General features: G+C 37.8%; 5 protein-coding genes and 1 long non-coding RNA gene across 9 annotated transcripts in view; 4 read left to right on the plus strand and 2 right to left on the minus strand.

The window, feature by feature from the left end:
• The first annotated feature begins 16,324 nt into the window (after positions 1-16,324).
• Positions 16,325-18,477, plus strand: LOC126620153 (uncharacterized). The gene is made up of 2 exons (XR_007622252.1): positions 16,325-16,893; positions 17,685-18,477. It is a non-coding gene; the product is annotated as an uncharacterized LOC126620153 (long non-coding RNA).
• A 1,179-nt stretch (positions 18,478-19,656) lies between these two features.
• Positions 19,657-22,319, minus strand: LOC126620152 (pentatricopeptide repeat-containing protein At2g38420, mitochondrial). Its single transcript, XM_050288641.1, has one exon. It carries the CDS (start codon positions 22,187-22,189, stop codon positions 20,714-20,716), a length of 1,476 nt encoding a protein of 491 aa, XP_050144598.1. The 5' UTR covers positions 22,190-22,319; the 3' UTR covers positions 19,657-20,713.
• A 1,181-nt stretch (positions 22,320-23,500) lies between these two features.
• Positions 23,501-25,548, plus strand: LOC126617953 (protein LURP-one-related 10-like). Its single transcript, XM_050286031.1, has 3 exons — positions 23,501-23,968; positions 24,408-24,635; positions 24,779-25,548. Exons 1-3 carry the CDS (start codon positions 23,672-23,674, stop codon positions 24,962-24,964), a joined length of 711 nt encoding a protein of 236 aa, XP_050141988.1. The 5' UTR covers positions 23,501-23,671; the 3' UTR covers positions 24,965-25,548.
• A 2,959-nt stretch (positions 25,549-28,507) lies between these two features.
• Positions 28,508-44,881, plus strand: LOC126620082 (protein LURP-one-related 10-like). 4 transcript variants are annotated; one of them, XM_050288554.1, is made up of 4 exons: positions 28,508-28,971; positions 29,485-29,712; positions 29,827-29,951; positions 44,180-44,881. In XM_050288554.1, the coding sequence occupies exons 1-4, from the start codon at positions 28,660-28,662 to the stop codon at positions 44,439-44,441; spliced, it is 927 nt and encodes a 308-aa protein (XP_050144511.1). In that variant the 5' UTR covers positions 28,508-28,659; the 3' UTR covers positions 44,442-44,881. The 4 variants fall into 4 exon arrangements, with proteins under 4 accessions (XP_050144511.1, XP_050144512.1, XP_050144513.1 ...); XM_050288555.1 differs by lacking the exon at positions 44,180-44,881 and adding an exon at positions 31,133-31,646 and having other exon boundaries at positions 28,521-28,971; XM_050288556.1 differs by lacking the exon at positions 44,180-44,881 and adding an exon at positions 31,095-31,158 and having other exon boundaries at positions 28,527-28,971.
• A 15,820-nt stretch (positions 44,882-60,701) lies between these two features.
• On the plus strand, positions 60,702-65,672 carry LOC126617657 (TOM1-like protein 6). Its single transcript, XM_050285707.1, has 9 exons — positions 60,702-61,090; positions 61,769-61,847; positions 61,951-62,049; positions 62,844-62,957; positions 63,268-63,431; positions 63,574-63,655; positions 63,737-63,822; positions 63,927-64,223; positions 64,457-65,672. Exons 1-9 carry the CDS (start codon positions 60,957-60,959, stop codon positions 65,367-65,369), a joined length of 1,968 nt encoding a protein of 655 aa, XP_050141664.1. The 5' UTR covers positions 60,702-60,956; the 3' UTR covers positions 65,370-65,672.
• Positions 65,673-66,439: 767 nt separating this feature from the next.
• LOC126617656 (regulatory-associated protein of TOR 1-like) overlaps positions 66,440-72,089 on the minus strand; it is an 11,367-nt gene continuing 5,717 nt past the window's right edge. The window contains exons 13-23 of the mRNA XM_050285705.1: positions 71,576-71,929; positions 71,308-71,488; positions 70,501-71,061; positions 69,939-70,259; positions 69,710-69,833; positions 68,809-68,942; positions 68,561-68,706; positions 68,335-68,436; positions 68,082-68,167; positions 67,359-67,443; positions 66,440-67,271 (exon numbers count right to left, since the gene is read on the minus strand). Of these exons, the coding sequence (XP_050141662.1) occupies positions 66,933-67,271; positions 67,359-67,443; positions 68,082-68,167; positions 68,335-68,436; positions 68,561-68,706; positions 68,809-68,942; positions 69,710-69,833; positions 69,939-70,259; positions 70,501-71,061; positions 71,308-71,488; positions 71,576-71,929 (2,433 nt within the window). The 3' untranslated portion in view covers positions 66,440-66,932. The remainder of the gene's footprint in view (positions 67,272-67,358; positions 67,444-68,081; positions 68,168-68,334; positions 68,437-68,560; positions 68,707-68,808; positions 68,943-69,709; positions 69,834-69,938; positions 70,260-70,500; positions 71,062-71,307; positions 71,489-71,575; positions 71,930-72,089) is intronic.

A 72,089-nucleotide genomic window follows, 5' to 3' on the forward strand; every position in this document is an offset into this window, starting at 1 on the left:
ACCTATACGTTTGTTTCATCTATCGTTAAAAGAATGTGAGGCGCAACTAGCTTTTAATTTAATGGTATTTCACTTTTTGACTTTGAAATTTAAATTCAAATCCCTTGGTTCCGCTTGACAAAGAAAATAATTTGGAGGACATTTGCAAGTTGAACTGTGATGGAAATGTCAATTCTTCTAGCATGAAACTAAGGAAACTAATTGATAAACCCTAGTTTCTGAAACTCAAACAGACGATGCGTATTCCCAACTGTTTTTTATTTCCAAACTTCAAATCCAACTGGACAAATCATTAGGAACTTGACTAGTGAACTTGTACACCGCCGTAGCATGAGATAATTGATCGAGTGCAGAGCCATCAAATTAAGTTTGAAACGGAAACAGTTTCCATCCAGAAACCTCTGCTAATTTAATTGATTTAGTTAATGACATTATGTGCGACCATAGTTTAGTTCAACAAATTAATTAGTAGACAGGTGTCTTGGGATTAATTGTTAATCAGCTATCATTATTTGAGAAGAAAGATTCGTCCATGAGTCTTGACATGTTTATCCCATATGGGTGTGACAAATTTTTATTAATAATTAATGAGAAATCAATCTCTTATATAAACCAAGGATTACATGGTAAAATACAATTATAGGCTTCTAAACATATGGTTGTGTGACAAGCTAAAATATCCGTATGAGTGAAGACAAGAAAAGATGAGGATCTTGGACAATCGTTCCGACAATTTTCCACTTGATTAGACAAAATATAGTACTAATCATGCTTGTCACTCACAATTGAACTAATGGTGCTACTCGTCAAACATTAAGGCTGCAGACTCATTAATTACACTTCTCACTTTTTGCATAAATACATTTAAGTTCGGTTACTTATACGTAGAGAGAAATTAATTGCCTTTACTGAAATGTCTCGATGTCAATATCTCAAATATTTATACACCGTTATTTTCATGTCATTTCAAGTGCATGGAGTTCTCTTAACCGCACGTAAATGAATGTAAGCGGATGATTATTGCAGCGGCCTACTTCGTGAAGTCTGAAGATAACGTAATGCTTACATTTTACCCAATCCCATTGTACTTACCGTTTATAACTGGTAATAGTCAGCATAATCCATTTTAGGGTTCTGGATGGAAACCCTAAAACCCTAACAAAGTTGATGCCTAGACCTTACGCCACCATGACGCTGCCTCATGCTCAGGAATCAGGATATGGTTTTATATATCTTGGAAAGATCATAAAGTTATACATGGATGTAGGGCAGGCAGATATGTAACACGAATGGCCCAGTCTCTAATTCCAATGATAATCTTCTTTTTCGGTAAGCAAGGAATTGTTATTTGTTATTTTATAATGGGATATGCTATCTATACAACTCAAATTATTTCTCACACACCTTTTGTTAATTTTTATCCCATGATCTTCTTCAATTCATCCGATCTGACGGCCAAAAATTAGAAAGATGTGTGAGAAGTAAAATAGGATGTGTGGATATCATACCCCTTTATAATTTCTGTACAAACTGAAGGGTAACAGCAAAGCTACTATGTCACTTACAACAATATTGTAAACTTTAAGTCGTTTTTAAAGAATTCTAGTCGCCGGCGCCGCTTGATATATAAAAGTAACGTTTTGTGTAAATGTAGACCTTCTTAATTACTGCTGTTAACTCCTTCAATTAGTTGCAAAATGATAAGCGTAAGATTAGATTAAGGCTTACAGCTAAGGAGCTTTGTCCATCACCTGTTGGTCATGTTGACTCAATCGTCAGTTTGTGAGACAACAAAGATTAAATAATTACACGCACTTGGACATGTAAATATAGTAAAGTAGTGATGGAGAAAATAACTATTTTCTCAATACTGAAAGATTCTATTTTTAATGTATTTTTATGTTCACTGTCAGTGTCACCAAAGAAATGAGTACAAATGTCACCAAAGAGATGAGTACAAATTGTGAATTAAGACAGAACAAAATGTAAGAGCTAAAGTGAAATTTTATGTAATGTACAAAGAATATATAGATAAAATAAACCTAAAAAAAAATGGAAAAGTAAATTAGTGTTGGCGAAAATAATTATTATCTCAATACTGAAAATGGTCTCAGTTTTTTTTTTTTTTTTTTGGTTAACGTATTCCTATATTTACTGCCATGCACAAAAGATGAGTACACATGGTGAATTAAGACAAAATAATATGTAAGAGCTACAGTGAATTTTCGTGTCTTTTTATTACAGTAAATTCTAGCTATGGTCCCTTAACTTTAACTCAATTGGGGCAATGATCCCTCAACTAAAAATTCATTACCATTAGTCCCTCAACTCATCAAAACGTGCAGCTATGGTCTCTCAACTCAAAATTCATTACCATTGGTCCCTCAATTTTAATTCAACTGGAGAAATGGTTCCTTAACTTTAACCTAATTGTAACAATGGTCCTTCCAACATAACTCGTTTTGACAAAACTTTTGATGCAATTGATGAAAATGACCATAATTACACACTTTAATGAGTTGATGGACCCTAATTATATAAATGGTTATTCCAACATAACTTATTTTGACAAAATTTGGACGAAATTGATGAAAATGACTATAGCTACACATTTTGATAAGTTGAGGGACCAATGGTAATTGATTTTTAGTTGAGGGACCATTGCTCCAATTTGATTTACAATTTACTCTTTTTATTACAACACTAATCGGGTTATACCTCGTGCACCAATGCTATTTTTATCTTTTTTTCTACGAGCATTTGTTTTTTTCAGGATTCCTAACAATACGCGGTTACCCCGCCAAGTGTTTCAACCCATGTTCTAACCATAGGTGAAGTTCTCTAATCTGAAAAGTATTGTCCATTAAAGGCCAGTTTTGCTACAGAACTTTCGGTGTGAAATGCTAAGAGCATTTCCACCAGAGGTGGAATGGCCCAGCACCCAATCAAAAAACCAGGCTGGGACTCTGTCAATCCCTTCCAGCCCACAAACTTGCCTGGCACCCAGCCCAAGTTGGTCTCCAGGCCAACCCAAACTTGACTAACCAAGGAATCGACCTATTTGCCTGGCGCGTGGCTTTCACACAGCTGTGGGTGCGAGTAGCTAACAACCATTCAGAGATCGTTGGATTTCCAACAGTAAAGGAAATTTGAATTTCACTTTTGATCTAGACCGTCCAATCACAGATCAACGGTCCACGTTTTTCGCCCAAATTTTTTTTAAAAAAAGGCCCAACGGTCAGAATTATGACCATTGGCCACGTGGCAGCTTATAGGCTGTTGGATTTGAATATTTTCAAATCCAACGGTCCAGATTAATTAACTAAATTAAAAATTATTAAAAATTATGAAAAAATACATAAAAAATTATTAAAAAATACAGAAAAAATTATTAAAAAATACAGAAAAATTAAAAAAAAATTCTATGAATACCTAACTCTCATCTTCCACCTTACACCACATTTTAATTTTTCTACACTTTCTACATTTCAATATTTTCTACACTTTGAGAGAAAAAATGTCTTCGTGGAAGTTCATTGAAGATGTTACATTGTGTGAATGTTGGGTTCACACAACTCATGACCCGATTACGGGTAATGAGATGGATAAGCAAGAAATGTTGAGTAAAATTAGAAAGCGTTTTGCGATGTACGTGAAAAAGATGCCAGAAGTAGTCAAGGTCGTTGGAAAAAACTCAACGCATCCTTTACTTGTTGGAAAAACGTCATCTCTCATACTTCCGGTAATATACGTAGTGGGACAAGTTTAGCGGATCAGGTGACAATTTTTTTATTTATTCATATGTATTCCACCGGCATCAATATTTTAATTTATTTATTTGTGTTACACCCACATTTTTTTTATAATACTGTCTTATCCCAAATTTATAGATACTACAAGCACAAGCTTTCTACAATGTGAAGAACCACAACAAATCATTCAACAAATGGGAATGTTGGCAAATTATCAAAGATTGCCCCAGATACAAAATTGTGTCAACCGGTCCAGAAGTTGTCATGCACAGCATGAGTCTATACAGTTCGCCAGAACCAAACACAGCCGAACAAGAAGTCGACACATTTGAAAACAAGGAAGTGACGCCTGAAGAAGTGCCGGAGACCCAACCGACTCATCAGTCCCTTAGGCCTCAAGGTAAAAATGCATCAAAGAAAAAAGGTAGTTCTTCCAAAAATGATTACACTAAATATATGGAGGCCAAGGTGAACTGAACATGGCGCGGGAAGCGACTAAAGATGAGGAAAAAGATGTTGCTATGGTAGTAATAATAGCAACTGCTGAGGCCCGTGATGCGGCGGCTAAGAGACAAAGAGAAATAGTTAATCAAGAGAACAAGATGATTAGAGAAGCACTTAATCGAGAAAATGAGATGCTTAGAGAAGAAAGGATAGCTCAAGCAAACCCTGACATTATGAACAAGTATCTAGTATGACTGTCTCCGAATTCAAAATATTTTTGGACATCGAAAAAAAAAGATGTCGTGCGAAGGAGGTGTGAAAGAGATGTGGAAACAATTCGAGGGGGTTATAGCTACACAAATCCTAGCAACAAAGATCCTAGCACCACATATCCTAGCTCCAGAGACTTTGTATAATTTTGTATTTATTTGTAGTACTTTATTTAATTTCTTGTGTAATTTCTTATTTATTATTAGTACTTTATGTAATTTCTTATTTACTTTTAGAACTTTATGCAATTTCAATTTTTTTTTGTACTTTATTTAAACACGTCAACTAAGATTACATAACCTCACCAAATAAACTTTAAAAAAAAAAAAAAACACACCAAATAAAATTACATAAACTTAAAAAAAAAATTACACTTTATTCTTCAACCACAAGCTCATTTTAATTATCTTCACCTTCGTGCAATCCCCACTGGTGCTCAATCAAGTCATTCTGGCAGGTTATGTGCCACTATGGCTCTTGCACATCAGTGTACCGCTAAACGATCCATTCATTGTAACGTCCATCTCGTTCCAACAACTCGTGTTGCAAGAGATATTCAGTCTGGTCATGAGCACAGTAGATATGTGTTCTTGAGTTGTTCATTGGATCTGGCTCATATTCATCGACGACATCATAATCATCCTCATCTTCCACAATTATGTTGTGGAGAATAATACACGTCATCATGATGGATCGAAGAGCCTCGACATCAAACAGTCTAGCAGAAGACTTGACAATCGCCCAATGAGCTTGCAGGATACCAAAACAATGCTCCACATCATTCCTACACCCTTCTTGACATTTTGCCAAGTGTTTTTCTTTTTCAGTCTGTGGATGTGGCACTATTTTGACAAACGTAGACCACCTTGGGTAAATGTCGTCTGCAAGGTAATATGGTTCGTCGTATTTAGTGCCATTAACCCAATATGTGCATCTTGGCGATTTTCCTTGAAGCAAATTGTCGAACACTGGAGATTGAGCAAGGACATTTAGGTCATTCTGAGCTCCTGGAACACCAAAAAAAAATGCCAAATCCATGTATCAAATGAAGCCACCGCTTCCAAAATGATACTTTTGGCTCATTTTCTGTCGCCATAAGCTCATTGCCACCCACTTGGACATTTTTTCCAAGTCCAGTGCATGCAGTCGATGCTTCCAATCATGCCAGGGAAGCCTCGCATTTCACCCTTCCTCAGAAGCCTTCGCATGTCCCTTGGCGTGGATGTTTAGAGGTACTAATTGGTGCACAGCTCTTCAATTGCAGAGCAAAACCGCATCAGAGACTCCAGAACATTTTTTTTCCCATCCTCGCGATCTCATCCACTTGATCTGCAGATACTCCATATGCAAGCATTCGCAAGGCAGCCGTAATTTTTTGCTCTGGAAGAAGACCTAGAACACGAAAAGCATCATCTTTTTGCACAAAATATGGATCATGGTTGCAAATAGCACTCATGATTTTGTTGAACAAACTTCGTTGCATTCTAAAACGACGTCTAAAAACATGATAAGGGAATACGATGTTGGGAATAAAATAATCTTCCAATAACTCTTTACCTCGTCTTTCCCTTTTTCTATTGAAGTTTGCGGCATGTCTAGGTTTGGCTATTTGACCGACAGCTTCCATGACACGACAGGAATGTGAGGCCCTCTGCCTTCTATGGTCATCATCCGAGTTCTCCTCCATTGCGAAAGCCTCATCTCCACCTCCACCTTCCTCGAGATTGATCAATTCTTCCTGTTGTGCCAACAATCTTTTATGTTGCACCACAAATTGTTTATGCACTCTCCTTGAAGAAGACATTGTAAAAAAAAAAAAAACTCAAGATTTGAAAACGATGAAGAAGGATTCTAAGCTAAAAAGAAGGATTGAATTTGGTGTGAGGATGGATGTAGAGATGTAGGGTTTATATGGACAAAAAAAAAAAGAAATGATGAGGTTTTGGACAATGCCACACTACGTAATTGGTTGAAAATCTTATCGAAATCTTGGCTAAATTATTGCAAACAGGAAGTGACACGTGGCACGTTGGGATGAGTTGAAAATCTTATTGAAAATCTATTCACAAAATAATACGTTCGGATAATGACATGTAGCGCAATAAGATTGGTTGAAAATCTTATCGTAATCTTGGCTAAATTATTGTAAACAGATAGTGACACATGACGCATCGGGATTGGTTGCAAATCTTAACGGAAATCTATTCACAAAATAATACATTCAGATAATGACAAGTGACGTTACGAGATTGGTTAAAAATCTTATCCGAAATTAAAACTATTTTATTTATTTATTTTTTATAAAAAATTTTAAATGGGCTGGGTGCCAACGTATTTTGTAGGGGTGTAGATCGTTTGTGCCAACGTATTTTTTAAGGGGTGGAGATGCTTTGGCCTATTACTATTCACTGTGGCCTATTACTGTTCACTTGAGTGGATAAATGCGCTAGGTGCTGGCACAAAGTCTTTAAAGGTGAAATTACTCTAAAAGATGAGCTCTCTTACCTACCAATGGAAAGATCTCCGTGCGTGGGTTGATAAGGAATCCTCTAAAAGATCTCATGAGACCACCCATTATTACTATGAAAAAAAATATTGCCCTTTGCTGTTAAGAGAGTCAACAACTTCTATAGGAGCCGTACCGTGAGTCGAACTGATCGTTTCATGTGCAACGTCCATCAATGAAGGAGGTCTTAATTTTTCTATTTTTAATGTATTCTTATATTCACTGTCATGCACAAATAATGTGTACATATGATGAATTAAGATAAAATAAATAGTAAGAGCTAAAGTAAAATTTTAGGTAAAGTATAACATTATATTAATAAAAATAAACCTAAAAAAATTGGGTCATAAAACATGATGAATGTTTTGTATTATATGTCAATATTTAAGCACTCTTCTAGAAATATATATCATGTTGCAAGTCTTATATCTTTATGTTCATTTGGAATGAAATAAAGATATTGCAATGTATATTATTTTTTGTCCACTGTGAGGGATAGTGTGCCATGCCATGCCAGCGGCTGCGAGTGATATGTCCATTAACGAGGACTAGAGTTGCCTAATGGCAGCTTTACCTACTTTCCATGCTTGCCTCCTGCCTTTTGCTGAGAGCCAACTCATTAACCACTAACTCAAAATATAACTTAATACTGACCCTTTTCACTTATAATCATAAACTAATATTTCTTTTGGCATGTGATGTCAAGTATAGCTTACAGAATTGACATCTCTGAGATTTTATAATCCTAATTCCGAAAGGACATTCCAAGTGCAATCTTCACTCACTGCTTTCGCATTCATAAATCTCAGTTTTATTTGGTTAATTTGTCTCTACTACTCACATCTCTATCACTGCCTTATAAGTGGAGTGGAATGCCAGGTCAATGGCCGCGCGCATCCAACATATTTAATACATACTTTTTGTGTGATAAGATACAAAAATGTTTTACTTAAGAATTTCATTCAAAGATCCAAAATACTATTAAGCAAATCAGATTAATTGCTGTGGTAGGACCAAGATAAATTATAATATAAAAGAGGCTAATTTTATTTTGCTAAGCATAACGATGTGGTTAATTAATATAATAGCAACCTTCTTTTGTTTGATATCACCATTTGGTAGTAATAGTAGAAACAGTGTTTTAGAATTCGCTAATGCATGTTTGGTTCAAAGAGCTATGCCCTGAGATAGTTTTTTAGTGTATTCATATGCATCAATAATTGTCGTTTCAAAAAAAAAAAAAAAAAAAAGCATCAATAATTGACAATTATTTACATATGTGTAAATTGTTAATCTTTTATTTTCATGGTTAAGGAGAAATGTGTGCTAGCAGCCAGTCCTCATCAATTGTTTCACTTCTTTATTGAAAAGGAATTTACACACTTTTCTTTATCTTCTGCACATTTCAATTCATTTATAATCACTAAATTGAATAAATCAAAGATAAACCAATGAACATAAATAAACAAATATGTGCAAAAGAAGAAAGGAAGTGCATGCAAATGATTTCTCCTTTACTACTATCCTTTATCACAATGGTCTTGAAACATTGGTTATTCACTAAAATGAATTAATTTCTTACGCAAAACTTGATCAATAATTATTTGGGTGCTAGCTAGCTTGCTAGCAATGAAAAAGCAGATAAATGTGTGAACAAAATTTTGTATCTACCTATTTAGCTATTAGCTTTTTCCTTGGACCATGTTTTGCTCTACACATTGGGTATTAGTTTTGTTGTTTTATTACATGTTGCTAAGATTTCCACAATCCTCTGAAGTGAACATGGATGTCTACTCACGAATCTCTCTCTCTTCTCTCACCCACAGAGTCATGATCCTTAACCCCACATGGTCCTCAATATGCCAAGGGGGTTACAAACTCTTGTAATATTATTGATCATATAAATAAATAAAAATTGGTCAATAGTTTATACGTCTTTCTCTCTTGACGTGATAAGTTACGTCAAATAAAAAATAAACACAAATATATATACAACCGGTTACAACTAAGCTTAGATGAGTATGAAACGTTCAAAACTCATTGACCCAGCTAGTTTTGTAGCTTGATCCGTAAAAAAAGAAAAACTGTGCTAAGTCTATTTCCCTCTATCTGATTTCAAGGACAGGAGAAGCATGTATAGATCTAGTAATAGCTGCACATAGGGAAGTGCCCTTGGAAAGAGACTTGGGAGCCAACTTGATAGGAAGTGGGTCTAGTAAGTCGACTATTAGTACAATTAATCATCAGGTCATTAAACATTATTCATCACCTTTAACAAAAAGGAAAATTTGACAAAAATAAAAAATAAATAATAAATAATAAAAAAAAACAAAACAAAAAGGAAAAAGGAAATCAAAGGGAGATGGTTCAGATGACTCAGAAACAGTTGCATTAGGGTATTGATAAAATTAAAAAAAAAACTAATGAAAAAGGCTTGGAAACTTTGAGTTTTAATGATAAGAACAAAATAAATGGTAAAATAAATAGTACCAGGTTTGACTTTTTAGTATAAAAATTTGGTTTTTCGTTAAAATAAATAGTATCGTGGATTTTTCGTTAAAACTCTAAAAAAAAAATTAGGGTTTTCACCAAAAAAAGGTTTAGGGCTACTTTTAGGAACCTAAATAAATTATTACCATTCTTTTAGGAACCTAAATCGTGCCAGGAAAGTTTTATTCATGAACCAAAGAAAAAAATAGGGTTAAACTCTATTTACTACGCTGAAGTTTTGTGGTTTTCAACATTTAGTACATCAAGTTTTTTTCATCCCAGAGTCATACTTAAAGTGTTAGTTTTGGGACAGTCTCATACATCTGTTGGTATGACTATTAACTTTTCTGTTAACTGATGACGTGATACCCATGTGGACAATGGTTGTTAACTTTTATTCTCGATGTTGTGAAACGACGAAACTGCCCTGGAGGTTACTAAGGTATGGGTGTGACATATTATGAATAATATATATATATATATATATATATATATATATATATATATATATATATATTCTTTCCTAAGTTTTGGAAAAATTGGAATTTGATTAAAGGATATGTGTATATTTGTGTGGTTAGGAAAATAAGGGTGGAATTGTTTTGAGGGACCACACACACACACGGGACACCCTGTCCCTTTCCCCGTGCCCTCATCTCTCTTCCCTTCTCAGTTCTTCCTCTCTCCTTCTCGACTCGTATGGACGAGGCACCAAAACCCTCCAACCTTCACGGATCGACGTCAAAAAGGTAAGTTTGTGAATCCTTGCAAGCTTGTGAGTTCATTGGTGCAATTTTTAGAACTTGGAACCCTCGATATCACGTGAAACCCGAAACCCATTTTGAGATCACTGTTCATGCACACGTGAATTGTTGGATTTCAGGAAATTCTAAGCTTATAGTGAGCTTGGTGAGGTCCTAAGGAAGCTCGGAGTGCTTAGTTTGAAGGTTTTGGACGTCGGGATCATTGAGTTCAAAGTTGGCCGGTTTTCTTGGAATTTTTCCGGTGAGATTTCGTTATTTTTAGAGCCTTAAATTTGTCTAACGTGATTCTACATGTTGAGGGCTTCAAATTGATATAAAATACGAAGAAATTGGTTGAGCAATGACGGAGAACAAGGAGATTGAAAAATCCCTAGTTTTCTGGCCACCGGAAAAACCAGTCCGGCGAGCCCAAGGTAGGAGACGCGCGTGGGGGCGCGTGACAAGCCCAAATTTTTTTCTAAAAATATGTCGACGTTCGTGACGTCGAGTAGGTCACTGTGGTATATTCATATACCCAAATTGAGCACCGTATGAGAAGTTATTTCGAATTGTCGGTTATGTGCTTTAATTAACGTTTTTATAGTTGTTTCGCATATAGGTGACACCTATCCCGAGGACAAGCACATCCAGGGACGTCACAGGGGTTACGACTAGGGGTGGGTTCGGTACGGTTACCGTACCAAAACTCTCGTACCAATTACCGTACCAAATTTTCGGTTTGGTAAAATCTATTACCATTACCATACCAAACTTTCGGTATACCGAAGTTCGGTATTGCCAAATGTTCGGTTGGCATGGTATGGCAATGGTAATTGCCACTTTATTTTGAGACAAAATCTTTTTTTGCTTTGTTCAACATTTCATATTTTGTGCCTCTGTAATAAGACAAAGATATATAAACCAAATGCATAGACGGAAAAAAATTCTCATAACAAGTGCCCAAATGGATTTTGGATTTCCACCTTCAAATGGATTTACAGCGGCATGAAATATTGATGAATTACTTGAAAATTATAAGCCTAAAACAAAGAATGGAAACATAATTCAAATTATGCATCAAAATGAAAATTAAGCTTACAATCCAAATAGAAGTTACAAACCAAAACAAATAGAAGTTAACAATCCAAATAGAAGTTAAAGTTTCAAACCAAAGGAAAATTGAAACTAAACTTCAAAAGGTAAAATTCATTGATCAATTCTTCAAGTTTAAGATGTCGAAGCTTTTGGAGGAGACATTGAACTTGTAGAAGATTGAGTTTGTGTCAAGCCTATATTACAAACGAAGAAAACATATTAGTAGCAAAAAGAATTAAAGTTGAAAACCATTTAACAAACAAAGAAAATATATTATAATTTATAAATATGTGTTATATTATAATTATATATTATATAATTTATATAAATTATATATTATATTACATTTTTGGTACGGTATGGTAATACCGTGGTAATGGTATCCATTACCAATACCGTACCACGAACGTTTCGGTACGGTACAATACCGTACCATTACCTGTTGGCATAAAAAATTTTGGCACAAAATCGGTATGGCACGGTTGGCAATTCGGTTGGTATGGCAATTTGGCAAAAAAATCCACCCCTAGTTACGACCCATCGACTTACCAGTGAGTGGGCAGTTGTTTTCTATTTATACTTATATACTATTGATTTTTCATAAAAATTGAATTTAAATGAAAGTATGTTTTAAAATGCCATGCATGCATATTGTGAATTATATGAATTGATATTTGATGCATATATATATATATATGTGTGTGAATTGGTGCTGTGGACGCACATGTGGGTATCGGGTGAGGTTTCTGTTATTCATGTGAATTATTGATGATGTGAATTGTGTTGAGAGCTCATAACCTGCACCCCTGGTGATAGTGCTTATAGTATTCACCGCACCGCACGTTCACCTTGGATCCAAGTAGGTGCATGTCGTACAGACCATGAGAAGGTTCCGACATGCTAGTCGTACAGATCACTAGAGGTGGTTCCGACTGGTAGGTGACCTTAGATTATGCGCGCAGACGATTGATGAGAGAAGCACTAAAGCGTATTATTTCACCATTCTTGTCGTACAGACTACTTCAGGTAGTTCCGACTTATGAGTAGCGCCGTACAGGTCATCGTGGTGACTCCGGCTGGATTGGATATTGAGCTATAGAATTAACCTTACAGGACCAACTGCAGGGTCTCCGGTTTATTCATTATGTCACTTGTTACATTGATGCATCCATATTCTGTCATTGACATTATTGCATGGCATACTTGCTGGATTTTGGTAAAGATTAATGTTTTGAGAGATTTGAACAAATTTTATGCTATTATGTTATTTTCTGGGAAAATATACAGGTTTTACAGTGAGGGGTTAGAAATGTTTTAAATGAAATGTTTTGGAAAACTTTGGTTTTACTGACCCACTCAATTTTGTTTTGCGCCCCTCCAGGTTCTAGTTAGCAGTTGGTGGCTCACGAGGTTTTCTTCGGCATTCTGACAGACTTCCTGCATGTAGGACTCACCTGCGGGTGTTGTAATTTAATTATAGTCCTACTTGACTGCACCTAGTATTTATGCTCTGAAATTGTGTACTGCACACTTAAACTCACTCTAGCATGCTAGTTGGTTATTATTGCTAGTAGTTGGTTTTTTTATTTCTTCATATTTCTCATATCTTTTGCTTCCGCATCGCATTTTTGGTTACGTCACGCTCACGTGGCGGCCAGCACGCCTTGATTTTAGGATCGGGGCGTGTCACTTTGCGCAATGAAATTTGTCGCGTCTTAAAAAAATAAATTTTCCCATATTCCATTTTTGGCGCCCCCCAAATTTTTAGGGGTTTGCGCAACAAAATTTTGGTCACGCAGAGTTTTGCACAATGAAAGATTCGTCGCGCAAAGTCTAAATATTTTTTTTTAAATTTCCCATGTCCCATTTTTGGCGCCCATCCAAATTTAAGGATTTTGCACGACGAAATATATGTTTGTCGCACAAAATTTTTAAATTTTTTTTTATAAATAATAAAAAACAAAATAATTTTATTTTACAATTTAAAATATAAATAAATTAAAATAAATAGAGTTTAGGTGACCAAATGTTGATTTGTCACGCAAAGAAAATAATTTAGTTTAACAATATAAAATATAAAATTAAATAAAAAGCAAATAAATAGGATTTAGGCGACGAAATATTAATATTCGTCGCACAAAGTTTTTAAAAAATAATAAAAACTTATGAAAATAATTATAGTTTAAAATTTATAATATAAAATTAAATAAAAAAGAAAATAAATTGGTTTAGGCGACGAAATATTAGAATTCGTCGCGCAAAGGTTTTTAAAAAATAATTTTTTATGTTTGTAAAGACTTTGCGCGACGAATTTTAAAATTTCGTCGCGCAAAGTCTAAATTTTTTTTTTTTAAAATTTCCCATATCCCATTTTTGGCACCCATCCAAATTCAAGGATTTTGCACGACGAAATATATGTTTGTCGCACAAATTTTTTTAAATTTTTTTTATAAATAATAAAAAACAAAATAATTTTATTTTACAATTTAAAATATAAATAAATTAAAATAAATAGAGTTTAGGCGACCAAATGTTGATTTGTCACGCAAAGAAAATAATTTAGCTTAACAATATAAAATATAAAATTAAATAAAAAGCAAATAAATAGGATTTAGGCGACGAAATATTGATATTCGTCACACAAAGTTTTTAAAAAATAATAAAAACTTATGAAAATAATTATAGTTTAAATTTTATAATATAAAATTAAATAAAAAAGAAAATAAATTGGTTTAGGCGACAAAATATTAGATTTCGTTGCGCAAAGGATTTTAAAAAATAATTTTTTATGTTTGTAAAGACTTTGTGCGACGAATTTTAAAATTTCGTCGCGCAAAGTCTAAATTTTTTTTTTAAAATTTCCCATGTCCCATTTTTGGCGCCCATCCAAATTTAAGGATTTTGCACGACGAAATATATGTTTGTCGCACAATTTTTTTATAAATAATAAAAAACAAAATAATTTTATTTTACAATTTAAAATATAAATAAATTAAAATAAATAGAGTTTAGGCGACCAAATGTTGATTTGTCACGCAAAGAAAATAATTTAGCTTAACAATATAAAATATAAAATTAAATAAAAAGCAAATAAATAGGATTTAGGCGACGAAATATTGATATTCGTCACACAAAGTTTTTAAAAAATAATAAAAACTTATGAAAATAATTTTAGTTTAAAATTTATAATATAAAATTAAATAAAAAAGAAAATAAATTGGTTTAGGCGACGAAATATTAGATTTCGTCGCGCAAAGGTTTTTAAAAAATAATTTTTTATGTTTGTAAAGACTTTGTGCGACGAATTTTAAAATTTTGTCACGCAAAGTGACTTTGAGCAATGATGTTTGTTTCGTCGCTTAAAATTTCATTGCGCAAAGTGACTATGCGCGATGATGTGTGTTTTGTTGCGCAAGGAGTTTTTTTTACTAGTGAAACCACTCTAAATATACATCAAGAGTCAAAGAATATCTTGCTAACTTAACTATTTTCAACACCACCATTACCATCAAGTCATACAAAAAAGTTTATGTTTATGGGATTACGCTTCAAACGCAGTTTCTGTAAATTATTAGGTAAACGACATCAGCAATCAGCATCATCTTCTCCATCCTGGTTAATTGTTCTATCAGAAACGAAATTGTTTCAGAAGTTGAGACAGATAAAAATGTACTGATATTGAAGACGGATATGATACTATATGTTTCGTCGCAAGCACAAGCCTGCTCCCAGGAGGACTATGGTCTTGAAATTACAAGACCTCGAGAAGGCCTTGGTACGTAGGGCAGGTCATCGTCTTAGGATTGTAAGATTTTCTGTGCATAATATTCTTGATGAATATAATTTCCTTCTAGCTACTAGTTAATTGTCAACACTAAAACTAATTAATCAAGAGATAGAAATCTAATCAGAAAGCTTGTGTTGGATGGGTTAATTAAGACAGCATAGGGACAGCGGTAGTGGACCAGTGTTAGTTGGATGAAGGGCAAGATGCATGTGATATATATGCACTAGAGCCTCTGTAATTATGTTTTAAGTTTGAAATGGAAGGGGATTATGTCCAACACAAAAGCTGCAAGTGTTATTAATTCACACATGTTACAACATATGTATTTATTTATTACTATTAATTAGATTTTCAGCTATAATATCAATCATGTCGTCTAATTACTTCACAACTCGTGAATTAGTACAATTACGTAACATTATGGCCATCAAACGCAAATATTTTTCTTAGTGGTGCTGGTATGGAGTAACAAGTGTGGCAGATTCACTATATACTAATGCAGCTAGCCAATATCTAGATAGCATGATCTTCAAAATAATATTAACACCTACTTTGTTATGAATTAAAAACAATGATGTCAGTGACTGAGATACAGAAACGCACTTTCTTACTCGGCCTTTTTCTCTGATAATGATTTTAGCTGGTTGGAAAGCCACTGACCTTTGTGTATATGCACTCCAAAATTTTTAGGGTTTCTGTGGACAGCAGTCACCATCCCATTAAGAAAATGGTCACACCGGCAAAAGGCAAAACTTACAGTACTGGGTACTGCCAAATGCACTGCTGATCATATATTCCTACAGTTCAGGTGGGTATATATGATCATAAAACTTTTAAACAAAATATTAATGCGCCTACACTAATAATATTGTAGTATCTGATATTGGCTAATAGTGATATCGTGATATTGTGGTGATGTGGTCCTGTTGTTGCAAGGTATCACAATTTGTGTGGACCCCTACGCATCATGGGGTCCTACACCCAACTAAGCCTTGCAGTACTATTTCTTTTTAAAACATTTATTTAAATTTTTAAATTGCTTCTCGAGTCTCTTTTACGTGTCAAATTACAGTTTAATACATATTGAAATAATTTATTAATTAGGGTTTTTTCTATTTTATTGAGTATGCTTTGCATCTAAAAAAAAAAACACAAAGATCCTGTTTTATACACATTTTAAAATGTGATCGATAGGTAAATGGAAATGACTAGTTACATCAAGGAAGGAGCCAATTATTTCCTTGTTTCTCCATATACCTTTAACACCCCTCATTTGCCTGTTTTGTTATAAATGAGTGGGCTAGCAGGGCAGAGAAGTGCAGAAGAGTGTCTCAGCTGATTCACCGTTTTGATTAAGATCACTTTTCCCTCTCTCTCTCTCTAACCTAATGAGCTTGTTTGTGAGAAGGGTAGCTCTAGGTAGCTCTAGGTAGCTCTAGGTAGCTTGCTAGCTAGCTCGTAGTGCCGTCCTCTCAGTCGAGTGTTGAGGAAATTCTGAAATATATATGAGAAAGGTGAGTTGAGCAAGATGGAGAAGCAGGGCACGTGCATTTCTAACTCATTCGGTCGCGTATACTGAGATATATATGTATATGTATGTATGCTTTTTATTTAGCAGCTGGGAATTTATTACAAGTTTATATGTGTGTCTCATATCCAGTGATGAGTTAGTTGTTCATGTGCCCCTCTTCCCCATCATGACCACTCCACCTTGTTGCTTCCATGAAGATTGTCACCGTGGATCATAACCATGCAGACATTTCAATTCAGGTGTTCAATAATGCTGAATAATTAGCTCCACTTCAGGTGATCGTTTTCGCTGCATTTTCTTAATTATGTATGTAAATACACTTAGCTTGATATTTTTGAATTTCCAAATTGGATAAAGAACTTGGAAAGCTAATTAATAGTATTACCTGTAAGGATAAGGAGATCAAGAAATCTTAATGTGTTTCTGCAGTGTTCATAGGTTTGAAATGGTGCTCCAATAAATTTTCAACAAAATTCGTGGCAAATTATATTGAACTTTAACTTCAGTATTTTTGGTATTTTGTTTTGGTTTCCAATTGCTCTCTCTCTCTCTCTCTCTCTCCCTCTCTCTCTCTCTCTGATCTTATATTGAACTTTAACTTCAGTATTTTTGGTATGTTTTTGGTTTCCAATTGCTCTCTCTCCCCCTCTCTCTCTCTCTCTCTCTCTCTCTCTCTCTCTCTCTCTCCCCCCCCCCCTCTCTCTCTCTCTGATCTAGATTTATTTCGGTATGTGGTAAATATGCAGATGATAAATTGATAATCACTGTATGAAGAAGAATGCTATCTGGGTTACCTTTTTGTTACGATCATAAGATTAGTGCAGCAACCATTTTCATATAATTAAGGGCATAAGCAACCATGAAGCTCAATAATTTCCCTATTTTCTTTTTCTTTTTTGAAGGATTAGTAACTTGTTAGATATGTAATACTAAAAAAAATCTAAAATTTAAATAATACAGGAACTAAATTAATATTATGTACCCTTAATTCTGATAAACACTAACTTTTTTTTTTACATAAAAATTCATCCAAAGTGGTATTGACAAAAGAGCAATTGCTTTTTAGGTTTTCATTTGTCCCCCTAGCTAGTATGAGGAGGAAAGTTTTCCAATCGTGGAAGTAAATAATGCTTTTGAAAAGCAAGCAACCCCGTCAAGGTCTTACCATAATTCCTATGAACATCATTTTTATAACAATGATATATTTGGACAGTATGAAGTGTGATTACCATTAATCCTTTTCACTTTCTCACTAATTAACCTTTTCTTTTCGTTTCTTAATTTCTGGCATCCTTCGTATTGCTCCTGTTGTCATTCTTGTGCGGATACTGATCGAGGTAAGTCAACATATTATGAGGGACTTTCCTGCAACGGTGATATGCTCTTTTTTATGTCTAAATGACAAAGAGGGACTTGCCTGCAATAGAATTTCAAAATTATGAGTAGGGACTTGCTTACAATGGAGATATACTTTTTGTGGTATTCCTTTTACGTTGTCTTTCTCACTTTCATGTGATTACAAGATAACGATGAGTGAGAAATACACGTAAGGGCTATTATATCACCGTCGCAGGTAGGTCCCTCTTCGTCTTAACGACAAGACAATGAGATGCTTCTACCAAACTAGTCCAACTCTACTTCATGGTTTTGCAAGAGGGGGCTATAGGATGTGTGGTTTGTGTTGGTGAATGAATGAGGTTTGAGTGTAATTTGTGTTTGTAGAAAGTGGTTGAAGCGTGGTTCATATGTATATATTGTGCGATTTTTCATACTTTATCGCAATTTAAATGTTTTTAAGTAAAAATGTTCACATAATAAAGTGCAATTAATGCAAACAAATATTTTGGGTATTTCAAAAATCTCATTTGGCACTCCAAATTTTTTGTAATTGGAAAGAAAAATACACTTGTAAGGAGTGTAGAATGAGATTTAAGTGCTAATAGCAGTTCCCATAATTTTTTAAATTAACGGAAAGAAAGAATTAAGGTAAAACGATATTAACAATTTTTAACCTAAAATTTAGGTCATACCATTAGAGAAAAAAATACAGTTTCTAGCTAAATCCAAAAGCCAAATTCCAAAATTTGTGTTGGCCTTAAACTAACCGTTGGAGTTGGTCCTATCGGTGAATCCTACCCCCTTTAAATTAAATTGGAAACATGGTACCACCACCAAGGAAACACCACAACATCTGTCTCTATTCCTTCTCATCCACGTCCGACTGACAGCGATTTGCAACACAAATGCATCCATAGCTTCTTGATATGTTTCTAATCCAACTTTTTAACAGTGTAATTAATCTCTGCTTCGTGGTTTAATAGCTGATTAACTTCAAGTTAATTCAGTTCGTGAGAGTGTGACTGCAGATTTTTTTGCTCTTCCCTGCAAATAAGTAGCCCTGTTCACACCGACAAAACTTTTCATGTTTTGGAAAGGCGACAAACAGCGATCTTTGGGTGCTTCAATGATTTGATTTCACTGGAAAAAAAAAGAAAGTGCAAAGCCAGAAAAATCTGATTATTTTATCTCTTTTATTTGTTGGTTTTTTATGTTTAAAGTAAATGGCTACTATTTTTCCCACACAAAGCAAGATAAGATGGCACTTTTATCTTTTTTCTCTCAAAAGTTTTCAATACCTTGACTTCAAAACTCACATTATGAATTGAAGGGAAGTAGGTGATGAGGTTTTGCTTCCGCATGAGTGACATCGTGGCTTAATTTTGGCTCAAAAGAACTACACAGTCGAACCGCTTGGATTGAATGATCGAGGACAGTTGACAACAGTCAAGCATTTGTTGGTATCAAGTGTCTGTAGGTACTCAAGGAAAATTAAAATGGTTGCATTTCGACTTTAAGAACAAGCAAAGGACCAACCAGTATCATATATACCGAAATCGAGACTGGAAGTACCAATATATCTACCGAAATCGAAACTTAAATACTTAGTTCTAGAGAGTTGCAAAGCATAGCATATTGTCTAACAATCCAAGCACTGAGAAAGAATAAAAATAAACCTCAAACTTATAAAGCATGGGTAATTTTGAAGAGTTTAAAAGAATAATTTCATTGCTCTTTTGCAGAAATTGTCACCATCTAATATGTAAAAGCAAGGTATCAACTCAAAGGTAATGCTTCTGGTAAAGAAAAAACCAAGAACAAGAGTACACCAGCATAGCAAGTACGACAGAAGATTCTAGGTTGGTACAAATGCATATACAGTTTTATGGCAAACATTCTCGGACGAAGAAATGGACAAAAGACCGGCACAAGTACAGCACGACGTGCCAGGCTCAGTTGCCTCTCTTAAGCAAAAGATTAGAAGTAAAGGAATCTGATGCACATGGATACAGCTAACTTATGCTTCAGCCTTGCATTGTGCTGGTGAAGTCAATCAACTGTCGCTGTGGATTCTATATGGTACAAACAACTAATGGTAAATGTATAACAAAGAGATGCACAACTTACTGGTCCTCTGTTAGTGCTATAAAGTGCTATAATTGGCCCCACCAAACCAGTCCAAGTAGTCTCTTTCAAATCGGGTTTGGATCCTGAGCTAAGAAGCAGTGCTTCCCGAGCCTTTTCTCTGGGAGCAACGTTCTTGTCAACCATTTTCTTCAGCAATTCCATTGCTTTACAAACCAAACCCCTTGGCCACAACCCATAAATTACCTCACTGAATGAGGAACAAAAACGAATGAGAACCTTATCTAACATTGCTTCCACAATGACACAAGCTTCATCAACATCTCCTTTGCACAATAGACCATCCAACATAACCCTAACTCTCTTGCTCTACTAAGCTCCCCGTTTTTGCATAATGCCTTTACCAAGATGTTATAAGTAAACGAATTAGGCTTGCACCCCAGCTCTCCAGACACGAAATCATGTTTAATCATGCCTCCATATTGTTCTGATTGCACAAACCATGATAGACAATGCCCTTTGACGATGGGATTTGTCTACTTTGTTTTTTCCCTTGCATCTTTTTCACTCTTACTTTTTTGCTACTCCGAGGGACTTGCAATTTAAATATACCTGGTAAGTATAAACATCAGATGCACTGTTTACTGGTGATCCAAGTCAGTGCGCCATCACCTATGGAAGTGCTACTATTGGCTCCACCAAACCCGTCCAAGTAGTCTCCTCTAAGCTGGGTTCAGATCCTGAGCTAAGGAGCAGTGCTTCCCAAGCCTTTGATCTGGGAGCAACGTTCTTGGCAACCATTTTCTTCAGCAATTCCATTGCTTTACAAACCAAACCCCTTTGGCACAACCCATAAATCACCTCATCGAATGAGGAACAAAAATGAACAATAACCTTATCGAACATTTCTTCCATAAAGACACAAGCTTCCTCAATGTCTCCCTTGCCAAACAGACCATCCAGCATAATCCTATAAGTCTGCAAGTTTACCCCAACACCGTTTAACGTCATCTCACGCATAAGATTTCTAGCCCTCCTAAGCTCCCCACTGTTACAAATTGCCTTCAGCAAGATGTTATAAGTAATCAAATTAGGCTTGCACCCCAACTCTTCCATAGAAGTAATCATCATCAATCCCGATTCAACTTTATTCTGCTTACACAAACCATTTATATACACATTGTAGGTATAAACATCCGGAACCAAACCCAACACAAGCAGCTCATCAAAAACCTGATCCGCCTTCTTGAAATCCCCTTCCGCGATAAAGCCATGTAAGACCATGGTATAACAAACAATGTCAGGCTTAATTCCTTCCTCCTTCATCTTAACCAACACATTCAAAGCATCCAAACCCCTCCCCTGTTTCACCATAACCCTAATCACATTGGAATAGTCCATCATCCCAGGACAAAACCCAAGTATCTGCATTTCTCCCATAAACCCCATAACATCAACACACTCTGAATCCTTTTGTTCACACAATGATAACGATATCAAACCGCAAATCTTCACATTCAAACCATAACCATTATTCATCATACAATTCATAATCTCAATAGCATATCCAACCTTCCCAATTCCACACAATGCATTGACCAAAATCCAAAAACTCGATTCTTCGAGCCGGATGCCCATTACATGGCTCCTGAGCAAAATCTCGGGAACCAATTTAAGACATTCACAGGACCCACAAAGCACATACAACAATGCATTGAGAGAGTGAGCAGAAGGGACACACCTGAACTTGGGAATTCTGTAAAACAGATCAATTGCGTCCTGGGTTTTGCTCCAACGGCCATAAAAACCAATTAGATGGGAAAAAATGTGCTCCGGCGTGTCGAACTTTTCGACTTTTCCGAGCTGGCAGAGAACCGGAACGATGTGGTCGAACTGGGAGGTTTTGGTGAGGGTTTTGAGGACAAAGTGGTAGGCTTCCGGGGTTGGGTCGACGTTGTAGGTTTTAAAGGAGTAAATGAGCGTCGGAAGAAGGTGGCAGGGTGGCGGCAATGATTTTTTGAGGCTTTGGAAGGCTTGGTTTTGGTTGAAGATTTGTTGCCATCTGGTGTTGTACGGCGAGACCGGCCATTTCCTGTGCTTTCTCAGGAAGAATTTGCTACTGGGTTTTAGTGCAGATGCTCTCACCATTTTTCATTCGATTTGAAACTGGGATTGTTTGGGTTCATCTGCTTGTTTCGGGTGGGAAATACTCGTTGGGATTTATTCGGTTTCTGCAGCTTCTTGCAGGGAACACGACGACCAAAAACGACATGTAGTATGTTGGGCATATTAACGGGCTGGAATAATGGTCCATTGGGTTTTTACTTTTAAATTTTTTTTTTTTATGTCGAACAATTTTGGTAAAAAGAAAAGAGAACTAAAAAGACCCGATTTATTCGGTTTGGTTCGGTTCTATTTATGATTTTGAATTTTCATTTTTCCATGCATAATTTATATGCAACTGATCTTTAATGATCAATCAACCCTGGCTGTCGATCAATTTATGGTTTTGCAGAATGTTAGTGTCGGTCAATCAATTATATTGTGTCGATAACTTGATTGTAATGTGTCATTGCAATTAATTATTCAAATTTCGCAACTATCACGTGTTGAAGAAAACCTCTTTTGTTCTAGTGATTTTTCGATTTAAATTTCGCAACTAATTATTGGCTATTAAATGTTAAAACAACATTTGGGATCAAAGTTGAAAAACTGGAAGCTGGAAGATACCTCAAAATTTACATGAGACCAAATCATGGTAAGCAGTACAAGAAAAGAGAAAAGTCATGGTATGTAGTATTCATCAAAACTTAAAATATTAATAGACAACAAGCGTGTACAAGTTAAGATATGATACTAGGGTTTAGGTAAGAAACGGGTCAAAAAGTTACTAGATAAAATGTCGTTTCAAACAATCATTCTAAGTTCATGGAGCTTGTTTATATCGTCTTGCACAAAAATTGGTTGAGGCGAATAGGAATAGACAATATCCTTTGGTATACTTGCTTGTGACTTTAGCATTGATTTACACATTACGACTATTTTGGTGAATTTTTTTTTTTTCAGTAATTTGAGAAAGATATACAATTTTACTAATATTAATATTGTAGTACGATATTTCTAATATATGAGAGCATGTTATTGCCAATAACTATAAATGAAAGTATGGTATATCTTTGGAAGCTTTTTATTTTGATCCCGTTTTTGTAAGTTCATGGCTCCGCCACATCTCATCATAGTTTAAGAACCTTAACACATGTTCAATGTGTTAATCAACCATGTTTTTAGGACGTCTTCGTACAGCTGTAGAGGAAACTTCACTACAATTTAGGTTTTGTTCAACACGCTAGTATGCATATTATCATGAGACCAAGTCGTGGTATGCAACATGGATTACGACTCTATATATGACGGTAGAACCAAAACCTTGGATTTCCTACCCTATATCTATATAATGCTGCTTTAAACTTTATCACCAACAAAACAAAGTCTTTTTGTTGAGTTTGCCATATTCTGATTGACTAGTCAATATACGTAATACGTTTTGGTATAAGCATATAACCGTCCGCAGTGCCAAGATTGTCTTTCCATAAATAAAAAACCAGGTGTTCATCGACATCGAACATTTCTATGATCATGAAACAAGCAGAACCTAGCGCACCATCGTTAGCATCTGCTAACCCGGATCCCGGATCAGCAGCGCATGCTAATCCCACCGCCCCGATCGTCAGCCCTCACTTTTGCAGTCCTAACCCTGTGGTTATTGAAATTGTCAGAAAAGTTCGAACCATAACAGGTGACAAATTTGTAGTCACTGATGTCAACGGTAACATGATTTTTAAAGTTAAAGAAGCTCATTTCAGCTTTCATGATCACCGAGTCTTGCTTGATGCTGCCGGACATCCAATTATCACTCTAAGAAGGAAGGTAAGAACATAAAACTCATTGATATATTATGTAGCTCTTGAACTTTAACTATGTTTGTGAATTAAAGTCTCAGTTCATAACGTAATGTTGCTAGTTAGTGAATGTAAACCATATATTCTGACACGAATCAGCTTCATTAATAATTCTGACAATATGATAGTTTAACGAGATAATACTTTTGTTAGTTTATATACTAATTCTATTGCACTTAACCAACTATTTTTTTATATTCTCAAATAAATAATGCATGTAGTCCAATATTTTAGTGGATAGAGTGTTGGGTTTCTATGAATGCGTTTCGGTTCAAAACTCTCCTTCCTCTAATTATTGAAATAATTTCGAACTCTCCCCCTAATAATTAATAGTAAAATTAAAAATTAAAAAAAAAGTATTCTCAAATAAATAAATAAACTAACTTATTTGTATGTTTTTTGTATAGTTCAACACTGCACATGAAAGATGGCAAGTTTTCAGGGGGGATAGCAAAGACTCAAGGGATCTGATTTTTAGTGCTAAGAGATCTTCAATGTTCCAATTGAAGGCCAAGTTGGATGTTTTCTTAGCACAAAACATAACAGAGAATGTACCTGACTTCAAGGTCAAAGGAAATTGGTCTGAACGATCTTGTGTCATACATGCTGGGGACTCCTCAACCATGCTTGCCCAAGTAAGCTTTCATCAATTTTATATTCAGCCATAATATCTTATAATTAACATAATTAAGCAATCAGAAGCTTAGTTTGTTTCTTCAGAAACTTAATTTCTCCACAAGTACTGACTGGGATAAATATGTTATGGGGAAAATTGCAGATGCATAAGAAGCACACAGTTACACCCGTGTCATTTGGCAAGAACAATTTCACGGTGACAGTGTATTCGGGGATTGACTACGCATTCATTGTCGCGCTTATTGCAATTTTTTGTGAGATTAACACTCCCTCGAGCTCGGGCTCAAGCGTCGGGGTGACTGATTTGCATGGATTTACCACCTCTTAATTAGGAAATGATGCATCTTTATCCTTTGGCTTTGTGCTTTGTTTGGGCCTTGCCCTTGTTTCTATTTCATTAATCATTTCTAACAATACATAGGTGTCGATTTATTATAAAACTCCAGTGACCAAGAAAATGATCTGGAGATGAATTTGCTCAAACAAGACAACAATAGTGAACCTCTAAATAGCTACCACATATACAAAAGCTTCACACATCACCCATACAAACTGTCATAAGACAATAGGTATAACAAACTTGTATCGGCAACTGCAAAAGGTCATCGCTGAATAACGAGGTCACATAAAATCATTCCGGAAACGAGACCACATAAGATCATTGTAGCTAGACGAGACCACATAATACATCGCTCATGCGAAAACCATATCTAGTCATCATTGCAAAACGGCCACAACAGAACTAACCAAGCAAAACTAAATTAAACTACGCTTAAACAAACTAAACCAAACTACTCCAAACGACTACTCCGAGAACAGAACCCCATGTCGACTAATTTCGATTGAGGGTTACGAAACTCTGACGAAAGCCACCTGCAATGGTACAAAATGGGTATGCACAATCAACAATTCAAAACAAAGCGGCAGAGCCGCAACCATTGAAACTCAGGCCGGAGATTCCAAATCTGAAATCCTCAAGCGGGGGGGTGCTACAAGTGGTGCAACATCCAGATTAGCATGCCTAAGGCTATGCAACACTAACTTATGCTCGGCGCTGCGACATATTTGGGCGCAGAGGCGCTGCAACAGGTTTGGGCACAGAAGGCGGCGTGACAAATTTGGGCGCAGAAGGTGCTGCAACCACAGAAAACGTCGATGAAAGTATCACAACACCGAATCAGATAAACGGAAGTGTAAAAAAACAAAGGGTGAAAAATGAATTTGGGTTATAAATCCACACTAGCAATAATAATTTCGTACGTATACAACTTATCATATATCAAAGTTGAATCTAAAATATTGAAAGGATATGTAGCTGAAGTTCACTACTACATAACAAATCTTAAGATTTATGAGTGGTATCAACTGGTCTTATTGTGCCAATTTGATCGCAATTGCATGCTCAAGTTTCGCAACTATCCGACATTGATATATGAGAGAAAATGACGACTAGGGGATATTACCTAATTTTAGTTGTTCGAATTTTATTAATTTCAAATTAAAAAGGGTTAAGGGAAAACTTAAAGTGGAGTACAAATTCAACGGAAATTTAGGGGCATAACTAGTTTATTGGTATTTTACTTCATTTATAAGGGAACCAGATCCTCTCCGAGGCAAACCCTCGGGATTCTGCTGAGCGACAAACACGGGCCGTTGGATTTTGATTCAACGGCTACAATTATTATAACTTTAAGAAGGACCCCTTGTTTGTAGTCGTTGGATCCAAATCCAATGGTTTGTGTTTGGCACTCAACATGATCCTGAGGGTTTGCCTCAGAGAGGATCTAGTTCCATTTATAAGTGAGAGAGTGAGTTCGATACACATGTTTGGTGAGTATGTAGAATATTATTGAGTTATATGTCTAATTATGGTTACATTGTTTGACTTAGCCCATTGTCCCCTCCTCTAAAGAGCAAATGATTGGCCATAAATAAAAAGAAGACCTGGTATTAGGGGTGCAACTCGGATAGGTTGGAAGATTAACCCAATTCTAACCCAACTTTTACAATTCGGGCTCGGATTCGGGTTGAGTTTCATTCGAGTTCATTTGGGCTCGGGTTTACTTGAGTCAGGTTCGGGTTGCCCAACTTTTTCAAGTTTAATCTTGTAACAACTTAGTTTCCAAGAATTCCTAAAAAAAATTAAGCCAAGTAGCATCAAAGCTAGCTAACTTTAATTTCATAAATCAATCTTCTATAAAGCTTTAGGATTTAGAGACTACGAATATGCTAACTAATCAAAGCCTCTTATTCCGTAAAAGCTTAAGTAATTATAAAGGGTAATTTATTAAAAAAAAAATTAGAAAGGGCATTGGTTTTAGGACTTGTCTCACTTGGGTGTAGTATGAACATTAATTGATATGGGTTATAATCTGGTTAGATTGGGTTTGATTAGTTGGGTTGGGAATTGACGGGCAAATGATTAGCCCAACTCAACCTAATTAATGAACAGGTTGAAATTGGGTTGGGTTCGGGCGATTTATAATTAAAAAAAACCCCACTTGTTTGGGTTTAAAGTGGGGTTGGACATGGGTGGGTTCGAATTGGCCCAACCCAAATTGCACCCTCACCTGGTATGAGCCTTCCCATTTTATTTACACAAAAGTCGCACTACTTTGACCTACCAACTTTGAAGCCCAAACCAAGGCTAAGACGACCATCTCACTTCTCTCCTACTTGTTCGAGGCTTCGGACATAAGTCTCTCTGAAGTGTGATTGCCACACATACGACCAGGGCCTGGTATATCGTGCCCCCTTAAATGTATACACATGTGTCATCTAACATGCTGAGGTCACTATTGAGGTCGTGCTAACCGCCTCAAGACACAGTTAAATGCCACCTACCAGGAATTACAGTCATTGTCAACACCTAATGAATGATCTACCATGCTTCAGCTCAGCGACATGATCGAGGTTGCTCCTTCTCCCTAGCCTATAAATTAAATAGAGGCCTTCAAGCTCAAGATCTTCGTCAAATTCAATCTCTACGATTAAACAAAACCTTGAGTGATTCTTCGATCAACCCAACTGTTTTTTCAGCACAAACCCAATTGATCTTTAGCAAAACTTTCTTAGCTCTTCAGCTACAATCTCAAAGTCTTCCTTCAAAGAAAACACCACCTATGATCCCTGATATTTAAAACTTTTACAACTCTGCCACCCTATGGTATGATTCAATTGATCTGTAATTCATACCACCCTGACTTCCTATCTGAGTCGCATGTTTTGTACTAAGTCATATCATACACCAGCGATCTTGGTGAATTTCTCTAGCATTATCTTACTCTTATGGGCATGATCTTGCTAGAGTTTTACTGCTTTCTTTGTACTTTCAGTTAATTTATATTTTAAGTTATGTAGTTCGACCCATCTGCTTAAATTTTACTTTTGTGAACGTTTGTTATGAATTTCTCGTTCTAGTTTCTATTTCGCTTTCATTTACTTTTTAGGCAAGCATACACAAAGTTACACTAAATTTTAAGTCCTTGTTCGCTTGAGGCACATAAAGAATTTAACTAAACCAACATCCCATTCAGTGCTTAATCATTTAGTTAAGAAGTTAGATTAACGCACAACTTACACACACACACACACTCAAACAAAATATTGTTTGTTGGCAGCTCCAATAATGGCATGTATATTCTCTCATTCTCCCTAGCTATCCCGCAGCATTGAGACAAAAAGCAACACAGCAAAAACGTGTTGCTGCTTCATCCGAGTTTTGGCACCCCCAGAAAATCCTCTCCTTTTAGATTACCATGACCATCATTTTTCCAATTGCTGCCTCTAATTTTCCCACCTTCTAGAATGCCATTAAATTAGACCCCAAAACAAAAAGGTGATGTGATCAAAAGTCTTAGTTTCCGTTTCTTTTATTGACTTTGCTCTATTCCAATCGAATGCATCCAATATACGTAACACGCTTTGGCGTATATACCTACAGATAACCAACCTCAACGCCAAGTCGTCTCTCCATAAACAAAAGATCACAGGGGTTCATCGATATCCAATATTTCTCCGATCATGAAAGAAGCAGAAGCTGGCGAACGATTATTAGCATACGCTGATCCATCTCCATCAGCGTTTACTAATCGCGAGCTAACAGCGTTCGATAATCCAGCTGCTGCGATCATCAGCCCTCACTTCTGTAGTTCCCATTCTATGGATCTTGCAATTGTCAGAAAAGTTTTAACGATACGTGAGGGCAACTTTGTAGTCACCGATATCACTGGTAACATGATTTTTAAAGTACGAGGATCTCTTTTATTCAGCCTTCATGACCGCCGAGTCTTGCTTGACACTGCCGGGTATCCTATTATTACTCTAAGAAAAAAGGTATGGCCTTCTATTAAGAGGTAATTTGTTATATCATACATGTCCTAGATTCGCAAATCAAACCCATAAATATTTTCTTCTCGATTTATATGATGTATAGATTACTTGTTCAGAGTAAATTTTACATTGGAAAAATTAGAGGTCTTGCATGTGCTTATAAATACTTGAGTTACTTCCTATATTACCAATTGATTTCATGATAAAACCAACTTTTGTCATGGTATTAGAGCGAATTGTCCCTCGTATGAAGCACAACAGCCACATGTACTCCACATCTTGCTATTTGTGTTGTGCTTGTAATTCGCCACATAAGGAGACGTGTTTAGAGTGAATCTCACATCTCAACCTTATTTGCTTATATGCAATTGGACTACTCTTTATATTACTAATTAGTTTTATAGTGAAACCATAACTTTTCTTGTTAGCGAAGAATCTGAACGAGAAGATGTCGAAAGTTTGTTCTTTTTACTGAAGTCGACTTACTGATTCATAAGTTTTATGGTGTATATATAGTTGACGAGTGCACACGACAGATGGCAAGTTTATAGAGGGGATAGCAAAGAAACCAGGGATCTCATCTTCAGTGCTAAGAAATCTTCAGTCGTCCAATTTAAGACCACATTGGATGTTTTCTTAGCACATAACATTACAGAGGATGCACCAGACTTCAAGGTCAAAGGAAGTTGGCATGAACAATCCTGCTTCATATACGGGGGAAACTCCTCCACCATCGTCGCCCAAGTAATTAAGATTAATTTCATTAATTTTTATTATAATACGTTAGTATTTTAATTAATGCAATGTTAATTTGGCAATCATATACTTAATTAATTATTTTATGCAATCACTTTGTAGATGCATAAGAAGCACACAGTTAAAAGCGTGCTGTTTGGGAAGGACAATTTCGTGGTGACAGTGTATCCTGGGATTGACCAAGCATTCATCGTCGCGCTTATTGTGATTCTTGATGAGATTAACTGGTAATCAAAATTGAGGTGATAATTAATTTGGATCTACTTCTTATGTTAATTATGAACAATGCATCTTTGTCTTTTGCCTTTTTTTTTTTTTCGGTGAGAGAAAGTTTATGGAGAGGGAACGCTACTCCATCTCAGAACTAAGATGTACTATAAGCCTTTTTAAGGATTTACAAAGTGGTTTTAGGTCATTTTATTATTTTTACAAAATGTCCACCAACAGAAATTGCTGGCAGTTTAAATCTTGATCTAGAGAAGAGAATGATCTTTCTTTACCAACTCAACCAACTCTCATAGCCATTGCACCCTCGTTGGCAACAATACTTTGGTTTATGTATACATAGTCTATCACAATTTTTGTTTTTTTACTAACCAGTTGCGGTTTTTCAATTTTCAATTAGGGCGCCTTACTTTCATCCAGCGTTTTCAAATTTATTTGGCTTCTCAAATTGCCATTATTTATGAAATCTAGCTCTTTTAAATTTCTTTCTTCTAATGGTGTGAGAGGTTAGTGGCTATAACATATTAAGTGACTAGTTTTCATTAGCTACCAGCTCCTTCCTAAGTTAACACTTTCTGTAAGCAAGAGTCGAGGCAAAACTAGCCCCTTAAAGAGCCCTGACATATTTTAGCCTAAGTTAAATATGTCATATTAGAAATTGAATTTTGTCATTTGGAGCTAAATAACGCTCTTTTCTAAGTTACTTTGGATGGGTAGAGGATTTTTTTAGCAGGTTAGGAATTTTTGCCGTTTTCAAATTGAATTTTGGTAACATATAATTGCAAACTGTATTTGCTTGCTGGGTTTTCCTTTAAAACTTAAAACACCAACTCATATTATCAAAAATAAAAAAAAATAAAAAACTAACGTGATGGTCTGAAGAAGAAGATAACAATGTGACACTGACATCTAGACCTGTAAACGGGTCGGGTTTATTGGATTTGGGTCAGGGTTCACCCAACCCATTAAGTTAACGGGTCATCCGAACCCAACTTATTAAACTCATTGATCACCTGTTAACACCCATTAACAATTTTTTTTTGTTTAATTTTGCATTCCAATTCAAATTCAAAAATCCATCCATTTCAAAAATCCAACACGCAATGCCAATATGCAAAACCAATGGAATCAATCCATTTTGACAGTTACCTCTATTATCCATCCTTTTCGCTGTTTGACAAAGGCGTGCCATGACCTTCTTCTTCAAGTCCGAGACAGAGAAGCACTTGAAGGAAGGATCCCGATCCAGCAAGCCAGAGGACGAGTTGCCGCTGTTGGAGGAGAGAAGCTTGACTACCTCTCGAGAAAGCGGCTGAGACGAAGTGTCAGAGCCACCGGAGGAGTAGGAAGAGTCTTTTGTTGCCATTTTGAGCTGGGAATGTAGTCCTGGAGCATATCAGCGACCTCCTTGAAGTGGTAGATATAGGCTTTGAGTTTGAGGGCTTCCTATTATAAGTATTGAAATTACACAAAAACCCTCAATAACGGGTGTTAACGGGTTTTGGAGATTGACCCAAAATGACCTGTTATTTAATGGGTGATTAATAGGTTGACCCGTTAAATACTCACCCGAATACTAATTTTAACGGGTCGGGTGTAAAATGCCAAGTCTACTAACACCCCATTTTTACAATAAACCAGTGACGTTGTATGTAATATTTAAGAAATTTAATTAAAATCTGCTAATTACATCCTAATACTAGATTCAATGCTATTTTATTATTTTATTATAAAAACTTGGATAGTTAATTCGACGTTAGATTCACAACATATATATATAACGTTAAGAACTTACCAGTGAGAAATAAGTCTCTAAAATGTGTGACTTTAATTTATGAAAAATTAGATAAAATAGTTTATGGTGACAAGTCACGGTTATCCACTATTTCTAGGCTCGGGAAACTACTGGAGAATTTCACCTTAACCAGGGAAATTTCACCTTACTAGTGGCCACAGTCAAGCAGATTCAATCAAATTCACCAGAGTGTGCAAGTCATGGAGGTCTCTGATCCGAAGCCCTAAATTCATTCACACCTACCTATCTCGTTCAATCGTCCAACCAAACAGCCAGAACGACGGCGGTCAAATCCTCTTCCTACAGAGTTCTGACGAGGGATGGCACGGTAGGCACCCCTTCGAATTCGACCAGTAAGTATTTCAACCTTATGAACCCTGCCCAAAATAATACACTAGGCCCAAAATAAATATACCCGGCCCATAATGGGTGTCATCCTCCTTTCCGCTTTACATGTAAAAGGTGTCATTCCTCAGTTCTTCTTGTTGGAAGGTGTACATATATATACAAACACACGTATATATACATATATTCCTACACGCGAGCAGCGGGTAATCATCTTTCAACCAAGCCAAAAGTGCCCAAAATAGGTAACAATTCAAAATCTATCTCATCAAATCCCTTCTATAAGGTAACTCCCAAAACCTATTTCATTACATATATTCTTTACCTCATTTTCCCTTTTTTAGCTAATCAATTAACTATTTATTTTATTCATCCCATAACCTCCAAAACATTCCTTCAAAAAATATGTTAATTGGCTAATTAATGGATTTATTACCTAATTAATTCATTAATTGCCAATTAAATCACCCATTAACCACAAAATACATTCAAAAACATCCCAAAGGGCCGGCCACCTTTTCTCCAAGGGGGATCGGACATACCATATATATACTACCCCATTTTCTCTAAAAACCTAAGTCCATACTCTTGCAAAAACTCCAAAAACTCTCTAAACACTTTTTTCTCTAAATTCTAACTTTGGCATCGGAGGTTCTTTGGCCAAAGCCCTCCATTCATCGTGGGCGCGTGAGGCTCTTGGCCTTGACCCTAAGGTGTTAATTGTTTTGTAGATGCAATTTTGTCAAAGAGAGACGGAAATTTGCATCCACAAATTGGTGCTTTCATTGAGAGAAGAGTCACACACTTGTAGAAGACTCCTGCATCAAAAGGTTTTTCTATTTTCTTATCCATTTGTAGATTTTTCGTACGTTCTTATTATTCGAATTTTTTATTTGCAAAGATTTTTTGATAAAACGTAAAAGAGAAATACAATGGCTAGAAATTTAGAAAATTCCACAAGTGAAAATTCCAATATTCAAGAAATGGGTCCATGGTGATCCACGAGGCTAAATGTGATCATAAGAGCAGCACCATCGTTATGGGGTTCCACCATGGCAACCACCGTGGTGGTCACCACAGTCACCATTACGCGCGGCGAGGTCCATGGCATCGCTACCACAGCCTGATCCGTGCCATCCAAGCTTGGACGCGCCCAAGCCCAAGCCGTGACATCCAAAGCCCATGGCACCAAAGCCACGACCCAAGCCTCGCACTCGCATGTATCACGCATCGAGCAGCCTGCTCACGTGGCCAACCCTACTCTCATGACCCAGCTTGCTCTCGTGGCCTCCCAAACAACTCAAGTCGACCTAAGATTATCGCAACCATCAAAACCTACCATCGAGTCGGGGACATTTTCACCATATTTCTCCGCGGATTTGACATTTCCCAACTCAAATCTCGTGCCTGAAGTCTACCATATTTCCATTGCTCAAGGAGGCATATTCCTTCCAAACACTTCCAATTCAAATGGCGAACAACATTTGTCCCGTCAAGTCATAGAGTTGACTAACACCTTTGCACAACAAACGACCTTGGTGAATCAGCTTCTACAACGCACTGAAATCCAACGTGCCCCAGACAAGGTGTCCCATACTAGGACAAGGGCAAACGACGAGCCTCTCCAGAAGCGCTTTGGCAAGCAGCCATTCGACCAACCACGAAACGAGCATTTGGGCAGCGTACATTCCCGATTAGGCCCCTGAGATAGCGTATACTTCCGTCTTAGCATGCGGAGGAGCGTGCATTCTCGACTAGGCCCACGTTCTGATAATCGACATGGGCAGCCTTCTAGGCAAAATGTTTATTCGCGGCTAGGCCCGCAATGAGCATTTTCCACATCACATCGGAGCAGGCAGCATGACGGACAGAGAGAAACAGTCACTCAATTTGGATCAAGTTCAACCGTCAGCCTGCAAAGAATTCCCTTGCCTGTTAGGGATGGACCACATGCACCACCACTGCGGCATGAACAAGCCAAGAGCATAGAAGAGCAGCCTAGACCAGCAGGTCAAAACTGGGGGCAGCCAAGAGCTCCACTACCCCAGCAAAGGCAAATCCAAGAAGAGGTAGAGAGACTCTTCAACAAACAATTGCGTGATTTTCAACACAACGAAGTGGCCGATGAGGCACTACAGCGATATATGACCAATATAAGTAGATCACCCTTCACAGATGAGATCGAGCAGGCAAAGCCTCCACGTAAGTTTAACATGCCACATTTTACATCTTTCAAATGAGATGGATATCCGGAGAGGCACTTGAAGCATTATCGAAGCACGATGATCCTTTATCAAAGCAACGATGCCCTTATGTGCAAAATCTTTGCCACTACTTTACAAGGCGAGGTGCAAGATTGGTTTTATACCTTGCCACCACGATCTATTCGAAGTTTTGATGATCTTTCCTTGGTTTTCACTAAAGAATACTCATCATACCGCTCGATCAAGAAAAAGTCTGATCACTTGTTCAACGTGAAGAAAAACCCAAATGAGTCGTTCTGTGACTACGTGAAAAGGTTCAAAGCGGAGAAAGCGAAGATCGTCGAATGCGACGACTTGATAGCAAGTGCAACTTTCCAAAAAAAACTCCCAGCAAACCACCCATTGTTCGAAAAAATGATCATGAAAGAAGATCTAACTTTAGCAGACTTATTTGCTCTAGTAGAGAACCATGCACTTTGAGGCGAGGCTCGGCTAGCAAAGAAAGCACCTGAGCAACCTCGAAAAGAGTCGATAGTGGCTCAAAGGAAGAAGGACGGGAAACATTCCAACAAAAACAAGTAGGAGGCCAAGCATAAGGACCGACCCACGAACAATGAAAACCTAATGACCAAGAACTATTTTAAGTTCTAAATTTCAATCCACCAAATTCTTCGCGACATCAAGAACGAGCCGTGGTTCAAACTGCCGAAACAATCAAAAGGGGATACTTCTAAGTTGGATCACACCAAGTATTGCGCATTTCACTGAGGTACTGGTCACACACTTGGAAGAACTACCTAGAAAAATTCGTGAAAAAAGGCAAGGTTGACAGATACTTAAACAAGACAGTTGCGCAGCCTATAAGGAACGCAGACAACGATGAGGAGCCACCAACCAAGATGATTCAAATTAATGGCATCTTCGCCGAATCAGAGCACTTGGGGGCTACCAGCAATTAAAAAAAAAAGAAGATTCAATAGGCTCTACTAGTCTCACAGGTCCAAGCAGCCGACATCCAACCTGGACCCATCATTAGCTTCACCGAGTAGGATGCAGAAGGCGTTGACTTTCCACACGACGACACACTAGTAGTATCTGTCCAACTAGCCTATGCTATAGTTAACAGAATGATGGTCGACAATGGAAGTGCAGTCAACCTACTTCAACTTTCAGTTATACAGAATATGGGCCTAGAAAGCACAATCATATGCCGAGCAGAGATACTCACCGAATTCAACGGGCATACCTCAACTGTCATCGGCCATATCACACTTGACGTGACAACATCTCCAGTTGTCTCAAAGCAGACGTTCTCGATCGTAAGTGATCCATCTCCCTATATTTCCCTATAATGGGATTCTTGGGAAACCTTAGTTGATCAAGCTCGACGCCGTCACTTCCGTCAAGTACCAAAAAATCTGATTTCGCATCCCGGGATGAGGAGTTGGAGAAATCAAGTCTGACCAGGTCGCTTCCCGACGATGCACTGTGCAAGTATTGAAGGAATCAAAGAAGAAGACCTTTACTCCCGTAGAGGCTACTAAGATCCAAAGGGATGAAGAAGCTACTAAATAGCAATTACAACAAACGGATAGAGAAGATGGCGCCCAAACAAACAAGATAGGATGGAAACCCGAAGAGGATGCCAATGACATCATTTTTTATCTCTAACAGCCTGAAAAGACGGCTAAAATCGGATCACGTCTAAACCTAGCCGAAAAGGAAGAACTCACGGCTTTCCTTAGGGAAAACCGAGATGTTTTTGCATGGTCACCATCTGACATGCCCGGTATCAATCCTAAGGTAGCCTACCACAAGCTGCACGTCGATCTCACTACCAAACCGGTGATCTAAAAGAGAAGACATTTCGCACCCAAAAGAGTGGCGATCAGTGAGGCAGAAATCGACAAGCTATTGAAGGCCGGATTCATATAAAAGGTAGCACATTCAGCATGGCTTGCTAACGTCGTGCTAGTCATGAAAAAAGAGAAGGGCAAATGGAAGGTTTGCGTAGATTACACTGACCTCAACAAGGCATGCCCAAAAGATCTTTATCCTGTCCCTCGGATCGATTTATTGGTAAATTCAACTTCTGGGAACCAGTTGCTCAGTTTCTTGGATGCATACTCAGGTTATAACTAAATAGCCATGTATGAACCCGATAAGGAGAAAACCGCGTTCGTAATCGAGCGAGGTACTTACTGCTACAAAGTTATACCCTTTGGCCTCAAGAACGCGGGAGCCACTTACCAAAGGTTAGTAAACATGATGTTCAAGAAGCAAATTGGGGTAAATATGGAGGTCTATGTCGACAACATAATGGTAAAGGGCAAACAGCGGTCAGATCATATCTGCAACTTGGAAGAAACTTTCAGCATCCTCAAAAAGTACAAGATGAAGCTCAACCCCACCAAATGCACATTTGGGGTATCTTCAGGCCGATTCCTAGGGTACTTAGTAACTCAACGAGGAATAGAAGCACATCCCAAGCAAATCCGAGCGATCCTAGAGATGACCTTGAAGGGGATCCAAAGCTTGACCGGATGAGCGGCAGCCCTCAACCGTTTCCTCTCGCGGTCCACCGATCACTGCAAGCCCTTTTTCAAAGCCATCAAGAGGGCACAACAAGACAAGTGGGATGAAGAGTACGAAAGAGCCTTCCAAGATCTGAAGAAGTATCTCACATCACCTCCCTTACTATCCAAGCCGGAAGCAGCAGAGGATTTATACATCTACCTAGCAATCTCCGAAGTAGCAGTGAGCTCTGCCCTCATACGAGAAGAGCTGGGGGCCCAACTGCTAGTATTCTACACTTCTAAAGCTCTTCTCGATGTGGAAACAAGATATTCGAAGATCGAAAAATTAATTTTGGCGCTAGTTGTTGCGGCTCGGAAGCTCAGACCATACTTTCAAACTCATACAGTCGTTCTCATGACTCAGTATCCTCTACAATCAATCTTACATGGTCCGGACGCTTCTCAACGAGTGATGAAGTGGGCGTTGGAGCTTGGCCAATATGGTTTAGTTTTCCGACCCCGCACGGTAATAAAGGCCCAAGCCTTAGCAGACTTCATAGCGGAATTCACTCCTAGCCTAGGTGATGCAACAGAACGGCCCAAGAATGCCCCAAAAGCAACCGAGCACACCTTATTAGCGCATACTCCATCTAATGGAGACTTATGGCATTTGCATGTCGATGGAGCATCTAACTATAAATGCTTAGGAGCAGGCGTGGTCCTTGTCACCCCAGACGGTTCAATGCTAGAATAGGCGATCATTCTAAGCTTCAAAGCATCCAATAACGAAGCAGAATACGAGGCTTTACTGGCAGGCCTCTGAATGGTAAAAGACTTGGCAGTGAAGAAGCTTGCATTTCATTTTGATTCCCAGTTAATCACCAGCCAGACTACTAAGGAATACACGGTAAAACATCTGAAGATGACGCAATACCTAGAGAAGGTACATAAGCAGCTTAAGGTATTTCAAACTTACACTCTCACTCAAGTCCTTCGGGCAAACAATGTTTACGCAGAGGCGTTAGCCGGCCTAGGCTCCACCCTTGACCATCAATTCAAACGCTCAATTCCGGTGGAATATCTAGACAAGCCAAGCACAAAGGCGGAGCTAACGACCCAAGTGTCACAAGTTAGTATAACTCCCAACTGGCAAAGTTCTATTATAAACTACCTGGTCAACAACACGCTCCCCTCTTAAAGATTGGAGTCTAGGAAGCTCAAAATCAAGGTAACACACTACTATATGTGGAACGACATTCTCATTTGAAGATCCTACACCAGACCACATCTCCACTGCCTAGCACCTCCCGATGACTTAAAGGTTCTAAGTTCAATCCATGAAGGCGTTTATGGAAATCACTTCGGAGGTCGATCCTTAGCACAAAAAGCTCTTAACGCATGCTACTATTGGCCTAGCATGCTCCAAGATGCTAAGGAATTAGTACAAAAGTGTGATCGTTGCCAACGTTATAAGCCGGTACCAGCACTGTCTGCCAGTGAGCCACATCCGCAAACGAGCCCTTGGTCGTTCATGCAATGGGCAATCGACCTGGTAGGACCTATGCCGCTTGCTACTAGGGGCAGAGGCATGATGATCATGGCAACCGACTACTTCACCAAATGGGTAGAAGTAGAGCCCATGACCATCACGACTCAAACGGACGTAGAGCGCTTCATATGGAAGAACATCATTTGTTGATTTGGCATTCCTTAGTCCATCATCACCGACAACGGCTCGCAATTCATGGGCAAAGATTTGGCAAAGTTCTTCCGAAAGTATGGCATTAAGCAGCACATGTCCACGCCGAGATACCCTCAAGGCAATGGGTAGGACAAAGCATCCAACAAGAAGATCCTCAACTGCCTCAAGAAATCCCTCACCAACAAGAAGGGAAAATGGCCAGATGAACTCCCCGGGTGTCTATGGGCATATCGCACCACTAAAAGACAAGCAACTGGTGAAACTCATTTCTCTTTAGCATTTGGTTCAGAAACAATTATTTCTCCCAACATCATCGTGCTAAGCAACAACACTTTACTGCCAAGCATTGAACAGAATAGTAAAGAGATGGCCACAAACTTAAATCTGGCAAAGGAGAGGCGCGAGCAGACCATCACCCGTATCGCAGTCTACCAGCAGCAGCTCCTATTTAGCTACAATAAAAGAGCCAAGATCCGATAGTTCCAACCCGAATACCTAGTCTTAAGAAAGGCCTTCATCACTGCTGACACGTCCCGACCCTGATATACCCCGAATACCAGGATAGACACGTGCTGGCCGACACCCAAGGGTGACGAAAGTCATTAATTGATACAAAAGCTAATAATAAGAAGTAAATAAGGGTTATGAATTTAAAATACAAAGAATTAAAAAATTTTTAGGAACGTGTTCAGAGCATACAACTAAACCTAATCACCAAAAAGAATTAAGATAAAATTGAATGAATAAAGAAGTGGGTCCTACATCGAGAGCATTCAAAGATGCTGCTGCGGAAGTGTCTTGACGTCGGGATTACGGGCCTTGACCCTAAGTCCTGAATGGGGGCACAAAACATAGGTGAGTGGACCAAGTTTATATATATATATATATATATATATATATATATATAATAAAACAGTTATCAATGTACTAACCCCCACAGTTTATATAATGAAAACTACTAGCATAATAAGTGAAGGATTTAATAAAAATCCTAGCATGCCAAAAATATCTCAAAAGTCATATCGCGGAACAACATCGCGGAAATCAAAACAGTAAATGTATCATAGATCATCTCGTAAGCGCGGTGTGCTGCTAGAAAGATCACTGAATAAATATAACTCCCGGTCCAATGCCTGTTTCGTGGTCTCTGCGCCCGTAGCCAGAGATTACCAACTCCCGGCCCAATACCTGCTCCATGTCCCTCAGCCCGTGGCTAGGGATTATTTCTCCCGGCCTAAATGCCAACACCGATCTTTGCCCCATGTAGCATAGTGTCATCTAGGTACACACAAATAGTTACACCTCCCATAAATAACCATTTCATAGTATAAAGTCATCCATCCTCTATACTATAAAAAAGGGTTTTGAAAACATGTTCTAGCATCCTATCGTCATCCGTCGGATAGTCTACCAGTTCATAGTTTTTATAGAAATACGATATATCAAAATATAGCTCAATATAGGTTAACAATTTATTCCTCACAAAAACACGAGACGAAACCAATATATTTAGTAAATAGGCTTGATATAAATCAAATCATAAATTCGTAGGCATGATAATCATTTATGAAATTAAACTATAAAATCATGTAATTTTAGAAGGGGTCAACTCACAGTACTTAGTTGTCAAAAGCTGCACCACTAGCGAAGACGGAAACGTCACAATAATTGCCCCTAAGCACATTAAATGGTACAATTAATAAAACTATATTAAGACAATTGAATTTGGGAAAATGGACGTCGGAGACGGATTCAGGATGTCGTTTTACCCTAAGAAGGGTCCCGGACGAAAACCTGAAAAGTCAACTCTAAAGTTAACGTTGACTGGGGGTCAACGGTCAAACTAGGTCAAACGGGTTTTAGGCTTGAATCCGGATTAGGGTTTAGGTTAAATAGGATTATGATCTATTGGGTTTTGCGTTTAGGGTCTAATAGGTTTTAGAATCCTAAGGTTTTTGGGTTAAAAGGGTTTAGGATGAAGAAATGTGGTTTGGGCCTAAGCCCAAACACACACACACACACATCACACAACACAAGCACACACATGCACGACATGCACATGCATGCATGACATGCATATACACACACGCACGCACAGACTAAATACACACACACACACACACACACGGGCTACACATCACACGCACCACTCACACTTACACACACAACACACACACGGCCCAAGGGCCTCACAACCAAAAGGGTTGGGCTCGGCAAAGAAGGCCCAAAGGCCTTGGGTTTGGTGGGTCGCTGGACCCAAAGATGAAGAAGGACGGAAATTTGACCGGAAATCCACACCCACCTTAAACGGCCATAACTTTGTCAAAACTCCACAAAATAGAGTCATTCAAAAACAAAAGTTGTAGCCCTCGAAGAGACGAAGAGAATGGTACCTCACACGACGTCTAACGCATCGTGGTTTGGCCGGAAAATGCCTCAAAAGCCGTCGGACTCGCCAAAAACTGGGTAAGATTCAAATGGATATAACTTCTTCAATACTCAACAAAATTGGGCGAAACAAAAAGGAAAGTTGTAGTACTCAGCGAGATGAAGAGACTTATACCTTGCACGCCGGCCAAATCACCGTGGTTTGGCCGGAAATGACCTCGAAAAGGGCAGTGCTTGCCGGAGGCTGCTGGGATTTCGTCGTCCTTTATAAAACGGGAGAGAGAAAACTGCAGAGGTTTTGATGGTGATGTCCTCAGCAGATGGCGTGGCTGCGTGTTGCTCGGGGAAAATGAGTTAAGCAAGGGAGAGAGATGAGGTCCGAGAGAGAGAGAGACGGGAGAGAGAGTTGAGGAGAGGTGAGAGAGAAGAGAGAACTGAGAGAGGAGAGAGGGAGACCGGAAAACACAAAAAAATTAAAACAAGGTGGGCCCCACGGGCTCACCAATTAAGGCTTTAAAACAAGTTTTAAATAAAAATGGGGTTGGGGTGTTTCAATTTACCACCCTTATAAAAATTTCGTCCCCGAAATTTAAAAATAACTTACTATATTGGAAAACTCGAAAATAAGAAAAAGGATACACATATATACTCGTAACGAAGAAATCAAGTCAGAGTGGTTGCACAAAAGGAAAAATGCCATCCCGACATGATCGGGTTGCAATGATTCCATCTTCCGTGCCTCCAGGCTCATACTTTCTTTCCCCATCAGTGTAAAAATAGAAAACATACTTTAATAAAATATAAGGTCGAAAACACAAAATAATTTAAGGCCAAATAACGTCAAAATAGATATGTACTAACATATAGTTCAAAAACTCGAATCAACTAAAAAAATGAAAACAGAAATACCTTTCCAAAAACATTTGTAACGTCAAAACAATTAACTAGAGTAAATGAAGTTAAAATACTTATAATGAAAACCAAAACTAAAAAATAAGATTGGGTCTCGCCCAAGCACACGAAACATCACACACTTCGAGAACAGATGTGTCTTTGGGTCGAGTCCCAAGAATAACAATTCTGAATCTGCATCAGCTGCTATAGGCAAATCTTCTTGCCCACTTGCTTAACGAACCTAACAAATAAGCTATCGATATATCGGTCAGCCGCCAGTGATATCGATCACACATTTGTTGTCTCGATAAGCAAGTAGTAATTTCCTGAGGATGAATAATTTCACACGTCGTAAATTCGATCCTCCGAATACAAGCGCGCACAACTCATCTAACAACCAATGTTGCATATAGCAACTTTCATACCATGTCGCAAAAGTGTCATATCCCATATTGAACAAAACAGAGATTGTTGTCGTAAAACTTTATCCAGCACCAAGCATCATATCCTCCTCAGTTCTTCCAAATGTGACCAGCAACTCCAAAATTTTGTCAACGAGGAACTCACTTGATAACCGTACCTTGAGATACCGATGTGATGCCTATGAATTCTAGTAAGATGGTGATACAATATGCTGATCTTCAGTACTAAAACCTTCAACAAACTCTTACTAAAAGACCACTCGAACCTCACGCCCACGTGCTCTCGAAATAAAGGATCCTGGTGAGAGGTAGTGGAAAGCTGCGTTGAGGCGAACACATCACATCATCCAAAAAGCCTACCAGAGTAAGATATGATGGTTATGAATTGTAGCAAGATAATTAGTGGTGACCATTCAATTCAACATGAAGATAGTGATGCAATCTGCTGATCACCTGCATTACAATCTTCACCAATCCCTTACCAAAAGACGGCTCAAACTTCACACCCACGTGGAACTCTTTCTAGTAAGTTTGGTAAGCTTGTGAAAAGATTATGCTCCCAACATTCTTGTCCAAATCGATAAGAATTAGGCGCACCCTTCTGCCGAATCCATCGATTGTGAATTCCTCACTAATTGAGCGAGAAACCATGTCGGAAAGGCTGAAAGAATACTAAAGAATTTAAGGATCAAAACAAGTCCATTAAATATAGAGTACGAGATATCAGAATTTGAACTAGAAACCATGCCGAGAACAAACGTTTTTTTTTTCACCCTCCGTATAATGTTCCGGCATGATCCAGTTCACATTGAGAAACAAACAAGCGAAGGAAGGTAAAGATGCAGAAATAGAAGTCACTGTTTCTGATTATTTTGCAAATCATCACAATATGGTCAACTAGTTTCTTAGCCAAAAAGGAATTAGGTCTAAGCTCAAGAATAGTTAAGAACTGATAATAAGATTTGACGACGCTAAAGAAATTTCGAGATTCACAATACTTTGTGAGAGCTGTTTCAAAGTTCAAAAAAAATTAAACATAGAACCTTTGAATCAACAGAATGACGAAGAAAAAAGATACAAAGCAGCCTGCGTATGCATGTAGTGACACGATTGGCTACCTTAAATCGATGCTCTTGAGCAAACCAAAGCATAAGGAGTCCAAAGAAGTTCAGAGTAAAGCTTGATCTTCGTACAATGATGAACATGGTATGGTCTCAAGCCATTACACTGAAAATTACAAGGATGAACAGCTAGGCTGCAAGCAAAAGGCTAAGTTCACCTTCGCTGAAAAGTACGCGGATGAGTAACTAGAGTTTTTCGCCGAGCACCAGACCCAGGTGAAGTTCAAGGAATCTGTTTATCCAAACAAGACTGGATATTCATCATCCAAATCCAACTACAACAACAACAAGAATTGCAACTCCTTTTGGAAATTGATGAGAATAACGTCTTCTACTTAGGAGTTTCCCAAGAAAAGCAATTAATGTAAACAAAGTCAACACTTGAAGAATTTGGTGTAAAGCTGACAGTCAAAGGTTAAGAAACTTGACTTCATCGCTAGAGAAATCAAGAAGGTTATCAATAGAATAATCGCCGAGGACTTGTTCTAAAGATTTACACGAACTTCTCCAGTGGTAATGAATCTGAGAAAATTGCTTCGATCCCACCAATCACCACTTATTAGACTTCGCAAAAATTAGCGTTTGCTGCTTTCTCTAACACGCACTCCGAATATTTCGAGCAATTTCCAAGAGATATGACTCTGCCCGTCATTCTCAGGGAATGTGATAAGCTCATATTTATATATATTTTACATCAAATTCACTTGTCTTTTCTTAGTTAGTTCCTTATATTTTTGAGCTATTTACTTTGTTTTTGTGTTTAGTAGGATTTGTCAAGCAAAGAAAAGAAAAATAGCACAAGTTGGATATTAAGTGACAAATTCGTCAAAACTGCCTGTGCAGGTCAGCTGACTTTGGAAGCAAGTTGCGAACAGATCAGAATGAATTAGAGAATGAGCCTTATATTCTTAGAAAGCTACGGATGTCTTTTTTCTGGAGCATTTTACGGATTGTTAATAGCATTTATGTAGAAAAAGTTATGGCCTTTTTAACACTGAAAGGTTTCCAAGACGCTGTGCAGTTTGTAACTGCATTGAAGGCAATAAATCCAATAAAACTTGCATCCAAGAACAAGCCAGCTGACATCTCCTCAAATATCAGATGAAATGGAATTAAAGATGAGGATTAAGTGGGAGTAATTGGCATAAAGGTTGCCCAAAGAGTTACAATTGTTTTACAATTTCCTCTCACTTATTGTCATCACTAAATGGTTGTTAGTGGGGTGAGTTATGGAGCAGAAATAGGGCAGCAAGCATGGGCATAAAGGCTGCAGGTTGCAGCAGCAAAGGAGAGTTTTTTAGAGAAAAAAGATAGAAAAAAAAAAGAAGGAAAGGAAGGAAAAAAAGCAAGGCTGCTGCGTTGAGAAAGGAAGGAAATGAAGGAGGAAATCTTGGCATTCTCTTCTCTCGGTTTTATCTTCTCAAACTATGTGTAACTAATTTTTTAGAAGTTAGGGGCTGTTTTGAAGCCCCGAATATGATTGCAATTTTGTTATGACATTTCGTTGAATTACTTTTATGAATGGATGAAACTTGGTTCACTACTTGTCTCATTGATGAATTCTTTATTTATTTTCTATGGATGCATAAGCATATCTAGGATTCTAATGCTATGAATATGTGTGTGCCTGCCCTTGTCGAATGAGGACCCACATATGTTCTAAAGTAGCACTTGTTAATTGCGATTAACATGTGAACCAATTTCTAGGATAAGTAAGACAACGCCAGTACTTACGATGCCTTGTGATGACTCTAACTCTTTTCGTTCTTAATGATTTCTACTTGTTAAATCTATGAACACGCCATTCTAGATTGCATGCTAGGGACTAAGTTAAGTTGAAAACGCCATTCTCTTAACATACTATGTAAGAAAGAGTAATAGGTTGAGTTCTAACATTGAGCCAACTTGAGCATCTTCATCCGGAAATAAAAGAAATTTGAATGAAACATAACATGTTTGCATGATTATTTGGTGGTGGATAACAATACCCCTAACTCGTTTTTCTTAATTTGTGAACTACTTAAAATTTGTTTCTATCCTGTTTTTGTTTGATTTAATTTAAATAGCAAATAAACTCCAAAAATCCCAAAAATTTGTGTGAGTGTAGCTTTGTGTGTCTAGTATCTGCATATAAAATTTCGTAGACTTTAGATATGTATAAGTCAGTCTAATAATTATTTTTCGGTGGCTGGTCAGTAGAGACAGCAACCCAGTTTTTGTGACATTTTAGGTAGTTAGATAAAACAATCTTCTGCGGGAAAGACCCTTATTTTCATATGCTACAATTGACAAATCTTATTGTTAATAAGGAAAATCAATAGGACATTTGTGTGCTACTTTGTGGTGTGCTTTTAATCCTATCAGAATGCATGTCGTAGATTATCGTCTTATGTTGAAAGTCGTCCAACAATCCTCTTCATCACTATTGAGGCTCAATCCCGACATGAATTCTTGACTTTCAACAAGAAGGTGACAATTCAAACAGAGAAAGGTTTGCACAATTGCGCCGAATGGCACCAAACCTAGAAGTCCTAACATCCAAATGATGTCAAAACCGACACTTTACGAGAATAGAAGAGAATCCTAAGTATGCTCTGAACAAACCACGCTCTGATACCAATCTGACACGTCCCGACCTTGATATTCCTCGAATACCAGGATAGACACGTGCTGGCCGACACCCAAGGGTGACGAAAGCCATTAATTGATACAAAAGCTAAGAATAATAAGTAAATAAGGGTTATGAATTAGCATACAACTAAACCTAATCACTAAAAAAAATTAAATAAAATTGAATGAATAAAGAAGTGGGTCCTACATCGAGAGGATTCAAAGATGCTGCTGCGGAAATGTCTTGACACCGAAATAAGGGGCCTTGATCATAAGTCCTGAATGAGGGCGCAAAACAAAGGTGAGTGGACCAAGTTCATATATATATATATATATATATATATATATATATATATATATAATAAAATAGTTATCAATGTACTAACCCCCACAGTTTATATAATGAAAACTACTAGCATAATAAGTGAAGGATTTAATAAAAATCCTAGCACGCCAAAAATATCTCAAAAGTCATATCGCAGAACAACATCGCGGAAATCAAAACAGTAAACGTATCATAGATCATCTCGTAAGCGTGGTGTGCTGCTAGAAAGATCACTGAATAAATATAACTTCCGGCCTAATACCTGCTCCACAAAATCGAGTGATTCAAAAATGAAAGTTGTAGCCCTCGAAGAGATGAGCTCACACGACGTCTAATTCGTCGTGGTTTGGCCAAAAAATGTCTCGAAAGCCGTCGGATTCGCCGAAAACTGGGTAAGATTCAAATGGATATAACTTCTTCAATACTCAATGAAATTGGGTAAAACAAAAAGGAAAGTTGTAGTACTCAGTGAGATGAAGAGATTGATACCTTGCACGCCGGCCAACTCGCCGTGGTTTGGCCGGAAATGGCCACGAAATGGGCAGTGCTTGCCGGAGGCTTCTGGGATTTCGTCGTCCTTTCTACAACGGGAGAGAGAAAGCTACAAAGGTTTTGATGGTGATGTCCTCAACAGATGGCGTGGCTGCGTGTTGCTCGGGGAAAAGGAGTTGCAGCAAGGGAGAGAGTTGAGGTCCGAAAGAGAGACACGGGAGAGAGTTGCGGGGAGGTGAGGGAGAAGAGAAAACTGAGAGAGGAGAGAGGGAGACCGGAAAACGCAAAAAAATAAAACAAGGTGGGCCCCATGGGCTCACCAATTAAGGCTTTAAAACAATTTTTAAATAAAAATGAGGTTAGGATGTTTCAACTGCCCGTAAAGAAGGCTCGAAAAAGATGGATCCCATTTGGGAAGGTCCGTACAAGATTAACAGAGTAGGCGGCAGGGGTAACTACACCCTTCCACCATGAACGACAAAGAGATCGAGAAGCAATGGAACACCTACAATTTGAGAAAGTACCATGTATGACCTCCCACTATATCAAGACCCGAAGACCCAAGCAGCTTAACGGGTACCACCTAGCAAACCGAGGACTATCCAGTCGTTATGCAGTCTTTTACAGCTAAGTTATTCGTTCGTTTCATTCATTTTTCAATAAAGAATTCAAAAGTAATTTACAACTTGGCTTGACTACATGTCTACAACAACTCATCTCTCCTGCACTTCAAAAAAAGATCGCACCATTCTTAAGGGCTCACTGCAGGAATTGCACCCCTCGTGGGGCTAACCATGCTCTCCAGAGCGGGAGGATAAACTCTATACTCCGAATATCCAAATGTGGATGAGCATGGCTGCCCTAGTATAACTAGATGCACGAAGGCTTGCACCGAGATTCCTAGAAGTAGCCACAATGGTCTTGTTCAAAGCTTAGCTAACTGAAGGATTTTGGGTCACTTGGCTAATCTGCGAGGAACCGAGCCCTAGAGACAGAGGGGGCACATTGCGCAGCGCATCCGATGGACGGCTGCCCTAGAAATCTAAAGCTGCTACCGAGTGTATTAAGGTAGCTTAGGATTTTCAGAATACTGCCTATGGCTTGCCCTTCAAGTAGTAAAACCACGCTAAACTTATACAACTGCACATTCTTGTGAAAGGTTAAACAAGCTAGTGTGTATATATAAAGCCTTATCCACTACTGACATGCTACGTAGTCAATAAGCTTTACCACTGCCAAGTGCGAAACAACCTACACCAAGTCCTAAAGTGTTGTGGTACTTGCTACATAACCTACAGAATTGGAAAAAGCCAAGGTTAACAGCCTAGTGGTTACGTGATGCGAAAATTATCTTAACACACAAATTTAACCCTCTTTTGACAATTGTAGTACAAGTATAAGCAGGGATCGTTCTGGACCGGGGATTATGAGGGCTTGCTAATAACCTCTAAACTGACTCAAAAATATAAAACTAAACTTAAAAACACTTAACAAGACTCACAAGACTCAAAGCAAACTTAAAATACTCAAAACAGCTTAAAACAACTAAATAAACTTAAACTAGACACTAGGAATGACTTTGGACGAAAATTGACTTTTACTTGAATCAAAACACTTAAAAACACAAACTAAAACAGATTTGAAACACTTTGAAACAAAAAAAACTAAAATGGGGGGTTTTGATTTGGATGAAGTTGTAACAAACAAACAAGTATGAAAAACTAGACAGATTGTAAAATAAATTTGATAAATAAGATGATGGATGGGATAGCTAGAGGCTTTTTCTCCACACATGACAAGTATGCAAATAACTCGATTTCCAGTTACTACTTCATTGAATTATGAACGATAATGCTCCAAATTAACCGTGACATCACTAGTTAACTCTCAGATTTTCCTTGTTTTATTGGATTGGATGACATCATTCGACAACCCAAAACATTCTTCTAAAGTTCCCTACATGACATCATAATAGAGATACAATCAAAGATCATTACGTTTAATGAAAATCATAAGCATTGACAAAGCACTTGTAACTATGACATCATGTCACTCATGCTAGGAATTGAACTTAACGCGATCATTTATAAGCGACCTTCACTACATGTGAATATAAGTTTGTAACGATCATGTGCAACTTCTTATATTCTAGCAACGGATTTATGCATGCCAATTAAGTGTCGACCCTTAATTAACAAATACAAATAAGTTATCAATCAAATAGTTAAGCTAATTGCATTCATGATTCAAGAGTTCATAACTGGAATTTATCAAATTATATTGCACACATAATCATGGCTTTGAAATCACCCCTAGCCAAAAGGGGTTTAGCCACTCATATTTACAACAAAACGAAAGGAAATGAATTTAAACATTAGAAACAAAAGAAAGAAAACACCTAAACGCTCCAACGATCCAAGTTGGACAGCAAGCACGTCCAAGCACTTTCCTTCCCTTCCTTTGCTACGGCACAAGGTGTTGATGAGTGTTTGAAGGTTTGTTTGTATGGAGGAATGGATGTGAAGATGAATGGATGTGTTTGGATGAAGGTTGTGTTGAAATGAGAGTGAATGATCTAACCAAGTATGAACTAAATTTATGTTACACACACTTCCTTTTAGAGGAGGTGCTTGGCAATGGAGGGGAACATAGAGTGGTGTAGCAATTTAGTGCAATGATGCATGAAATCTGAAATGATGGAGGGAACAAGGAATGGTGTAGCAATTGAGTGCAATGATTCAATAATGATGCATGAATCTGAAATGATGGAGGGAACAAGGAATGGTGTAGCAATTGAGTGCAATGATTCAATGTAATGATGCATGAAATCTGAAATGATGAAGGGAACAAGGAATGGTGTAGCAATTGAGTGCAATGATTCAATGTAATGATGCATGAATTTGAAATGATGGAGGGAACAAGGATGATGATGCACAACATAGGAATCCAAATGGAGTGCAATGGTGGTGCACGGCTATGATGGAAAGGTGAATGGTGGAGTGACACCCCTTTGTGGCTGAGCTCTTTGTCCTTTTTACATTAATTCTTCTTTCTTTTTAACACATTCCTAGCCTCTTTAGTCTTCAATTTCGTCCATCCACCTTGCTCCATGCATGTGCTATTCATTCCAAGCCCAAAATTGTTCCAAAATGCACCAAAATGTATCTTATTGCTTCATAAGGCCTATGGACCTACAAACACACGAAAATAGCTTAAAATACATAATTAACTAAGAAATAACAACATAAATGCATGAGAACAAGCTAACTCAGTCGCATAAATATGCTCTTATCAAATTCCCCCACACTTAGCTTTTGCTAGTCCTCGAGCAAAACAAAACAAACGAAACAAACAAAACACAACCTAGACCTTCCAACATTTGCCTCAGGGATTTTTAAACATGACATGTTAAAAATCGTCATTCCCACAGATTTTGGTCATCTTTACACTTGATCACATACTTAATCACAGTCACCACTTACTAGTTCACAATTAACCAATTAAAACGATGTTTTGAATGTAATAACATGCCTTAGAGAATTTTCTTAATTCTTTACAGGATACTCTCTATTTTCACACACATTTTCTAACTACACACCCTACACTAGTATATGTGAGAAGATTGATGTAAACACGAAAGACTAGGACTCACATATGTTATAACAAAGAAAGCAATTTTCTGGAGTTATTAAGCATGTTTAGATATGATCTCATGAATGGAATGCTACTACTTAGATGTGAGAACCAGTAACACCATATGCTCATACCAATTTCGAACTCCACAAATTGAAACACACAACACTCAAGATTGAAGTTAAGGGTTGTAATAGGGCTTGGGGGTAATGGCTAATAAAGAAAGGATAGGAATAACAAACGTTCTTAAAGCGATAGCAAGCAAAGCAATGAAATAGACACTTGGAATTCACTTTAGAATGCAGAATCAACTTTTAAATACAAAGGGAAGATTCATGCAACACTTATGGCCGAATTCAATGTTTTGGACCATTTTTTAACAAACTTTTTTCTTTTCACTTTTTTTTTTCTTTTCTACCCATGCCTTATTAAGGACTTTGGCACACACACACACACACACACAAGAATCACTTCCCCCACACTTGCTTTCTGCAATACATTGATAAAAAAAAAGGAGTTCATTTCAAGTCATGCTTTACTATGCTTCAAGAACAAGGGTATGGATGGTCCTAAAACTAGGTTAGGTAAGGATAGTGTGGATTAACAAAGAACATAGGCTTAACAAGGCTTAACGGGGTTAAACTTAAACACATAATGAAATAGGGGCACGGCAATTTGGCTTTGGTGGTCACTACACAACTTCATCTTGAATATGTGTTATGCAAATCAATAGCATGCTTTGAATGAAATAGGCATAAGTTCTAGCATTTGGAACTAAATGATGAAACGCCTTCTAAGTAGCAACCAAGCAAAGAATAATGAGATCATGCAACGACTTTAGAAAACAATGATGCACAGATTATTAACTCTCCAAATAAACGTTTAGGCTCAAGTCTCACAAGGTTGTAGCGTTCATTTGAGTTCCTTCCTTCAAGCATGTTACAAAAATTGATTTTTCCTTTATGATTGCATGTGAATTCATAAATTTTAACCACAACCAAGTATACACCAAAGAGTAAATCAAATTTTCATCCATGTTCATAACTCTCTTTAACAGTCATGTAATTAAAAACCAAATCCACATCATTGTGTTGGAAGGTACCCTAAGACACAAATAAACACACAAAAACGAATCGTTTTGGGTTTTTCAAAACAATTTTTTAAATTTTTATGAGATTTTCGGATTTTTATGTCAAAACACTCCAAAACAGCTTAAAAACACTTAAAACAGCAAGGAACAACACTAGAAGTAATGGGTGATAAACTCCTACGAATTTCATGCAAAACAATGGTTACCCCCCCCCACACTTAAATCAAACATTGTCCTCAATGTTTCAAGCATAAACTCACACAAAAACAAGCAAACAAACAAACAACAAATAAACACGACAAGTATAGCAAAGTAAAAACCAGACAAAGTAGAGTTTAAGAACGCAAATCTGGTTTTGAAGATAGATGATCTTGTTGACTTTCCACAGCTTTGATCTCGAACTGGTTTGGAATTCTGAGCGAGGAATGTTAGAGTTCCTTGGTTATGCAGTCTACATTCTTCTCTGTTTGTTTCTTCTGCACGGTAGGCAGGCACGAGGTAGAGGTGATGGTCTGTTTCTTTGTTCAATCTTTCCAAGTGCCTACCTCTTGTTTTCTTTCTCCTTGTCCCTAGCTGAGGATGAATTGGAAAATTGTCTCCACATGCTTCGAGGTATCATTTTCACTTCCCTTATCTGTTCCCCAGGCAGATGTGGTAGACGAAGAGGAAGCATAAAATGATGAAGATGAGTACTCGAGAGCAAGGCTAGATAAGCAATCAGGAAGGGGTTCCAGGCAGTCGGTTCTAGATCGGAAGATTGATACCAAGTGCTGGCTGATTGCTCTCTTTCTCCTTGTCCAAAAACAACGACAAGGAGAAGGACAAGGAGAAAGCATGATATGAGATACTCTTGCTTTCAACCTTCATGATATGAAATACTTTTACTTTGGATGAGTTGTTTGCAGAGGTATCCCAGGGAATAAGGAACATTGAGTGACTCGAGAGGCTTTGTTGGGAAGGCATTCTCGGAGAAGAAGGGTTATGTATGTCTGCATTGCAAGGGAGGGTGAAGGTCGACATTTATATGAATTAATAACCGGTACTATTCTTTCACTCTTGTCGGCAACCATTGGATGATTGAATAGTAATCTTCACGTGCTTTCTACGTCACTAGAAATCTTCGACAGATTGCCCGTAATTTCCGCAAGCTGAGTGTGCATGTGGCAGATGCTAACACGTCTAAAAAAGCAGATGCCTCTTCGATATCTGGAATCGGCGCTTCCACAAACTGCCCATGATTTCCGCAAAGCTGAGTGTGAATGTGACAGATGCTGACACGTCTGGAAAAGTAGATGCCTCTCCGATTTCTAAGCTTACCTCTTCGAGTTCTAAGCTCCATCGAGTGCAGAGGTTGCATATGACAAGTGCGGACAAATCTGGAAAAGATGATGACCCGTGGTTTCTGAGCAAGCCTAGCTTTTGAGAAAGCTAGCGCCTCTTCAATTTTTGAATTGGCCTCTTCGATTTCTGAGCTCGCCTCTTCGATCTCTGAAATCCCGTCGAATGCTGCTTTTTATAGAGGCGCGCAGTATGTTTCAAAACACACTTGAATTTCTGCCTGTAGGAACTCCCTTCTTGCACTTCTACGATCTTGACTTGTCCGACCTCTTCTTTCTTCAACACCTTTGAAAATGTTTGGCCCCTCCGACCGTCGTTTTGACTTGAACCTTGGTGAAGAGGCAATCATGCCTTCTCCAGACAACATATGGCGCCCATCCTTCATATCCCCTATTGGTCCTCTTACCGTTGGGGATTCGGTGATGAAGAATGATATGACCGCTGCGGTGGTGGCCCGAAACCTTGTCACTCCCAAAGATAACAGACTGATTTCCAAACGGTCTGATGAGTTGGCTGATAAGGATTTTCTGGCTCTCAGTGTGCAGGTTCTGTGTCTAATATGGCCCAACGCCTATTTGCTCGAACCCGTCAAGTTGAATCGTTGGCGGCTGAAGTGATGAGTCTCAAACAAGAGATTAGAGGGCTTAAGCATGAAAATAAACAGTTGCACAAGCTCGCACATAACTATGCTACAAACATGAAGATGAAGATTGACCAAATGCATGAATCTGATGGTCAGATTTTACTTGATCATTAGAGGTTTGTGGGTTTGTTCCAACAACATTTGCCTTCGTCTTCTGGGGCTGTACCGCGTAATGAAGCTCCAAATGATCAACCTCCGATGCCTCATCTTTCTGGAGCTCCGCCGACTGCTGAGGCTCCGCCGACTGCTGAGGCTCCGTCGACTACTGAGACTTCTCCTAAGCAGCCTTTGTGAAGGCTTCCTCTTGTATTTTCTGCTTAATATTCCCTTTTTTTTTCATGAAAATGAATGTAAAAATACCTTGCATAACTGCCAATGTCTTAAAAATAAACCCACACCCAAAAATAATTAAATAAGCAACAAATAAAAATGACAATAATGGCAAAATAAAATACAGAAAAGGGAAGGTTTTTTTAGAAACGCAAAACTGATTGTGGAGCGATTCAAAAATCTTCCTCATTTGAATACATGGGTTGCCTCCCAAGAAGCGCTTGCTTTAACGTCTTCCAGCCGGACGAAACTTCCTTCTAAACTTGGATAGGGCCCATAGCATGGAATTGATCCTTGAATGGAAAGTGATACTTGACGTGATCCGGCAATGGTTTAAATTCTAGTATAGGTGCCTGAATCATCAAAATCAGCAAGTTAGTATATAATAAAATCGAAGTTGGAGAAGATGGCTTACTTGCTTGCTCCAACATAAACTCAATTACGAACACCACATCTTTGAAGGTTGCAAGGATATGGGACCTGGCCAGATTTGGTGTTTTGAGAGTTATGACTTTTCCCGTGTCATAAAATCCAACTTCTTTGGGAATTTTCATCTCAAGTGTATCTTCTTTGATGAATTCTAGACATTCCCCATCCACTTCTTGCTCTTGATTCTTTGGAAAGGTTTCGAAGATGCCTTTCTCACCCTTTTCTTCCTTGGATTGCATGATCCTGCAAGGAATAAGGACATTTGGTGAAACGGGGTCAGGACAAATTGAATTTAGGCTTACCTTGGTTGTAGTGGACGGCATAGAGGGCATATGGGGCTGTGGCAAGGGTGGTTTTTCCCTTATCTTGGCCTTGTTATTCTCCTCTTCTTCGAGCATCAGCTGTTCATCTATGTTTTGGCTTGGTTTGGATGTCTTGGGTTCACCTCCAACCTCCATACCACTTCCCAAAGTGATAGCATTCTTCCTTCAAATTTTCAATAGTTAAGTTGGAGAGTTCACTTTGCTCTTGAATTTGTGTCGTGAACTCCATAATCTCTCCAAGTTGATTTTTCAATTCGCTCATCTCCTTAGCTTGATTGAGCATTGTTTCATTTTGATTTTGCTACCCCTGCACCAAAGAGGTTAGTAATTGAAAATTTTGATCACTATCCATGGACATACTTGAATTTGATTGGAATTGTTGTAGGGGAAGCTGTGGTGGCTGCATAGATGTTAAATAAAACTCATCAGCTTGCTGCCAATATCCATCTTGTTGAGCCTCCTTGGTTTGATTTTGTGAGCCCTACACCAAGGAATTTATTTCATCAAAAATTCGATCATAATCTATTGACGAACCTGAGTTTGATTGAGCATATTGTATATGAGGTTGTGATGGCTGCATAGGTCTTGAATGGAACTCCTCTTCTTGCTGCCAATATCCATCTTGTTGGAATTGTTGAGGTTCTATGTAATCTGAATAATCTCTCCAATCCGAATTGTAAGCGTTGGAAAACATGTTGTCCCATGATTGGCTATGGCCTTGATAACTTCCCCTTCCTTGCAATCCAAATCCAAAACCCCCAAACCCAGATCCCACCCACACCAACATCTCCCCCCTCAAACCCACATCCTCCTTCTTTGTCGCTGCCACGTCATTTTGAAGGTCCTGAATCCTCAAACCCTCATTGATTGCTTCCTCCAATTCACGCTCAGCTTTGTCGCTCTTCTTCAAACTCTCGAATTCGACATCGTCGTTTCGCTTCTTGAAGAACTCTTCCTGCGACTCCCTCAGATTTTCATAACAACGCAGATGCACATCTTTAAATTTCCCTTCTCTTTGCACTTGTAGGCGACATTCAGGTTCTCCTTCTTTGATTTCTTCTATGTGATGATGAACTTTCTCTCCCTGATCTTGTTCCGAGGAAAACGAACAACCGGGTTTATGTTCTTAGACGCCGATTTATGGGACTTCGATGCCGATTTCGATGCAGGTGAAGCGGTGGGTTTTGGTCCAAGTGTATCTCAAGTTATCGTGCTTCTTGGATCAAGACCCATGTTGATTTTTCATAAGAGTTACTGCTCCAGCGTTTTTGCCGATCAAATCCATCGGAATGTGATCGAAAATGAGAGATTAGGAGGTCGAGGGTGGCCGACGGCGAGTGCTTGCAGAAGAGGGTGCAATTAGGGTTTGGGGGTTGGATAGGAGGAGGAGGAGGAGGATGATGATGATATGGCAGTGGCAGAGAATGATGAGGTGGGTCTGGGGGGGGAGATGTTGGCATGGGTGGGATCTAGGTTTGGGGTGGTTTTGGATTTGGGTTGTAGGGAAGGGGAAAAGGTTGGGGAAGATGGGTTCTTTTTTTTAAGGGTAAATTTTTTTTTTTAATATTTTATTATTTTTTTAATAGAAAGTAGGTCACACGTCAGCATTTAACAGAGGAATTGACAAACAACATATGAAATGTATGACATTGCAACAAATTCGAAGATAAGGTATGACATTAAAAAAATTTAAAGAAGAGGTATGAAACTGTGACTGACCCAATAGTTGAGGTAGTTTTATGTAATTTACCCAAATTTTCATACTTTCATTTACTGCCATAAAGAAATACATACCAAGCATAGATCATGCTAAAATAACTCCAAGGGCATCCATCAAACCAACAATAATAAATACTTACACACTGGAGCCAGCAAAGAAATACTTCACCAACAAGTAATAGACTTCTCTTAAAAGATGGCCTCATCATCAAGGTAAAACCAATTCTTTTAAGGAAACTATAACGAAAAGCTCCCGGTACTGTTCACTTTAACGAAAAACCACATTTTTACACCAAAATGTCAATCCTGGTACTATTCACTTTACTCTTTATTTTGTTCTTTTCGTTAAAACTCAAAGTTTTCAAGCCATTTTCATTAGTTTTCCTTTCTTTTAAATGTGTTGAAACCACGACGCACAAATGTTTTGTTTCATCATTTTTCAATTGTTTTCTGTGTTTGGATTCACTTTCGAACAGAACATTATATTGAAGTAAGTAATCAATTTGAACATCAATGAATTACATTAATTGTATGCGATTAAAGGCAATAAAAACAGTTTCAAATGAAAATTACAGAGAAATAGCAAAAATCGTAATTTCAATATGATAAACATAATATTTATAGCCCTTATGCAGAAACAAATAATTTCTATATGATAAACATAGATCTAGAGTCCTATAAATCACAATGTCAATACTGTAAAGAAAACTACACAAGCAATTTACCGGACCAGCGTGCTCTGTATCCAAAAGAAATGATAAATTCATTCGAAATCCTTGTTTAAAACACAAGTCAATGTCAAAAAGGAATTAGAAAATACCTTAAAAAGCTATATGTGACCTACTACTGTTCTTCAATCGGATCAAACTCTTCACCTGCTTCCTAGATTATAAATACCATAATCGTCAGCTCCAGTAAAAAATTACATTGCAAATCACAATAAAACTAAAGATACATGCTCGATCACAAGAAATTGCAGAATTACAATGGAGGAGCATGCAATTCGAAAATTGTGATCTCCAGAGCAATCGTATATGCAAACTCGATATTCGATTACGATTGTGATTGCAAAAAGACACTGATACAATAGGATTACACAAACTTAGCGAATCGTAAAAATGAATCAACTATGCTATAATCGCTAATAATATTGACAAAGAAACGCCAAAATGTCGGGGTTTATCCACTTGGAGACAGAATTAGATATGTTTTTGGCTTCTAACGCAAAGGAAGACACCCATGATTTCAAGGTCAAAGGAAGTTTTAGGGAAAGATCATGCACTATATTCTATATATACCAGAGACTAGACGACAAGTAAGATTAATCGTTTGATTTATTTTCATAATTAATTAAACAAATGAAATGATATTGACACTTCAAAAATTTTCATTTTAAATTTAGTACTTTGTGTTTGTGGCGAATCAAAGAAAACGCGACTCAAAGTTCTCAGAACCTTTGTAGTCCTTGGTACGCGAATCACCACAGCAAAAGGCATAATTTACTAGCTGAATAATTCGACGGACTGAAACATAGAGTACATGAATACATGCTATGGCACCAACTCCTGTAAAGTAATCCGTCAAGTGAAAAGAGGCACGAACACTCATCGACTCGAAAGCTTTTCAATTATCTGATAAAGACATCGTAATTTCTCGTGTCAATTATATAATATTAAGTGTAAATTTCTCTTTATAATATATTGTGATTGCCATGAAACGTTACAATTGTAGTATACCTTATTATTCAAGACTTCAATTCTTTTTTTTTCCGGTGAAGAGGTAGGGCGTGGACATCCCTATCCTTATTTAATTGTAGTCTTCATGGGCTATCAAAAGGAATTGGATTCCATCTAGATCTAAATTGTGGGAATACTAAGAATCATACATCCTAACTATTCATCGTGTATTGTACGGTCAGAAATTATTTAATTTTTTAATTTAAAATTAAACATAAATAATACATGACAAAAATTAACCGCATAATATACAATAAACGGTTAAAATATGAGAATCCTTCAGATTTCACAAAGTGCGAGGATCCTCTTCCCTATCAAAATTAAGTAAATAAATACATAAAGAAGACCAGCATGTCGCGTTGAAATTTCTATTTAGCTGGTAATTATTGACTGACAAATGTCCAAAAGCAAGTTTCACGTGTTCATGATTTGAAACCAATCAAAATATTAATACGAAAATTCCCCTTTCGATTAGCTTTTTGCAGTCTTATATATAGGTCTTTTAACAAGAGGCATACTTACTGTTTTAAAAAAATAAAAATATCTTCTTGACGGGTAGATTTAGTTTTAATAAAATTGTGTGATTAAGATTGTGTAACTTGTAATTTAATCTCAACCACACAATTTCATTAATGTCAATCCAACGGTCAAGAGAATGTCTTTATTTTTTTAGAAAAATGAGATCCTCTTGTTAAAGGATTCATATATATATATATAAACAACAATGACACTGTTGAGGTCAAAAGTCTAAGAACCCAAGGACTAGTGTAGGTTCGAATTTTGTCCATTATCTCTACTTACTCCAATAAAATAATCCTGATAAATATTATAATTATCATAATCAGGATTATATAATTATTATTATTATTAGAATTATTAATTGGTAGCAAAGATTTGCTAAGCAAAATCCACACACAAAATTTTTAAAAGGGCTGATGATCTCAAGGTTTTTTGTTAAATATATGTAAATTAAGCAGAAGCATCTCATGATCTGAATCCATGCAAAATAAAAGAAGAAAACCTAAGAGGCTCTTGTGTTTTTAAGTCACGACAGATTTACTCACAATTCGTTAATCATAATCCATAAAAAAATATAAATAAAAAATCACTTTAGAAAAATTGTATATGATTTTATTAACTTAATTTACACTAAAAATTCGAATCTTAAAACTTAAATTTAGAATGTAGCTATTCACGCTTTATCCTTATACACTCCTATACTTCTGCAGTGAGAAGTGTGTGAGTGTAACAAGCACTTGTAAAGTACATATGTTACATGCACCGCATAAAAGTGAATCGAGAAAGAACGACACTTTAGTACACATGTTATATGCACCGCGTGAATGTGAATTGAGAAAGCACAAATTATGCTTGTCCTAATTTTATTCGATATAGACTATTAAGAATGTTGAGTTGAGAAAGCACAAATTACACTCATACTAATTTTATTCGATACAGACAGTTGAGAATGAACATCATATTAATAGGTAGATGAATCTTATATAAACTTAATTAAGTTGGCTATACCCCATATTACCAGTTGAATTTGTAATGGAACTTCGACTTTGAATTTGTAATGGAACTTCGACTTTCTTCCCGACTTTTCAATGAAATAAAATGAATATTGGAATAGTTTTTTTTTTTTTTTTTGAAATAAAAGGATACATTCGACTTTCTTCCCGACTTTTCAATGAAATAAAATGAATATTGGAATAGTTTTTTTTTTTTGAAATAAAAGGATACATTGTTGAAGAGAAAATAAGAAAAGATACAAGGCCGGCCACCATAGAGACCTTGTCGTTTGTTTGCCTCTTCGTAGGCTCTCTTGTTTCTTCGTTGGCCTCTGTGCCCTGGAATGCATTTTCCTTGCTCTTCCAAAAAAAACACAAAAAAGGTCCCATTATCATCTCATGACTTTTTTAACCTAATTATCATCACCACTCACCAATTGCCCACTAAACCCTCATCAAATAAATAAATAAATCATATAACCAATATTAAAATAATAAATTAACTTATTTTTATAATAAAATGGTTTCTATATAGTTCCTTTTCTCCTTTATATCTTTTTCGAATCATCTCCACATTAAGGTTCTTTAATTCTTATTTGAGTTTTTATTTTTTGATAATGATAAGATAAATATGCTAAATTTATATTATCAAGAAGATTTTGAATTTGGTCGAGAAACATAGCTAAATTCAAGTCTGCATTATTTTTTTATTTATCCAATTTGAATTACGGTAGAATGATATTTCTCTTTACTTGTAAGTAAGAGATTTGAACCTGGTCAAGAAATTTAGCTAAATTCAGGTTTGCATTATTCTTTTATTTATCCAATTTGAATTACGATTGAACTACATTATTGTTAATCTATTTTAAGGCTTAGATCATTGTTTGTTAAAAAAAATAAAAAATAAAAGGCGTTGCTAAGATTAGTTTCTTTTAAATAAAAGTGGACATAAAAAAGGTTAAAACAAAAAATATGAAAGGGAGAAAAAGGAGAGAAAAAAGAGGAAAAAGGACTTTTCCAAGGTCCGACGTGTACAAAAATACAGTATAGCGACCGTATGTGGCGAGCTATGCGGTTATGCCGAAGCAGCCGTTCGCGCGTTTATTACACGTGGCGCGTGAGCCGGTGGAATTGAACTAGTTCGGAGGAAAAGCATGCTAAACTTGGCAACAGCTTAGGAATATATACAAATACAGCAAACAAGGAATCCAAAATTCGATTTCTTTCAGAGAGTAAAATATCCGAAAGCTTTCTTTTTTTCTTGTTAGGGTTTCCAGATTTTCCACCCATCCAAACAAGAAATAATCATGGCGGGTGAATTTTCCGGGAAAGTGAGTTGTGGGTTTTCATTTTAGTTGCGGATTCCGTTACAAACAGAGGGAAAGTTTCTTTCTTTTGGTTCTGCTCCACCGAAAAGTCAGAGAGAGAGAGAGAGAGAAAGATGATAGCAGCGACGTCCTCGTTAACGTCGTCTTCGGCGGGTGTGGCTGTGGACAAGGCGACGAGCGATCTTCTGATAAGTCCTGATTGGACTATGAACATAGACATCTGCGATTCCGTCAATTCTCATCATTGGTATGTGTATATACATGTATATATTCAAAGCTTTTGCCTTTTCAATCTTTTGGGTTTTGTTTGTTTCTTCTTGTTTTGGTTTTTTGAGTTGACTTTGTATTTCTTTCAGCCTAGGGTTTCTCTGATTGATTGGAAATTTATCAGTTTGATGTTATCTGTGTAATACCAAAAATAAAACAAAAATAAAGGGTACATAATTTTTTTTTTTTTTTTTTTTTTTTTGCCGTTACAATTTGTAATTTTTTGTGTGTATTTATGTATGAGAGAAATAGAGGAAGAGATTGATGTTGAAGTTTTTGAATCATATTATTGTTTAATTGTTTGAAACTGCTGGAGTATGTCAATTATTTGGAAATTCGAAGAGGCGGAAAGTACTCTTTCAATAAGGACATCTAAATTTCAACATATATGCAGATTTCTGGTGCAAACAATGTTTAAAACTTTGCTATATTAATTACTTCCCCTGTTTCTGGATTTTTTGCCTTTTTGGGGACAGAAACAAATTAAAGGGGCTTCTGCGCTATTTACGGAATTATATTCATGGTTTTATTCTTACCAAATACAATTGATTCATGTTCTTGCAAGTTGTGGTTTGTTCTAGTTTTTCCTTTTCTTTTTTGTATAACAAAATTCTTATTTTGTGGTTGTTCATTGATCGCTGTGTGTTAAATTTTTCAGGCAGGCAAAAGATGTCGTAAAAGCTGTTAAGAAAAGGTTGCAGCATAAGAGCCCCAAAGTTCAATTTCTAGCCTTGACGGTATTTTCTAAAGGAAGCCTTTTATCTTCTTCCAATTTTTTTTCGTCAGACATGGAAAGATTTCCTTACTTATGGCTAATGATGTGCTATTCTACTTTTGTAGCTTTTGGAGACAATGGTGAAGAACTGTGGGGATTATGTACATGTTCAAATTGCAGAGAGAAATATACTAGGAGAGATGGTTAAAATTGTGAGAAAGAGGGTAAGTCTTGAATGTGTTGTTGGCAGTGTATTTTTTCGTTAAGCTGTCATTGGAGCCTTTCGTTTTCATCAATGATAAATAATCTTGAGTCTAGGGAGGGCATTCATGTCTTCAAATATATTGCACCAGAAATCTGGAACTTCTTTAGAATATCTATTAGCAAGACATATGGCCTTTAAAATGGTTTTTCTGAGGACTTTGTTACCCTGGGTTTTCATTCGCACTTCCTTTCAGGTTTGCGGTCTTTGTTGAAAGCTATTGACCTGTTTATTCTTTTATACCTTAGACACACCAATCTGTATTTTTGAGGGTGTCATTTTGTATAATCCTGCAAGTGGGTTTCTTTTTAATGTGTCTTTGGTATTAGAATGATTAGTGCTCAAATGGAAAGTTCTTTCTGGTTTTCAAGGCCCCTCTACGTCTTAGATAAGCTTGTCTTAGATAAGCCTTGTTCTTGTGGATTTGAATACAAATTTTGAGTTTGATGACATGTTGGCAATGTCTCAATTTAGAGTATTCACACTTTTATGACATTTCTTCTCATGACTTCTTCACTGCTTCTTTTGTAGTGTGTGTTTATGCGGTACATCAAAGCTTTTTCGCTTTGTTTAAGCATTGTTGGTTGTTGAACCTTTTTACCCAAATGATGGACGTTTTCTTTTTGTTATTCTGTTTCGCCTATTATCCATTGTTAAATTTTACTCTAACAAGTCCTGTTTCGCCTATTATCCATTGAAATTTTTCTTTGGTTAAGAATTTCAATCTCACTTTGAAACATATGTATGGAATTTTAGGCAGATATGCAGGTTCGAGAAAAAATCTTGATATTGCTGGACTCTTGGCAAGAGGCATTTGGTGGTCCTGCTGGAAAACATCCTCAGTACTACTGGGCATGCGAGGAACTAAGGGTATACATTTAGCGATCTGGCTCAGATTTTTTAATTTATGATTGTCGTCTTTCAAGTTTGGTATTGACAATCAAGGTGCAATACCAAATCAAGAGTGCATATAATCAGATACACATCACATTGTACACAATATATTAGAACCTCTCAGGTTCTATTTCCAAGTCGTCTTTAATGGATGTACCCTCCCTCTTTTTGCAGTTATTTCTGTTAGGTTGGAAATAGTGGCTGTTATGTAAAGAATGATTCTTTTGTATATGACAACCTGAAGAGATATTAATTAATTAATAAAAGTGTACTGCATGAATGACAGCGCTCCGGTGTAGAATTTCCCAAGCATGCATCAGAAGCAGCTCCAATATTTACACCACCTGTTACACATACAACATTGCGGCACGCTCAAGCTGGATACGGAATGCCTAGCAATTCCTCAAGAAGGCTTGATGAAACAATGGCTACAGAAATGGAGAATCTAAGGTGAGTTTGACTCTACTTTTGATTACCTATTAGCCCTTACCGTTTCCTCAGTTCTGCATTTGTTAGTGCTCTTGTTAAGGATTTCTGTAAGATCTATCTTCTGCTCATTCCTCTGCTTGATTTTTCTTTTTAATAATTTTAGTTTGTCAAGCCTGGATTCTATGAGGAATGTTATGGAGCTCTTAGATGACATGCTGCAAGCTGTGAACCCTAGTGACCGTTTGGTATGAGGAACTATGGCATTTTCAACTTATTCCTCACAACTTATGGGTAAAGAGATTTACCTTTTGTTTCTTTGTTTGTAGGCCATAAAAGATGAAGTGATAGACGAGCTTGTCAATGGATGTCGTACCAACCAGAAAAAATTAATCCATATGCTAACTACAACTGGGTGAGTTAACAGTTTCAACGTCACTTCTATTTTCTAAGTAACCAGCGCATTAAACATACTCAAGCAGTGAATATTTAATGTTACACATTTTTGGTAATATCCAGAGATGAAGAACTTCTTGCTCGGGGTCTTGATTTGAACGATAGAATGCAAAATCTGCTTGCAAAACATGATGCTATAGTTTCTGGTTTGCCTGTGCCAACTCAAGCTACAAGCTTTAGTCCCCAACCGACTGAAAAGTCTCCGTCAAGTTCCAAGCAGACTGAAGTAAAAGAGTCCAGCACAAGTGACTCTAGTCCAAGACCTAATGCTAATCTATCTGCACCAGTTGGTAACATGGCCAGGTTCCAGATTGATGAAGACGAAGAAGAGGAAGATGAATTTGCACAGCTAGCTCGAAGGTTTGTGCATGACTGGGCATCTTTCTCTGCTTTCTGTTTCTTTTTCATAGGTCATAGAAATGCTTTTTCTTATGTCAACGGTTTCAACCATTGCTGGGCCCCCATTTATTTCTTCCGTTTTGTGATTTAATGATAAATTGCATAAAGAACTTTTGGTATACCAAGTATCTATCTTAATCTCATAGTTTGGTGAAAGTTCATTAACAAGTGTTGCACTTATTCTATGGATGCAGGCATTTTAAACCACGGTCCGTGCCTCCTCCGAACACATCTGGTGGAAATAATGATAATTTGGCGTTGGTGAGCACCAGTAGCACAATAGATCCATCTTCCTCAGCAGCTACAACATCCACTCCAAGCAATGCATTAGTTCTGGCTGATCCGCCTGCACCAGTTAAGACTACAAAAGAGCAGGACATGATCGACCTTCTGAGTATCACTTTATCAACAACAGCTGCCTCCCCTGACACCACCCCTCACGCTGCACCATCTAACCCTCACACCACGCAAGACCCTCACACGGTTCCAGCATCTAATGGCAACACACATCAGGCGCCTGTTGCCCCCACGGTACAAGGAAATCCCTATCCTTCTCAGCCTTATCCTGGAAATCCAGGGATGGGGTCCTATAACAGCTATGTTGTTCCGTGGGCGCAAGCACAACCTCAATCTCAACTCCAACAGCCACAGTTCCAACCTCAATTACAATTTCAACCTCAGCCTCAATTCCAGTCACAATTTCATCCTCAATATCCTCAATACTCGTCTGCCTACCCTCCCCCACCATGGGCAGCTTCACCGGGATATTCTAACCAAAATCATTTTTCCACCAATAATACATCGACTCCTCGTGCCAACGCCACCACATCTTATACGCCAGCACAATCAGCTAGACCTTTGCAGCACTTCAATTCGTTCCCTACAAGGGGAATGAATGGGATAGATACCAACGGAGGTTCAGTGAGCCCCGGTCCTAGGAGCCCTGCCCCAGCAGCAGGACAAAAGCCCTACATTCCCTCGTACCGATTATTTGAAGATCTGAATGTGTTTGGCAATGCAGATGGAAAGTTTAAGATGACAAACAGCAATACATCATCTAGCTTGTCAGGAGCTGCGGGCCAAGGTATGGTAGGTGGGAGGAAGTGAAATACTGTCGTACAGATTACGAACCGGGATGCAGCTTTGTGAATATACCTTGTATATCAGTCAGTATCTGCGTCTTCTCCCAGTTTGTGATACATTCGAATTTCGTTAGATTGGTGCGCTTTATAGAGTTGCTGTTGCCATTAGTCAGCAGAATCATTCGACTCAAAAGACTTTGTAGCATTTTTCTTCATAAACCAAGGCTTTTCATTATATTGAAATGAAGTCGAAATGTTTATAGCTGGACAGTTCCTATCTATATGGTGACGATGATGATGCAGCTACGCATATTTTGCGCATTCAGAATTTCAGATTCTCCGCTTCAATTTTCACTTTTCGTTACTTTCGAGCAGAGGTGTTAAGGGAGAACTCATCTCACGGCGACGCCTTAGCACTCTAATGTTAAGGCGTTAAGGAAGAACTTACCTTGACGCCTTAGCACTCTAATGTAGGCACTCTAATGTTAAGGCGTTAAGGAAGAACTTACCTTGTGACGCCTTAGCACTCTGATGTTAAGGCGTAAAGCGCGCAATTTTGCATGAAACCTACTTCTCGTTTTGGAAAATAGTTTTGACAATGCATGCTACCGGAATCTACTGTCTCAGAACAGTTTGTTTCAGTTCGGTTTTCGCTCCCGCGATGGTTAAAACGGGCAGCCTAAGCCCTTTCAGTGCTATGAGGGCTATAAGTGAAGGGCTATTAGGCCATCTCCAACCGAATGAGCTATGTTTAGTCCCCGTCCAGATTATAACCCTACAAGAAATTATTTTTTAATAAACAGTATCAAACCATATTTATATACCATCTCTACTCATTCCGAATTTTACTAACTATTTGTACACTTTTGATGATGAAATGACCAATTTACTAAATTTTATAAATATGACATCAACATTAGAATCAAAAGTGTCCCAAGAAAAAGTAAAACTCAGTAACAATTTTTGGCTAGGAACAAAAATAGTTACATTCATTATGGCAAAAGCACCTGGCGACTAGACAGAATAAAACACAAAGGAAAGGACTGACGAATTATTTACAACTTCAACATAAGACCATGACGAGCCATCGCGAGATTATCGAATTCAATACATTTCACGAGATGATTACCCGCGTCACCATCTAAAGATTACGATCAATTAATACGCGTTGTTTTTACAAATCGAACAAAGGGAAAGGAAAAAGAAAAAGAAGAAATGAACACACCAAAATGAGGAGAGAAAAAAATGGAAAGGATATTTACAAGCATTTACCCTATATAACACATTATTTTCCAGAGCCCCCAATAAATACGCAGGAATTTGTTCCCCACAACTGTGACCCTCTACACCGGAGGCTAACGAATATTATATATAGCATACACAATCGGTAGACAGCAACCTACCGGTGCTTCAAGATCCACCCGTTGACATTGAAGAAGAATCGGGGCAGAGGAATGTTATATCACACAATGGTCCAGATGCCCCGAGTGATCTGCAACAGCACGATTGCATTTGAAGTCGATCCATACGCATTGCCTTCCAAGATGAAAGAAAGCCTTATCAAACCATGAAGATAGAATTACAATGCTCATCTAGCTTGAGAGTTGTCGTCGGCATAAATGGATGCGCAAGCATCTGCGGCACCAGCTGCAAGCAGCACTTCGTAGGGATGGAAGGCTAGGCAACTAACAGGACCAATCTTTTGGGCCATAAAGGAAGGGTAGTATCTTATTGTGCCTAATTGTTCGCCCTCCAAGCTGAAGACTTTTATGAGCTGTTTGGCCGAGCCACTGGCAATGATTGGGGCATGCCTATGAACAGCTAAAGCTGTCAGTGAACCGCGGTGAGCTTCAATCGTGAGGTAGGCATCCCTGTCGTTTCTGATATCAAGGAACTGAATGTCACCAGCTTGAGATGCACTTACAATCTGGATGAAGAGAAGAATTTCATCAAGTCTCACTTTCAATCGGAATAACTTCAAAAACAAATATCAAACAAGGGTCTCCCCACTTACCTTGCCAGGATCCAGCCCAGGTTGAAAGCCAATCCCCACAACTCTTTCCACCTTCTGAGTGTGTGGCTGGGTTGAACAGACAAGCCTATGATTTACAAACACACAAATAAAACAGCTCAAAACAATAGCATACGCAAATCATCAATATCACAGCAAGAAATCCAAGTTTAGTGAGGAGCTGAACTCAAACCCAGTAGCATGCTAATATGTTTATTTTTTACTTACGGATTGGAGAGACAAATGTATAGTGACAGACACAGATACAAAGAGTGTATCCTTTGCCACACGTATAATAGGCCTCTTATGGTCGCTAGGATTGGATTGGAATGGATAACCCACTATATTCAAGACGTTTTGGAGGAAGAGATGGAAAAAAATTGTGTCCATCTTGAAGGTAGAAGATGGATTGCTCATTAAGGAAACTCATCCATTCCAATCCCACCCACCCACCCCCAAAAAAATGGCAGGATTATAAGGAATAAGTTTACTTCATCTTCATGTCCCATCCTCTACATGAAAAATCATCCGCCTCTACCTTCAAATACCTTGAATACAGTGAGTGATCCATTCCAATCCAATCCTAAAGACTACACAAGGCCATAAAAGAAATTGTCCATCTAGGTCTGCAAATCTAACTATTTGCAACTTATCATTTGCAGTTAATTGCAACGCTTTCAGAAGTAATACGTCATAAATTTGCCTGAGAAGACGCAAAGAGCTTACATTTCAGGAGTTCGCACATCATAAAGCCTGACAGAACCATCCACGAAACCAGCTGCAAAGTGACCACCGTGAACTTGAGAAGCAGACTACACAGACAATGCAGGATCCAGTCATTATTACACCGTTCATTTTCAAGATACAACATATTACACGTCTCAATGGCCAAATCCACACGGACTACGTCTGTAATTGATACAACTACAGCTGTAAATTGAATAGATGTCGAGAGTATGTTGAGGTGGTAAGAACTCACCAGTGCTGAGATGCTACAATCTGATGAAGAAGGAATAGAATTAATAAGCTGCTCTTTATCCAGATCCCAAAGCATAATGGATGGTAATTCGCCAGAAGCATACTAGCAAATGGAGGGATGAAGAAGCAATCAAAACATTATTCACAACAAAGAACAAGAATCACAAAAATTGAAACAGAACTTGTCCTATAGCACTAACAAATTACATCCTAAAGAAAATAAGTACCAGATATCCAGATTGTTGTTGCCAATCCACAACAGCATTCAAACTTCGCACGCCAGGTTTATGACCTAGAATTGAAGAAAATGCAGTGACAAGCTTCTGCTTACCCTTCAAAGTGTAATCTTTCCAAATTCGAATGTGTCCATCACCTAATTATATGACCACAGAAAAGGTGCAAATTAATTAGAAAGGTTCAATAATAGCGCCCTTCCTGATGAAGAAGCTAATCTTTCTGTAGTATAGAATATTACTTGAAGCAGCAAGAAGCAAGCTGTCATCAAGCTCATTCACAAGGCAGAGCTTGGCGATTCCTTTGTCAGGAAAATCATGGTTATCGAAGCTGTTGAGAAGGGTAGCCTCCTTCTGCTCTTGGTAGTTCCACACCCTATGAAGAAATAACCACCAAAACATCAACACACCATCAAATTTATACTAGACTAAAGGGTCAGAGAATGAGGGTAATCAATATATTTTAGCAACATGAACCAAATTCACTCATACATGAACCCATATTCATCCAATAGCTACCCAAAAGCCAAACAGAACCTGACAGTTTGACAAAGAAGGCGGCATACGCCATTTTTTATTTTTCAAACAAGGTACCAACCCTCCATACAACAACAACAACAACAACAACAAAGCCTTTTCCCACTAAGTGGGGTTGGCTATATGAATCCTAGAACGCCATTGCGCTCGGTTCTGTGTCATGTCCTTTGTTAGATCCAAGTACTCTAAGTCTTTTCTTAGAGTCTCTTCCAAAGTTTTCCTAGGTCTTCCTCTACCCCTTCGGCCCTGGACCTCTGTCCCGTAGTCGCATCATTCATAAAAAATTGATGCATAAATCAAAAGCATACCTATTAACTATCACACAAAACAAAACTAAAAAACAGGACCATTGTACACAAAGGGCATTGAGCTGTGCCCCAATAAGGTAAAAGGGAACAGCCAACTGAAATCCATCACACAGGACAAGAAAACAGGCATCTGTTCCAAATTCCACAAGTCATAATAACTTAATGACTATTTCTAGCACAGTTTTTCTGTCTCTGAAAGTTTATCACGACGAACAAAGAAAACATAGAATGAATATTAGCCAGAGAGTACATATAAATATTAAACAAAGAAATTTTGAAAAAGTGATAACCTACGCACCTGATTCGCTCTTTCTCGTCTGCCGCAACCACAATAGGAGAAAATGGATTCAGCAAGATTGTTTTTGTACCCGTCTCAAATTTGGTGTCCCAGCTAGCAATTTGATTATTAAGCTTGCTCACAGCTGACCATGAACATGGAAGATACATTAATTCCATCGAAGAGCCTAAAAAATGGTAAACAAAAATAATAGGTAAAGAGTCAAGAAGAATTAGAGAAGAAAACCAACACGAGTGCTGGCATTTAGCAATGTGCTCCAAGGCAAATTTTTCTCTCTCCTCTCTTCTACTAAGTACTTCTTTACTGTCATCTGCCACAATGAGAAGCGGCTTGGAAAAGTGCCCACAACTCCAATTGTAGATGGTTGATTGAGGAAGAAAACTGCGTTCCGAGGCTCCAGAAGTTCCCGCAGAACCTAAAAGTGGATCCGCTAATCCAGAATCTGGACTCATTATATGAGGCCTGAGCTCTAAAGAGTATACTCTCCGCATTCCAGCTAAGTAATTGGGCCGAGGTGGGCTGACAGGAGGAGTTCGGAATGGCATATGACCTGTCAAAAATCGGTTACTAAATAACAAGATTGGAAGTGCATAGATAGATTAAACTAACCACCAATACCATACATCAAAACATCAAGTGGAGCTGAATATCGGGTTAAAAAATAACTTCCAAGTTATTTTTCCCCCTGACATTCAGCTCCTTTTGATGTTTTAATCATACTAATGTTGGTCCCTGCAATTAATAAAAAGACAATGACTGGGAGAAACAGTAAGTAATTCTCAAATCATTACCTCCATTCATATCAAACCATGAAGAAGATCGAGCTAATCCAGAAAAACTGGGAATCGGAGTTGCTGTAATGGATTCACCAGGTCGAACACTGTTACCAGTGGACTTCATGGGTTTGGCCACCACTTGTTCAATCCCTATAATGGCCAAAACCCGCCTACCAAGGCTTGCGATGCGTGGAGATGGATCCTTGGCTAGAGTACACATAGCCAATACACACTGAGAGTAAATTGCATTGCCCAGGGGTTCAGGTGTTGAGTGGTTGACAACACCGTTGCTCACACCATCATTTAATATTCCAGAATCAGAATGATGAGATGAATCGTCAGACAATGGTGATCCATGCATAATTCCAGAACTCGCTAGAGGGCTGCTGGTGGAGACTCTTCCATAGTTGTCATTGGTCCCTCTCAAAAGTGGACCAATTTGAGATGAAACAACACTACCTTTCATATGAGCCAAAGAGGGCAAGGAATTCAAAAGAGAATTAGATTGTGGTTTCCAATATGCAGCAGCAATTGACTTGAGGTGCTTGTTATGGCCAAAGGCAAAGCGTCCCAGTGCTGTAAAGATGAATATACAACTTTACACAATCAAAATTCCTACAAGAAATCTCTACATGACTAATCAAATTTCAGGGCCCTGTAAAAGAATCCTGCTAATGTTTTGAATGGGGGGAAAGATGGTAAGGAAAAACACTAGGGTATGTACTGGTGACAGACAATCTAGTGCATATTTATTACCCAAAAGCAATAAAAGTCCAACCAAACGAATATGATTAACTGAATATCAGATGACTAATCACATACCAACAGCAACTTCGGCCCTGACCAGAGGGCTCCCATCTGAAGCAACATTTAGTAGACTTCTAACAATACTAATTTCAGCTCTAATCTTTTCATCATCATCGTATTCTTCTTCTCCACCAACACCATTGCCTGAACCCACATCAAGCAGGGTACCCAGTGCGAAAACAGCAGAAGCCCTAACCTGAAATAGAAGAATCTCATTGACTACGTTACAGAACCCAAAAATGCCATTGGTTCATAAAAAACAGTCTATACAGTAAAACTTTACCTCTGGTTGGGGCTCAGAAAGTAGAGAAGCACATATTGTAGGGGCATCTGCCTGCAAACCAAATATTTGGGCCTCTGTGAAATCCTCCCACAGCTTCCCAAGACAGAGACAAAGCCACTGAAGAAATAGTGGTTCTGTCTGTGTATCATTTAGAGTTGGACCCTGAAGGTGCTTCAAGCAGACATGTATCAAACTTGCTTCAATACAAGCTTCCTGCCCGCGTCTATGCCCATCGACAATTACAGCTAAAACAAAAGCAGCCATTGCACGCTGTTCTGGATACGCTTCCATACTATCAAGAAACCTGATGAAATACGTATGACCCCCATCCTTCACTAGATCAACCTGACATGACTGATTCCACACAAAAAATAAATAAATAAGTGTGATTACTACTGTAGTACTAACTGAAACAAAAGGGGGGGCAAGCATATGGCACCAGAAAGGAACTAATCAAGCAAAATCGAAAAAAATCATGACGCATCAGGAATAAAGCAAAGAAGCACGTGCATCA

This window comes from Malus sylvestris, chromosome 4, assembly GCF_916048215.2.
Source record: "Malus sylvestris chromosome 4, drMalSylv7.2, whole genome shotgun sequence".
Classification (NCBI taxonomy): Eukaryota; Viridiplantae; Streptophyta; class Magnoliopsida; order Rosales; family Rosaceae; genus Malus; species Malus sylvestris.

What these genes read in the sequence shown, in the direction of transcription:
- LOC126617657 (XM_050285707.1), top strand. Translation starts at nt 60,957, where the DNA reads ATGATAGCAGCGACGTCCTCGTTAACGTCGTCTTCGGCGGGTGTGGCT. An exon ending in TCCGTCAATTCTCATCATTG is followed by an intron (nt 61,091 to 61,768) that starts GTATGTGTATAT and finishes TAAATTTTTCAG; the next exon opens with GCAGGCAAAAGATGTCGTAA. An exon ending in TGAACCCTAGTGACCGTTTG is followed by an intron (nt 63,656 to 63,736) that starts GTATGAGGAACT and finishes CTTTGTTTGTAG; the next exon opens with GCCATAAAAGATGAAGTGAT.
- LOC126620082 (XM_050288554.1), top strand. Translation starts at nt 28,660, where the DNA reads ATGAAAGAAGCAGAAGCTGGCGAACGATTATTAGCATACGCTGATCCA. An exon ending in CCTCCACCATCGTCGCCCAA is followed by an intron (nt 29,713 to 29,826) that starts GTAATTAAGATT and finishes ATCACTTTGTAG; the next exon opens with ATGCATAAGAAGCACACAGT. An exon ending in ATTCTTGATGAGATTAACTG is followed by an intron (nt 29,952 to 44,179) that starts GTAATCAAAATT and finishes CTGCCTGTGCAG; the next exon opens with GTCAGCTGACTTTGGAAGCA.
- LOC126620152 (XM_050288641.1), bottom strand. Translation starts at nt 22,189, where the DNA reads ATGGTGAGAGCATCTGCACTAAAACCCAGTAGCAAATTCTTCCTGAGA.
- LOC126617953 (XM_050286031.1), top strand. Translation starts at nt 23,672, where the DNA reads ATGATCATGAAACAAGCAGAACCTAGCGCACCATCGTTAGCATCTGCT. An exon ending in TTATCACTCTAAGAAGGAAG is followed by an intron (nt 23,969 to 24,407) that starts GTAAGAACATAA and finishes TTTTTTGTATAG; the next exon opens with TTCAACACTGCACATGAAAG. An exon ending in CCTCAACCATGCTTGCCCAA is followed by an intron (nt 24,636 to 24,778) that starts GTAAGCTTTCAT and finishes GGAAAATTGCAG; the next exon opens with ATGCATAAGAAGCACACAGT.